Source organism: Mytilus californianus, unplaced genomic scaffold, assembly GCF_021869535.1.
Source record: "Mytilus californianus isolate M0D057914Y unplaced genomic scaffold, xbMytCali1.0.p SCAF_17, whole genome shotgun sequence".
NCBI classification, from domain to species: domain Eukaryota; kingdom Metazoa; phylum Mollusca; class Bivalvia; order Mytilida; family Mytilidae; genus Mytilus; species Mytilus californianus.
The window spans coordinates 652,529-724,617 of NW_026262659.1; the positions used below are offsets into that span (position 1 = coordinate 652,529).

Genomic DNA, 72,089 nt, shown 5'->3' on the forward strand with positions numbered 1-72,089 from the left:
TTTTTGGGGAAAATTGCACAAACAAAAAAAGATGGCACGAAAAAATTCACAAGTTTACATTAGAAAGAAGATCCCATTGAAAACAGCCAAAAAAGTAGATATTACTTTGATTTAATGTGTATTATATTCCCCTGTAATTTGGCATCTTGTAAAATGGTCATATATCAAATATTTTATATGTAGTAAGAGAACATATAAAAAAATAAGAAGATGTGGTATAATTGCCAACGAGACAACTCTCCACAAAAGACCAAATGACACAGAAATTAACAACTATAGGTCATCGTACGACCTTCAACAATGAGAAAAACCCATACCTTATAGTCGGCTATAAAAGGCCCCGAAATGACAAATGTAAAACTTACGAGAAAACTAACGGCCTGATTTATGTACAAAATAATAAACGAATAACAAATATGATACACAGCAACAAACGACAACCACTGAATTACAGACTTCTGTCCCATTGTAATTTCCGTAATAATAAAAATATAACAACACTTTCTGAATTTACTGTACTTTTGACTTTTTCTTCCTTCACTAACCAAATATCAAAGCCAGTAATTAGTTAATCATGTTATAATATTTTATTATACATTCAATAACATTAAATACAAAAGAGATTACCATTTGTAAAACAAAACATGAAAACATACATAATAAAATGCATATTAAATCAATTTTATGAAGATACAAAATAAAAGAGAAACGATTCAAAAATTATGTCTCCATATACTTTTTTATAAAGAGCACGTGTCCATGGTAGATAGTTTTCCCTTCGGTGCACTTAACATATACTCTAAATTCAGGAATTAGTTTGGCATTTATTATTGCCATTGTTGAGCAAGGCACAAAAATGTGAAATTGATTATTGTGATTTCAGATAATGGTGCATACAAATAAAGCTATAAAAATCAAATATACAAGTTTTTATTTTTGCCAAACCTATACTATCACAATTTTCAACAACAAAATAAAAACATCACAAAAATTTCAGAATTTCCAGTAGGGTTGACACACTTGAATTTTTCAGATCTGTAAAACTAACCCCTTCTTTTCATTTAGCTTAATGAATTTTTTTGATTGATACTTCATTATTCTAAATGAAATTATCTTTTTAACGTATTTAAAAAATATTAGTCTACACAAAATTCAAACAGACTGCAAATAATAAAATAATCTTTCCATAAACATATTTAATAAATATCAGTCTATAATTCAAACAGACTGAAAATAACAATACAGTACCATTGATAACCCATTAACAGTACAAATCTTTAATGATATAAATATCACATTTCTGTTTTATAACCATAAAAACAATTATTTAGCTATTCAAGAATCAACAGCTTTGACAAGGCAAAACATTTTTTTTTTCATAATAAAATTGATTCCCAGACTTTGGAGATTTGAGAAGATGAAGGATGGTATTGGAAGCTACATTTTAACCTGCCCGTAATGTACTGAGAAATTTATTGTCATTAGGAACTAAGTTAAAATTAAAGTCATCTTTCATTAGCATTGCATCTTTGTTTCTTCTTTCTCTGTCTTCTGTCTATTTTTAACTATATTTGTCAAGAAAAATTCACCTGAAATATAGAAATAAACATATTCTTCATTAAAGGGGCATTAGCTACGAGATAAAACAAAAAAATAAAATATGATTTTTATTGTTCAATCATTAATGAAAGTGAAATAGTGAAATAATAATTCGCTTTTAGGAGCCAGTTTGGTTAAATTTTGTCAAAATAAGCTAAGAAACATCGCTGATGAATTATTCACTTGCAAGTACTAGTACTATTTATAAAGTTTGATGTTAAGTGCATATGGCATGAGAAAAGGTTTGGCGATTTCTACAGTTGGGTTTTATAGTACTATATAAAGTTTGGCATTTAAACGTATCATTATTAAAGGAGGTGGCAGTTACGTCGAATAGAAGTTAGTCACATTAGTATATATACATTTGCTGCTACTTTTAATACATGTATTTATATGTTTTTGAATGGTAAAAAACTACAATTATTTTATATGTTACTGCGAGCAAATAATCCGATTTCTGTGTTGTTTATAGCCAATTGAATTTAGAGTAGGGGTGAGGGAGAATTTAACTTGCTTTATGTTGTATATTGTTCACTCAGGAGTTTCATAAACAAAGATTATACATTTAGGGACTGTTTTTGTCCTGTATATTGACCAAAAATGAAAAAAATGTATTTAATATATCATTTCTAATCACATTTTTTGTTTGCTTTGTAAAAAAAAGTTTTCAGTTGAAGCAAAGTTTAAGTGTAACATCAGTAAATTAATAAGGTTTTTAATTTTCAACTATCCAGCTATAATGTTATTTCCAGATGACTCATTTTTTGTTAAACTAAGTTGAGTAAATCAGTGTATACATACCTGCTTTATATGACGATCTAACTAGAGGTCCACTTGCTGTATATAGGAACCCCATTTTATTACCCATTTCTTCCCACCTTTTAAATCTATCTGGGTGAACATATTCCTTCACCTATAGTACAGAATAAAATTGTTTTCGTTATTGTGCTGATAGTTAAAATTAAATACAAAAATTATTGAAAAAACTTACTCACTTTTTTGGGAATCACTTGTTCACCAGAATCTAAATACATGGTTTCAGGAATATTATTTGTTCATTGGGATTTTGAATTCATTAGATGAGATATATTATGGTAGGTGTGTTACTACAAAGGAGCTGCCTATCCTATCAGTGTTGACTGGTTCTTTTTGCTCAATCTAAAATTTTCTCCTAGATGTAATGTGGACTATTGTATTTTGTCTAGTTTATTTTTACCCTGGCATTCACTGACCTTCTTTAATTTATGAATTTTAATTACTCTCTTATTGTGTTCTATTTTTTTGCTATGCTACAATGACAGTGTGGATTAAGGAGTATGTTACTACAATCCCTAATAAGGATTATGATATTCTGTCTCCTTGATTAAGAATATATTATTCCCAATTTCTCTCCACTTTCTCCCACTCCCTATAACCCTATGTACTTTTCTCCTCCCACTTCATTGTATCCATCCCACATAAATAACCTAATTCTGCTGTGAGGATACCTCCCACTTCATTGTATCCATCCCACATAAATAACCTAATACTGCTGTGAGGATACCTCCCACTTCATTGTATCCATCCCACATAAATAACCTAATTCTGCTGTGAGGATACCTCCCACTTCATTCTATCCATCCTACATTAAAAACCTAATTCTGCTGTGAGGTTACCTTAAGGTGTCTTTTTGTAGGCTGCATATACTGTCCTAAAGTTAAACAATCAACATCTATCTTTCTCAAGTCTGAAATACAAAATTTATACATTACCATAAATAGTATTTAAGTTCTTCTTTGTAAATGATTCAGATCAGCAAGTGGATCCGAGGAGCCTATGTCGCTCACTTGCATTTTTGCCCAAAATAAATTGGTTAAATGCAAAAGATTGTTTGGTGAAAATAGGACGTAGGTAGGTCTTGACATTCTATGCATTTTCACCAGTCAATTTTTCCTCTATCTAGAATGGATTTCAAGATATAAACAAATAATACATTCTAATCTATGTTTCTATGACTTCTTTTAAACTGAGTTTTATTGTGCATATTGCTGTCTGTTTGTTTATTCTACATTGGCTAGAGGTATAGGGTGGAGGGTTGAGATCTCACAAAACATGTCCAAAGTCAGGAACCTCTGGCCTTTGTTAGTCTTGTATGTTTTTTTATTTTGGTTCATTTATATGTTTCGGAGTTTAGTGTGACATCCATTTTCTCTGAACTAGTATACATTTTTTTAGGGGCCAGCTAAAGCCCACCTACGGGTGCGGGATTTTCTCGCTGTGTTAAAGACCCTTTGGTGGCCTTGAGCTGTTTTCTGCTGGTTGGGTTATTGTCTCTTTGACACATTCCCGTTTCCATTCTAATTTCGTTTTATTTATAGCCATGGGGCCATGTTTGTTGACTGGCTGAAAAAACCCACAAACTTTATACTAGGTACCCTAAGGATCATTGACCACAAAGTTTGATTGTAATTAGCTCAGTGATGGCTGTAGCTCTCATAGCCTTATTGGCCCAGGTGAGCTAAAGAAAGAGAAGAGATAAGTACTTGAAAACCTATTACAATATATTTTAGACAGATCTATAATTAATATTGGAGAATAATACAGACCCTATAACTTCAATATGATAACATAAGCAAAAAAATAAGGTCATGGTTACTTGACAAAAAAGTCTAGCCGACTATACAGTATGGGTTTTTCTCATTATTGATGGCCGCACGGTTGCCTATAATTGCTTTCATCCACTTCATTTGAACTTGGGTGGATAGTTGTCTCATTTGCATTCATACCACATCTCCTTATTTTTATATAAGTCACAAACAACTTCCAAATAAATTTTGGTTGACCTTTGTGAAAGTGATTATAATATAAAAAGGTATCTGCAAAATAGTTCCTACATATGTCATCTGTAAAGTTTGGTATTTTCTCACAATATCCTGTGAATTTTGTTACATGCAAGACAAAATGGGTTTATCTAAGACAAGATCTGATCCTAATGAGAAGCAGAATTATAAAACCAATTCCTTTGAATAACATATAAATGTCCATGTTCCGTTATTGAATCACGGAAACACAGAACGCTCATATTTCTTACCTTCCATAGTTCTATATATCTGCTCCTCAGTTTCTCCAAGACCCACCATTATAGAAGTTTTTGTCACCATGTCAGGTTTGTACTTCTTCACATGTTTTAACACACCCATTGATTGCTTGTAATTAGCCCTGGGATCTCGAACCAACCTATAAGAATGCACATAGTTATTTAGCTTAGGCCAAATTAAACAAATTCCTAGATTTTATCCCCATCATATTATCTAAATATATCGGGGCCTTGGTGGTAGAGTGGTCTAAGTCTACTGCATCACTAGCCAGTCAACACTGAGGTTGTGTGTTCGAATCCCGCACATGCAAGGTGCTCTCTACTCCAATCTTAATTGACTAGGATTGTCAATTTTCCTACGGAAGGTCAGTGGTTCTCTCCAGGCACTCCGGTTTCCTCCACCAATAAAAAACTGACCACCAAGAAATAGCACAATAGTGTTGAAAGTGGCATTAAACACCAATCAATCAATCAACCAATCTATAATTATCTGTTTATCTTTACCCATACTTTCTGTTTAGAAATATACATGATTTTTCTTAACGTTTGAATATGGATGGGAATCTCAGATTTATTTCAGATTTTTTTTTTATTTAGCCTATAATTCTGCATCTTTATATAATTATTTACATTTTGGAGATTGACTTAAACCACATTTTTTAACTTCTGTGAACTGTCAACCTTCAGGACACCCTAAGTTGTCTTGATTTTTTTATGCTTAAAGTTGCTCAATGCTTAGTTTTCTGTGAAGTGTTTTGAAGACTGTTTCTCTTTTAACAGTCAAATTTCACATTCTGGTTCTGTGACCTTGCAATTTCAATAACAAAAGTCTGAGTCGAAAATTTTACAAGATTAGGAAAGAATTTCACTTTTTTTACCGAGATATTTTTATTTGTCAATGTTTAAGCTTTGAAACAAACCGTATCTTCCAATAAAATTTAACAAGGAACATATTTCTTTACAGCGTCGAGTATTAGCAGTGCCTACATGAAAATGTCCAGTCAACAGGAATGTTGGAATCGACTGTCAGAGTTCAACGCCAATCAAGAAATGGTATCCGCTTAATTAATCAATATAATTAAAATAATAATCTGATGTAATGGAATACCAGCAACAGATAATACAATAACAATTCACATTTTATTGCTAGGCTTAACCCCACTTATAATTCAAAATATTGGAAAACAGAAAGAGATGTCTAACAGATGCGCAAAGTTCTCACAGGTTACAACTTATCACAGTTGAGCTGCTGAACAAACTTGAAGTCATTCAGTTCAGTAGAACTCTAAGAATGGGAGTATCACAATATTATATAAACCAGTATTTGAGCTGGTTCCTATACGAAACTCATTATGTACAATTCCATATAAATGTAGTCAGTCTTGGGAAATCCTTAACATGGCTTACTTTACGTCTAACAGTTTATATCTTTACCATTGCAGTTCTTCAATAGTTTCTATATTATGAGCATAAACATCTAATCCAGAATCTGTTATCGTCTCTACACATTGTAAATCTCCTCTAAAGTCTGGCGTTAAACATTCTACAAGTATGGAGGGCTGTCTGAAACATAAAACAAACAGTGTAAATATCCTGTTTAACATTCTACAAGTATGGAGGGCTGTCTGAAACATAAAACAAACAGTGTAAATCTCCTCTAAAGTCTGGTGTTAAACATTCTACAAGTATGGAGGGCTGTATGAAACATAAAACAAACAGTGTAAATCTCCTCTAAAGTCTGGTGTTAAACATTCTACAAGTATGGAGGGCTGTCTGAAACATAAAACAAACATTGTAAATCTCCTCTAAAGTCTGGTGTTAAACATTCTACAAGTATGGAGGGCTGTCTGAAACATAAAACAAACAGTGTAAATATCCTGTTAAACATTCTACCAGTATGGAGGGCTGTCTGAAACATAAAACAAACATTGTAAATCTCCTCTAAAGTCTGGTGTTAAAACATTCTACAAGTATGGAGGGCTGTCTGAAACATAAAACTAACAGTGTAAATCTCCTCTAAAGTCTTGTGTTAAACATTCTACAAGTATGGAGGGCTGTCTGAAACATAAAACTAACAGTGTAAATCTCCTCTAAAATCTGGCGTTAAACATTCTACAAGTATGGAGGGCTGTCTGAAACATAAAACAAGCATTGTAAATCTCCTCTAAAGTCTGGCGTTAAACATTCTACAAGTATGGAGGGCTGTCTGAAACATAAAACAAACTGTGTAAATCTCCTCTGAAGTCAGATGTTAAACATTCTACAAGTATGGTGGGCTGTCTGAAACATAAAACAAACATTGTAAATCTCCTCTAAAGTCTGGTGTTAAACATTCTACAAGTATAGAGGGCTGTCTGAAACATAAAACAAACATTGTAAATCTCGTCCAAAGTCTGGCGTTAAAACATTCTACAAGTATGGAGGGCTGTCTGAAACATAAATTAAACAAACAGTGTAAATCTTCTCTAAAGTCTGGTGTAAAACATTCTACAAGTATGGAGGGCTGTCTGAAACATAAATCAAACATTGCAAATCTCCTCTTAAGTCTGCTGTTAAACATTCTACAAGTATGGAAGGTTGTCTGAAACATAAAAATTGAAATTCAAGGCCTAAAATTTTCCTTTGCTTTCTCTATGAATGGATTGATGCAGAAGATTTATCTGAAGAAGCTTTGCCATTTCCTTCACTTTGTTATGCTACGTAACATGGTAGTGCTTGTGTATTAAAGATATCACTGACCTACCATTTCATAAGTCAGAAGAATTTACTTAAAAATTGTATGCAACTGTTTTACAATGCATGAATAACCAAAAAGGATTCTTATCAAAGTAATACAAATACATATGTTTCTAATTTAAATAGCTTTTAACTAAAAATACTTGGGATAGCATGGAAATGTGGCCTTCTTTTACTTTAAGGGTCCCAACTCATATAGACCTATACTAAACTATTCTTTACTCTAAACCTTACCCTAACCCTAACATTAGCCCTAACCCTTAAATCTAACCTTAACCTAGAACATCCCCAATCAAACATAACCATAAATTAACACCAACCCTAAAGTAAAAGAAGGCCAGAGACATTAGCATATGACTTTTAAAAACACAACCTTACGACATCTGCACTTATAAAAGTACACTTGAACATTAAAAAGCTTGATTATTTTATTTGTGCTCCGTTATTTAGTCAAAATAAAATACAAGAGATGAACATTAGGTAAACATTACATATTTTGACGATGTCTGACTATATATCTTATAAACAATAGGTCACCATACCTTTTCTTTAATTCTTTGACTGTTTCTGCAAAATGTGATGCACCACCATCAGGCATATCTGTAAAGGGAGACAAATCATGAACAATTAAATAATATAAATCAATCAAACTTGCTTTAATGGACTCCTGTATAACACAAATCACTGTCTAAAAACTTTCGGATCAGGTTGGAATAGGGTTGATCGTGTTAAACTACTTGATTGAGAGAAAACAAAGTTCAACTTTTATACTTCTGGTAAACGTACAGCAAAAAGTGTTCTCAAAATTTATGAATAGACAACAAAATAAGCTGTATAATGCATTCTTTGGCATATACCATTAATAATAGAATAAGATATTGTGGTAATGATGATTGGATAACTCTGCACATTTCCTGTATAAATCATCCTTAAACAACTCTTACAGGGATACAGTAACTAGTTTATGCCGTTAAGTGTATAAATCATCCTTAAACAACTCTTACAGGGATACAGTAACTGGTTTATGACGTTAAGTGTATAAATCATCCTTAAACAACTCTTACAGGGATACAGTAACTGGTTTATGCCGTTAAGTGTATAAATCATCCTTAAACAACTCTTACAGGGATACAGTAACTGGTTTATGACGTTAAATGTATAAATCATCCTTAAACAACTCTTACAGGGATACAGTAACTGGTTTATGACGTTAAATGTATAAATCATCCTTAAACAACTCTTACAGGGATACAGTAACTGGTTTATGACGTTAAATGTATAAATCATCCTTAAACAACTCTTACAGGGATACAGTAACTGGTTTATGACGTTAAATGTATAAATCATCCTTAAACAACTCTTACAGGGATACAGTAACTGGATTATGCCGTTAAATGTATAAATCATCCTTAAACAACTCTTAAAGGGATACAGTAACTGGTTTATGCCGTTAAATGTATAAATCATCCTTAAACAACTCTTAAAGGGATACAGTAACTGGTTTATGACGTTAAATGTATAAATCAACCTTAAACAACTCTTACAGGGATACAGTAACTGGTTTATGACGTTAAATGTATAAATCATCCTTAAACAACTCTTACAGGAATACAGTAACTGGTTTATGACGTTAAATGTATAAATCATCCTTAAACAACTCTTACAGGAATACAGTAACTGGTTTATGACGTTAAATGTATAAATCATCCTTAAACAACTCTTACAGGGATACAGTAACTGGTTTATGCCGTTAAAAAATCCAGCAATCAAAGATTCTTTCCAGTAACAGACAAAACCCAGAAGTTCTCTTTAAACAAATGTCTTCTTATCATTCTTTTTTAACGTTGCAATTATTTGCTGCTACATACTTACATAGGCGGATCCAGGGGGCCAGGCCCCCCCCTCTCCCCCGCCTTCGTGGAAAATTTTGGTTAATTATATAGGGAATCACTGAAGCATGACTGTAGCGGGCCCCCTCTTATGGCAGTCAGTAGGCCCCCTAATAAAAAGTTCTGGATCGGCCTCCGACTTAGAACATTTACATATGATAATATATAAATATTAATGATTTTGATCTGATACAATTATACCTGCATTCTCATGTTTTTATCTATTTATGAATTTTTGCTTTGTGTCTCTGATTTCTTTATAGACTCTGGTGACTTCTAGCCATTTTGTTTGGGACTTTTATTGATGATGATTTTTACTTATGTTGTTTTATTGCTGTCTCATTGATGTTAAATCTTTTTGTTTATATTATTCAAAATACTGCTCTTAAAAATAACTACATAGTATTGACTGTATACCAACCATCTCTATCTACAACATAATCCAGTCCCCATGACACTATAGCCTTATATATATATATACCCACCATCTCTATCTACAGATAATAAGACAACATAATCCAGTCCCCATGACACTATAGCCTTATATATATATACCCACCATCTCTATCTACAGATGTTAAGACAACATAATCCAGTCCCCATGACACTATAGCCTTATATATATATATATACCAACCATCTCTATCTACAGATGTTAAGACAACATAATCCAGTCCCCATGACACTATAGCCTTATATATATATACCCACCATCTCTATCTACAGATGTTAAGACAACATAATCCAGTCCCCATGACACTATAGCCTTATATATATATATACCCACCATCTCTATCTACAGATGTTAAGACAACATAATCCAGTCCCCATGACACTATAGCCTTATATATATATACCCACCATCTCTATCTACAGATGTTAAGACAACATAATCCAGTCCCCATGACACTATAGCCTTATATATATATACCCACCATCTCTATCTACAGATGTTAAGACAACATAATCCAGTCCCCATGACACTATAGCCTTATATATATATACCCACCATCTCTATCTACAGATGTTAAGACAACATAATCCAGTCCCCATGACACTATAGCCTTATATATATATATATACCCACCATCTCTATCTACAGATGTTAAGACAACATAATCCAGTCCCCATGACACTATAGCCTTATATATATATACCAACCATCTCTATCTACAGATGTTAAGACAACATAATCCAGTCCCCATGACACTTTAGCCTTATATATATATACCCACCATCTCTATCTACAGATGTTAAGACAACATAATCCAGTCCCCATGACACTATAGCCTTATATATATATACCAACCATCTCTATCTACAGATGTTAAGACAACATAATCCAGTCCCCATGACACTTTAGCCTTATATATATATATATATACCAACCATCTCTATCTACAGATGTTAAGACAACATAATCCAGTCCCCATGACACTATAGCCTTATATATATATATATACCAACCATCTCTATCTACAGATGTTAAGACAACATAATCCAGTCCCCATGACACTATAGCCTTTGCTGTGTTGACTGGCTCCATTGGATCAGGAGGGGGTGGACTCTTGGCTGTCTTTACAGAACAGAAACGACATCCTCTCGTACAGGTATCACCTAATACCTAACAATAAAAGTATTAGAAAATCAATATCTTACATAATGAAAACTTAAAAATAAGTGTAATAACGAAAAGAGAAATGACTAAATGACCATTTACTGTCAATCACTAATATCTCAATTGAAGAGTTTTATTTGATGAAACAAATTGCTATTTGGTAAGAATTTTGAATGAAATGCAATATGTGGACAGCAACACTTACAATCAAGTCACAGTTTTGAGTAACATAAGAACATACATTTCCTAATAAAGAAAGTTTCAAACAACAATATAAAAAATAAAAAATCTACATTATCACAAAAATTTGCTTGAGAAATAAAAACTTCACTGTTTCAAATCCCTTGGTGTTATTTGAACATACAATGGTGAACACTTGGATGTGTACTGATTGATATTTTGAGTCTTAATTACATGATTTTTTATCAGTTGTTATTGGCTTTGAGCTAGCTTTCATCAACTGCAAGTACTCTCAGATCTGAACTTTGTGGCTTTTGTGTTTATGTTAATTGATTTTGTGATTTGAATTGATCTGATGAGTTATGCCTTTTCAACTGATCTTTATAGTTTGTGCACATGTTTTGCTGTTACACCATTTCTAAGGTTAGGGGGGGGGGGGGTGTCTGTTCCAAGTCAGGAGCCTGTAATCAAAGGTTGTAGTTTGTTGCTATACATCTAATTTGTTTTTCGTTTATTGTTTTATACATAAATCAGGCTGTTAGTTTTCTTGTTTAAATTCTTTTACATTGGTCATTTTGGGGCTTTTTATAGCTTGCTATGCAGTATGAGTTTTGCTCATTGCTTAAGGCAGTATGGTAACCTACGGTATAGTTGCTAACTTCTACATTCTTGGCTTTCTATTATTGGGCTTTGAGCGTTCCTGATGATGGTAAATCCAGAAAAGCGCTTTGGACGCAGGAAATTGATAAAGTGTTGTTTTCATATTTTCTACTTCATTTGGTCTCTGGTGGATAGTTGTCTCATTGGTAACCATACCACATCTCCTGGTGGATAGTTGTCTCATTGGTAACCATACCACATCTTCTGTAACATGGAAGAGCCTTGACATAGTGAACCTAAAAACATTGTTTATTGTTATAAGGTACTTAAACAAACTACTATCAACAAATCTTGTTCATCTCAAATGATAACACTAATATAGTATACCATTATAGTAGCTGTGGCAGTGCCATTGTCACCGCCTCCCCAACATTCACCAATATTGGGACATTTTGCTTCTTCACAAACCTAAAACAAAACATTAATCCATTATTTCAGTCATTACTGGAACTTCAATACCACAACAATCAAGACAATAAAACAGTTTCAAGAGAATATCAATAAGTTCTTTCTTTCTACAAAAGAGACTGAATGTAAATTACTAATTCTAATGCAATCTTTATGTAAAAAAATTTACTGTCAAATCTTCAATTGACATGTCTTGAGTGCCATATTCAATTGCTGGAGTACACATACATTAAATAATGCAATATAATCAAAAATAAAACAACAACTACCCAAAAAACGTCTTTAATGAGATATTATCCAAATCTTAATCAAACAATTAAAGAAATAACCTTCAGTTTGAGTGTTTTCATTTGTAACATGTCATGTTTTGCTTGACGTATACGCCCAAAAAAAGTTTAGCAGAATTTTATTTTATCTTAAAATGTAAACATTTTCAAAAGCTCTAAAATACTTTTTTTTGTAAGCATTAGAATGGGAATAACAGTACTGTAGTTAAAGGTTGAAATAACCGTTTTATCTTCAACTAATAACAGTATAAGTCGAAAGAAAACTATTTTCACCTTATCACAGTTGTGTATGACAGGAGGTCAGGTTTAAACCTAGACACCCTAACATTACATTGATACTTACAGTGTGTAAGTTTAGTTGTCTCAAGTCAGATGTAAGCTTGTGGTAGTTTTTACCAATTGGGATCTTTGTTTTCAGCCATGGTGGTAACCTTAATCTGAAATTATAAGTTTTGGAATAATGTATAGCTATCTTTTATTCAGACACAAAAGTCACATTAATCTGAAACATAAAAATATTAATCTGAAACATAATAACATTAATCTGAAACATGATTTATTAATAATTTGATATTGGCTCTGAACAAGCTTTCAATAACTTTTGAGTATTCTAATCTTTGATCCATACTTTGAGCCTTTTGTCTTGAAGTTAGATGGTTTACTCATTTGAATTGTTTCAAATTTTGTCATGTTGGAGCATTTAAAAGCTGACTATACATGTAATGGTAGTAATCTATAGTTGTTTATATCCATGTCATTTCAGCTCTAGCTCTAGATTACATTTTTACTGATTAGTAACAATTACTTTTGATTCAAATCATATAAAGTAAAAAATGAAACTTACAGTTTATAAAGAGCAGATCTTTACAAAGATAACATTTTTCTTTGCAATACACAAGTTGATATATGTTATGTTAAAGCAAGTTCAAGAGTGAGTGTATGTGTGTGTGATTGTTTTCTTTTCCCCTTTTTATTATAATGTTGATATTCATATAATATATATTCACAGTAGAAAAAAAATGTAGTCAATTATTAAATTTTTTGTTTCTTATATCAAACCCCTTAACACCATAGTCAGGTGGTGTTGTACAGGGATTGTAAAAGCCTGACTACTGAAAAACAAATAAAAAAAAAAAAAAAAAAATTCAGCTCTGGTGGATATATGTTATTGTTACATTGGAAATCATACCACAGCTCCTTATTTTTATATTAAGTTAAAACTAAATCAATAATTGAACTTACATGATTTAGTAGTTTTTTTTTTACTTTTTCACTACTTCTAATTTAAGAATTTAACATCAGCTTTTTTTCAAGGGACAATTTAAATTTAAAAGCTGAAAAAAAATTACAATTCGTACAACATCTCCTTAAAAAATAAAAGCTAGCTACATGTACATAAGTATAGTTTGTTTACCGTTCTCCTTTCTTCCTTTTAATATTTTCTGGTTGTTCCAGACCATTTTGTATAAACTCTCCCAAATCTGGACCATTGGCTATCTTGTCTTTCTTTTCCTGGGTAAGAACTGAATATTCTCTACTGTCAATAAGGGAAAATTTTCGGTCATTTCTATCACTATGGTTACGGAGATCACTATTAAGAACGGAGTACTGTCTATATGTCAAGTTTTTATTGTACTCTCTTATCTGAAATAAAAGTAAACAATTACAATGTATCATGTACTTGTTTGCAGTCCCTTTTTACTTTCTCTTCACATGAAATTGCAAGACATTGTTTAGTCATTTTTATTTATTCTGTTCACAAAATATACAACACTATCATGTTAAATAAAGATTTTTTTTACTCCTGTCAATTCCTGGCAGACAGAATGAATTAAAGCATGTCCATGATTTAGTAATACATAGACATATTGTCAGTCATTGACAGTAACAAAACCAAAAATTTAAATAAAATTAAGCTGATATGAAACATCACATCAGAATTCATGATGACATCAGTTTTACAGTGTAATCTAAAAATCAATTTCGGCATCTAATTAATGTGACGTCATAGGTATACTCTAAATAATAGACATATTTATACTTTGAGTAAGCTTCTGAAAGGTTTGAATATTTTTACAAAAAGAAGATTTTGAGGCACAAAATGTGACTTTTTTGTTTATTTTTTTGAGAAATTACATACCAAAAAAATTTGCAATTCAAAATGGTGGCTTTCCTTAGTTATGGACTGGTAGAAAGTGGAATCTACCCTTCAAAATATATGTCATTGTCCAATGAAAGATAAAGTTCTAAAAGAATTGCATTAGAATGTACAGTTAACTGATAATTTCTTGAAAATGCTGTTGCCTTTGTGCAATTAACATGTTTATAATGATTGCTAATTAATTCATCCATCTTTTCGATTTTTTCTGTCCGATATTTAAAGTCTTCCCTCAATAAGAAACTTTTATTATGTCGAAACTAAAAACAAGACCAATTGCAGAAAGATTATTTTAATCTTGCAAAAGAATATTGAACAGTGTTATGCAATAAATATTCTCCACCTATTTTTGTTTCTGAATATTTCATATTATCACACATTTTTCAAAAAATTATTTTGGGGGCATATGTGGTTGGATTTTAACAAGCCATGTGTTGAAAGAGTCAGAATGGTCTGAAGTAAATTAATTCATTTGGTCATAATTTCGTCCACGGTTGTTTTTTTTAAACACTAGATGTGAACATGTATAACATCTTTTTTACAAACTAATTTAGTCGAAATATAATAGCAAATTTCAGGACAAAAATAATACTTGTGTTTATATCATCAGAAAATGAGAATGCTTAACAACAAATATAATAATCAAATAAACAAATGCATTAATTAGGTCTTTCCACTTTTCTGTGGAAAGAGCTATTGTATTTGTTCTGATTATTATTATTATTATTATTATTTTTTTCTTCCGCCTAATTTTGTTCTCACGTAAAATTTTTGTTTCGCAAGATGTCGCTTAGATATTTCTTATATAATATCATACAGTTTATACGCTTTTTATTTTCACCCATTCTAATTCAAGTGTTGCATGTATGGATAACATGCACAAATTACAAAAATACTGAAAAGCTTGCAAGTAAGTAAACAAAAAAAAACAGTTAAGGGTGTATACAAAATTAAATAAAAGAACAGAGTTCCAATGCCCCACCGCGTTGCACATATTTTATCTATCAAAGGTACAAGGAGGCCCGAGAACACAGTTATTTCATAGTGCATTTCTTTTAGACAATAAATTCAAATTAAAAAAATCGCACCTGCTCTATCTCAAAAATATTTTTACAGTGTAGTGTACTACTTTTGGGACAAATAATATCAAAATTATAGAAAAGTCTACCAGCTCCATCTCAAAATATGGACAATTCTATGTTAAGGGGGTCTATAATTCAGTTTGACAGCCTCAGACATAATAATTTTTGACCTTTTTTAACTGGACCAAATCACTACTTTACATAAAAATTCATCACACAAATTTTTTTAACCTGTAATTTCATCTCCATACTTAATATTTCATGTATAAAATATAAAGAAATAAATTTGGAAAGTGTAAGAACAAAATTTGCAAGTTATTCACTGTCCACGCTAGGGACTATATATTTGTAGACAACGAAAATCAAAGGACGATAACTGTGTCCTCGGACCAGGACAATGACTAAAAAAATCTTTTTTTTTTCTTCATTTAAAACTTTTTATAAACATGATAAATATATTTGAGAAATGGTTTTGAAGGCTTCAGAGCAAATGCAATGTGATTTCCGTTATAATTAATATTTCCAAGGGGCATAACTCTTTTCCAAAAAATTGATTGGCACTGATTTTCAAAACTCTACGTCGACAATGATGATACATGTATAAACTTTACCTATAATTATATAAATTTCATAAAAATCTGGCAAGAACTGTATACATTAGAGCACTCACAAGGCAATCTTCCATATAATAAATATTTCCAAGGGCATAACCTTTTAAAAATATTTCATCAGCACTTATTTTCGAAAGTGTCAAAGACATTGCCGATATAAACCTATGATATATTTCATAAAATTCTGGCAAGAATTGTAGACAGGAGTGCACTTGCAATGTTCCATATTATCAATATCAAAATTAGTGTGTATTTTATACATTCCTTTGGTAATTACCAGTTCTACTAAATTGAATATATAACTGTTAATTAATTTAAAAATTGATATGTGTGTTCTCTTAGGATTTTGTCCGGTGTGGACAGAAATGTCTGTTTTGTGCTAAGAGGGTAAAGGCATACAAAATAATTATTCCAACATTAGTAATGTGCAGAAATTTTTGAAACATTTTTCAACACAAAGTCTGACATATTTATTGTATGTCGGAAATGCAGTCAAAAAAGTGTTGGGCAGTAAGTCTGGCAAGTTACAATGTTAAAAGCGGTGACCCATTCTTGTTTGTCCAATCTTTGTAAAATCATCTGGTGTTATAAGCTCTTTAACTCTCTTGCTGCCTGAGGAACACATGTGTCCACACCAGCTGTACCAGAGGGACACATATGTCCATATGTTTCATTTATGCAAGCACCTGTTCATTACTGTATCTCTTTCAAATAAAACATTAAAGATTATACATGAATATACAGTGTAATGTTTTTCTTCAATGGGTCTCTAATGCAACATTATTAGGACATAACGTCATTTCATGAATAGTGTCATAGTTGGGCATGTGACTTTATAGATGTCCAAATGCTGTATTTTCAGACACATGGAATGTTGGTTAAAAGCTCTACAGAGCCTATGTTGTATTGTTATATGTATACCCAACTTTAAATAAATCTTTTATTATGCTTATACCATATTTAATTGGCAAGAGGGTTAAAAGTCAATGTTTTAATCTTCAGCACAAGTGTCTTTTTTGCGAATGAATATATCGAAACTCTGTTGTAGCTTGCTGTAGACAACATTTTCAGAGACAGAACATTAAATTTACTTTTGCCGTAATATAACATCACACTAATGTCAAGGATATTATGTCATTCATTGCCTCAATATAAACTTATAAGATGACCGATGGTTAAGATTATAGTTATAGACATGCAGCATTAATTATCTAGTGTATTAAGTTGCAATGTTATGATTTAAAAGGTTCATCAATTGCTTTTTAAGAAACGACATTAAACCCCCAAATGACAAAATTATATGGCTAAGCATTAAAACTGAAACAACATCTATGTCACCTTAGCATTAAGAGGGTAAATCATCATGTTCATTTTATAATCATTAAATTTAGAAGAAAGGGTATGAGATAATCTATTGCTAGACAGTTTACTAAAGATTTAAAAATATAACCATGATAACTCCTTCATGTTTATTGTTTTTACAAATTACATTATATAAACATGGTATTTATTCCTCATGGAAGTGATATAAATGATACATAAATGTATGAATAATCTAGATTTTTCATCTTAGTTTGCTTACAGCTATAAGTAGTGGTTTCTTTAGTTTTGATGCAATAGAAATTACACCAGACTTTGTTTTGGTAGCCATTTTAGGTCATTGAACTGTCAATGATTTGTGCGTTTGTAGCTACACTTGGAGCATCCTTAAGACGAAATCTTTATATAGAGGTTTCAGCACTCGCTGTGTATGAACTCATAAAAATTAGTGACCATAAAATATACAGAAACAGAGAACTTGTAGGTCGAAAGAAAAATTACGCAAATGTTTCACGTCCAACTTCCGGTTACAATTATAATTTCCGGAACGTTGACGGTACGAGACAACAAAGACAAGAAAGATCCAGACAGTGAGTGTTGAACTTGTTAATGTAAGTATTTATTACTATTGCTTTGATACAGCATCATTGGTACATGAGGCAGGTTTTATCTGTTAAAGGGGTTGAAGTCCATATTAGTAGCTATTTCCAAATAATATTCCCAAGGATTTTCCTATATTATATACAAGTAGCTTTATATAAAAGTAACTATTTTTAAAAATCCTTGCTTTATTATTTGTCTTTATACCCAGGTCTCAAAGAGGGGATGGTATATAGTGATGTTCATGTTTGTCCATCTGTTCATTTTCTTTTACAGTTTGCCTGTTGTCCATTCGTAACAATTTGGTTTCTGGCTGACAAAGTACCGCTTGGGCACTTATAAACAGTTAATCTTAAGAAATTTTAAAGAATGTCAAGAAACAGAAGTCAGAACTTTGCCAAAGATTTCGACAAGTATATCAACTTAAAAGCTTTCCCCCAGGTTCCTCAAAATTGTCTTAATCAAGGGTTCTGGAAATGGTCATTTTGTTTCTCATAATTGATAATAGAAAGTAGCGTGGTCGATTCCTGAAAAATTTACAGCTTTAAGTCATTAAAATCATTTCAATTTAAACTGCTACATAACATTTAACATAGTACTTACCACTGCATCACAGTCAGTTGTAGCAAAACCTATTTCAAGATTCGTGAAACCACTAGGGTTGGCTTTGGTATAGGAATAATGTCATCCCTAGACCTCTCCCAGTCTGGACAGCAAAACCCATGCTTATGAGGGGTGCGGCTTGGTCCTATTACTCTGATACACAACTCAGTATTTGTGCATCCAGCTATCAGGTTTTTGGCTTTGGCATTCCTGTTGCAGGTGAATCCAGAGGTGCCATTAGGATGCAAGAGTTTTTATGCCCCCGCATTAAGGCATTAAGGCATTAAGTTTTACCCTTGTCCGTCTGTACGTACGTAAGTCCCAAAATTGGTTTCCGTTCTCTAACTTCAGTTTGCCTCAACCAAATATTATGAAACTTATATACACAATGCTCATTACCACTAAACACAGATCAAGTTTAAATTTTGGTGGCGTCACTTTTACCATTCTAGAGTTATTTGGCTTTGGGGGTACCTATTTTCCATGGTGATGCAACACAGTGATGATTGTAAGGTGTACATGTATATGTCTGTCTTGCAGGTAATATTTCTCCTTGACCTCATAATGCTCCTTTAGGTGGTTTATTGGTCAATAATAAGTTTCTGTAGGTTGGTTCTCTTTTCAGATACTATATGTAATTGGTCAACTTTATTTGGTGTAGGGAATGATTGTAGGGTTAACATGTCTGTCTGGGAGGGATCATCTGACCTTGACCTCATTTTCATTGTTCATTGGTCAATTTTGAGTTTTCCTGGTTAAGTCTTAGATACTGTAAGCAATATGTCAACTGTAATTGGTGCATGGAATGATTGTAAGGTGTACATGTACATGTCTGTCTGTCATGAATCATCTGACCTTGAGCTCATTTTCATGGTTCATTAGTCAATGTTAAGTTTTCACAGTTTGGTTTGTTTCTTTGATACTATAAGCAAAAGGTCAACTTTATTTGGTGTATGGAATGATTTTAAGGTATACATGTATTTATTTTTCACATGTTTTTGTAGATACGTTTTTGGCTGTGAGAGATATATAAATACACAGCCATGTCCCATTGGAATGGAATGGAAATGTCAAATCCTTTGCATTGTGTATTGAGAGAGTGCCATGCTATTTGCATGTTAAATAATGCTTGCAACAACTCTTGCAGGTGGCCTGTGTGAGGCAGAATTTCTGCCCCTATCCAACATACCATTATTTAACCTTTTTGGTTTATAGCTCTTCAACGTTTTCGGTCCTTATACATCCTTGGCTTTCTAAGATTCGGCTTTGAGCGTTCCTGATGAAGGTACATCCAGAAAAGCGTTTCGGACGCATGAAATTTGTAACATGTTGTTTTCATTTTTTAACAGTCGAAGTTAAAATTCCAGCCCTTCACCATGTTCATCCTGGTTGTGTAGAACATATTCATCATTGCCTTTCAGGTTAATTGTTAATTTGTTTTTGTTCTGAATATGCATGAAATACTTGCCACTGAACTTTATGCAAACAACAAGGAATTATTTGAATCTGGAATAATTTTGAATTCTGGAAAATTGATGAGAAATATATGATGAAAACTAACCCAACTAAAAAGAGTTAGCCATGCGCACATGGCTAAGGTGGGTTAGGTATTATACGACCGCAAAAAAAATTTGTGGTCGTATATTGGTATGACGTTGGCGTCGTCTCCGGCGTCGTCGTCCGGCGTAGTCGTCCGAAGACACATTGGTTTTCGCACTCTAACTTTAGTTTAAGTGAAGGGATCTTTTTGAAATTTGACCATAAGGTTAAATACCACAAAAGGAAGGTTGGGATTGATTATGGGGGTTATGGTACCAACAGTTAAGGAATTAGGGGCCAAAAAGGGCCCAAAAATAAGCATTTTCTAGTTTCCAGACAATAACTGTGGAACGGTGTATGGATCTCTCTGAAATTATACTACAAGTTTCCATACCACAAAGGGATGGTTAGGATTTGCTTTGGGGGGCTATGGCTCAAACCGTTTAGGAATTAGGGGCAAAAAAGGGGGAAAAACATGGTTGTCCTGGTTAATGGACAAATACTTTAGTACAAAACATAATTTAAAGCAGTGTAAGGGAGATAAATCAAATACATCATTGAAATTATCTCCCTTACACTGCTTTTAAATTATGTATAAAGTAATGGTTAATGAACAATAAAGATAATTTAAAACAGTGTAAGGGAGGTAATCCAAATACAACGTTTTGGTTACTTCCCTTACACTGCTTTTAAATTATGTGTAAAGAAATGCATATTTATAAAGGAAGACCAGTAAAAATATCTGCAAATGTTGCATCTTTTTTTTTTTACAAAAAAATCCATATGAAGGTCCAAAGGGTCCAAAATTAAACTTTGTTTGATTTTACCAAAAATTGAATATATGAGGTTCTTTGATATGCTGAATCTAAACATGTATTTAGATTTTTGATTTTTGGCCCAGTTTTCAAGTTGGTCCAAATTGGGGTCCAAAATTAAACTTAGTTTGATTTCAACAAAAATTGAATATATGGGGTTCTTTGATATGCTGAATCTAACCATGTAATTAGATTTTTTATTTGTGGACCCCGTTATCAAATTGGTTCATATTGAGGTCAAAAGGGTCCAAAATTAAACTTTGTTTGATTTCATCTAAAATTGAATTATTGGGGTTCTTTGATATTCCAAATCTAACCGTGTATTTATATTTTTAATTTTGGGTCCTGTTTTTTAAATTGGTCTACATTAAGGTCCAAAGGGTCCAAAGGGTCCAAAATTAAACTTAGTTTGATTTTAACAAAAATTGAATTCTTGGGGTTCTTTGATATGCTGAATCTAAACATGTGTTTAGATTTTTGATTATGGGCCCAGTTTTCAAGTTGGTCCAAGATAGGGTCCAGTATTTTAACTTTGTTTGATTTCAACAAAAATTGAATATATGGGGTTCTTTGATATGCTGAATCTAAACATGTATTTAGATTTTTGATTTTTGGCCCAGTTTTCAAGTTGGTCCAAATTGGGGTCCAAAATTAAACTTTGTTTGATTTCAACAAAAATTGAATACATGAGGTTCATTGATATGCTGAATCTAACCATGTATTTAGATTTTTTATTTGTAGGCCCCGCTTTCAAATTGGTTCATATTGAGGTCAAAAGGGTCCAAAATTAAACTTTGTTTGATTTCATCAGAAATTGAATTATAGGGGTTCTATGATATGCCAAATCTAACCGTGTTTTAGATTTTTAATTTGGGTCCCGTTTTTTAAATTGGTCTTCATTGAGGTCCAAAGGGTCCAAAATTAAACTTAGTTTGATTTTAACAAAAATTGAATTCTTGGGGTTCTTTGATATGCTGAATCTAAACATGTGTTTAGATTTTTGATTATGGGCCCAGTTTTCAAGTTTGTCCAAGTTGGGGTCCAAAATTAAACTTTGTTTGATTGCAACAAAAATTGAATATATGGGGTTCTTTGATATGCTGAATCTAACCATGTAATTAGATTTTTTATTTGTGGACCCCGTTATCAAATTGGTTCATATTGAGGTCAAAAGGGTCCAAAATTAAACTTTGTTTGATTTCATCTAAAATTGAATTATTGGGGTTCTTTGATATTCCAAATCTAACCGTGTATTTATATTTTTAATTTTGGGTCCTGTTTTTTAAATTGGTCTACATTAAGGTCCAAAGGGTCCAAAGGGTCCAAAATTAAACTTAGTTTGATTTTAACAAAAATTGAATTCTTGGGGTTCTTTGATATGCTGAATCTAAACATGTGTTTAGATTTTTGATTATGGGCCCAGTTTTCAAGTTGGTCCAAGATAGGGTCCAGTATTTTAACTTTGTTTGATTTCAACAAAAATTGAATATATGGGGTTCTTTGATATGCTGAATCTAAACATGTATTTAGATTTTTGATTTTTGGCCCAGTTTTCAAGTTGGTCCAAATTGGGGTCCAAAATTAAACTTTGTTTGATTTCAACAAAAATTGAATACATGAGGTTCATTGATATGCTGAATCTAACCATGTATTTAGATTTTTTATTTGTAGGCCCCGCTTTCAAATTGGTTCATATTGAGGTCAAAAGGGTCCAAAATTAAACTTTGTTTGATTTCATCAGAAATTGAATTATTGGGGTTCTATGATATGCCAAATCTAACCGTGTTTTTAGATTTTTAATTTGGGTCCCGTTTTTTAAATTGGTCTTCATTGAGGTCCAAAGGGTCCAAAATTAAACTTAGTTTGATTTTAACAAAAATTGAATTCTTGGGGTTCTTTGATATGCTGAATCTAAACATGTGTTTAGATTTTTGATTATGGGTCCAGTTTTCAAGTTTGTCCAAGTTGGGGTCCAAAATTAAACTTTGTTTGATTGCAACAAAAATTGAATATATGGGGTTCTTTGATATGCTGAATCTAACCATGTAATTAGATTTTTTATTTGTGGGCCCCGCTATCAAATTGGTTCATATTGAGGTCAAAAGGGTCCAAAATTAAACTTTGTTTGATTTCATCTAAAATTGAATTATTGGGGTTCTTTGATATTCCAAATCTAACCATGTATTTATATTTTTAATTTTGGGTCCTGTTTTTTAAATTGGTCTACATTAAGGTCCAAAGGGTCCAAAGGGTCCAAAATTAAACTTAGTTTGATTTTAACAAAAATTGAATTCTTGGGGTTCTTTGATATGCTGAATCTAAACATGTGTTTAGATTTTTGATTATGGGCCCAGTTTTCAAGTTGGTCCAAGATAGGGTCCAGTATTTTAACTTTGTTTGATTTTACCAAAAATTGAATATATGAGGTTCTTTGATATGCTGAATCTAAACATGTATTTAGATTTTTGATTTTTGGCCCAGTTTTCAAGTTGGTCCAAGTTGGGGTCCAAAATTAAACTTAGTTTGATTTCAACAAAAATTGAATATATGGGGTTCTTTGATATGCTGAATCTAACCATGTAATTAGATTTTTTATTTGTGGACCCCGTTATCAAATTGGTTCATATTGAGGTCAAAAGGGTCCAAAATTAAACTTTGTTTGATTTCATCTAAAATTGAATTATTGGGGTTCTTTGATATTCCAAATCTAACCGTGTATTTATATTTTTAATTTTGGGTCCTGTTTTTTAAATTGGTCTACATTAAGGTCCAAAGGGTCCAAAGGGTCCAAAATTAAACTTAGTTTGATTTTAACAAAAATTGAATTCTTGGGGTTCTTTGATATGCTGAATCTAAACATGTGTTTAGATTTTTGATTATGGGCCCAGTTTTCAAGTTGGTCCAAGATAGGGTCCAGTATTTTAACTTTGTTTGATTTCAACAAAAATTGAATATATGGGGTTCTTTGATATGCTGAATCTAAACATGTATTTAGATTTTTGATTTTTGGCCCAGTTTTCAAGTTGGTCCAAATTGGGGTCCAAAATTAAACTTTGTTTGATTTCAACAAAAATTGAATACATGAGGTTCATTGATATGCTGAATCTAACCATGTATTTAGATTTTTTATTTGTAGGCCCCGCTTTCAAATTGGTTCATATTGAGGTCAAAAGGGTCCAAAATTAAACTTTGTTTGATTTCATCAGAAATTGAATTATAGGGGTTCTATGATATGCCAAATCTAACCGTGTTTTTAGATTTTTAATTTGGGTCCCGTTTTTTAAATTGGTCTTCATTGAGGTCCAAAGGGTCCAAAATTAAACTTAGTTTGATTTTAACAAAAATTGAATTCTTGGGGTTCTTTGATATGCTGAATCTAAACATGTGTTTAGATTTTTGATTATGGGCCCAGTTTTCAAGTTTGTCCAAGTTGGGGTCCAAAATTAAACTTTGTTTGATTGCAACAAAAATTGAATATATGGGGTTCTTTGATATGCTGAATCTAACCATGTAATTAGATTTTTTATTTGTGGACCCCGTTATCAAATTGGTTCATATTGAGGTCAAAAGGGTCCAAAATTAAACTTTGTTTGATTTCATCTAAAATTGAATTATTGGGGTTCTTTGATATTCCAAATCTAACCATGTATTTATATTTTTAATTTTGGGTCCTGTTTTATAAATTGGTCTACATTAAGGTCCAAAGGGTCCAAAGGGTCCAAAATTAAACTTAGTTTGATTTTAACAAAAATTGAATTCTTGGGGTTCTTTGATATGCTGAATCTAAACATGTGTTTAGATTTTTGATTATGGGCCCAGTTTTCAAGTTGGTCCAAGATAGGGTCCAGTATTTTAACTTTGTTTGATTTCAACAAAAATTGAATATATGGGGTTCTTTGATATGCTGAATCTAAACATGTATTTAGATTTTTGATTTTTGGCCCAGTTTTCAAGTTGGTCCAAATTGGGGTCCAAAATTAAACTTTGTTTGATTTCAACAAAAATTGAATATATGAGGTTCATTGATATGCTGAATCTAACCATGTATTTAGATTTTTTATTTGTAGGCCCCGCTTTCAAATTGGTTCATATTGAGGTCAAAAGTCCAAAATTAAACTTTGTTTGATTTCATCAGAAATTGAATTATTGGGGTTATATGATATGCCAAATCTAACCGTGTTTTTAGATTTTTAATTTGGGTCCCGTTTTTTAAATTGGTCTTCATTGAGGTCCAAAGGGTCCAAAATTAAACTTAGTTTGATTTTAACAAAAATTGAATTCTTGGGGTTCTTTGATATGCCAAATCTAAACATGTGTTTAGATTTTTGATTATGGGCCCAGTTTTCAAGTTTGTCCAAGTTGGGGTCCAAAATTAAACTTTGTTTGATTGCAACAAAAATTGAATATATGGGGTTCTTTGATATGCTGAATCTAACCATGAATTTAGATTTTTTATTTGTGGGCCCTGCTATCAAATTGGTTCATATTGAGGTCAAAAGGGTCCAAAATTAAACTTTGTTTGATTTCATCGAAAATTGAATTATTGGGGTTCTTTGATATTCCAAATCTGACCGTGTATTTAGATTTTTAATTGTAAGTCCCGTTTTTTAAATTGGTCTACATTAAGGTCCAAAGGGTCCAAAATTAAACTTAGTTTGATTTTAGCAAAAATTGAATTCTTGGGGTTCTTTGATATGCTGAATCTAAACATGTGTTTAGATTTTTGATTATGGGCCCAGTTTTCAAGTTTGTCCAAGTTGGGGTCCAAAATTAAACTTTGTTTGATTTTAACAAAAATTGAATATATGGGGTTCTTTGGTATGCTGAATCTAACCATGTATTTTGATTTTGGACATTGGACCATAATAGGTAAATTAAAAAAATTTCAAATTCTTAGACCACATTCTTTCTGTGTCAGAAACCTATGCTGTGTCAAATATTTAATAACAATCCAAATTCAGAGCTGTATCAAGCTTGAATGTTGTGTCCATACTTGCCCCAACTGTTCAGGGTTCGACCTCTGCGGTCGTATCAAGCTGCGCCCCAGCGAAGCATTTTAGTTTATACTGAAATGATAGTGAAAGTAAAATTAACCTTAGCCATGCATGCATGGCTAACCCTATTTAGATGGGTTAGTTTTCATCATACATTTCTAATCAATTTTCCAGAATTCAAAATTATTCCAGATTCAAATAATTCCTTGTTAAACAACAAAAATCAATCAGTCAAGTCTCATGTAGTCAGTATTTCAGTTCTAATACCACATATGAGAATAAAATTTGATCTAGAGTAGCATGTGCATTCAAATGAATTTCAAACATGGGTGCTGTTGCTAAAAATAGAACATGCTGCTTTTGGCTTATATCTCTAAAATTAAAGCAGTTAGAGCAAAACTGACAGGTTAAAATTGATCATGAGGTCACAGTCTATATCAGAAGAAATTTTCACAAAAAATGGACAACCCATCATTATGCCCCTGATTTCTTTTAGTACATTGGTCAATATTATGTTTTCACAGTTTATTTGATAATATAAATAGATAAGCAAAAGGTCAACTATATTTGATGTATGGAATGATTGTAAGGTGTACATGTCTGTCTGCCAGGGTTTATCTGACCTTAACCTTATTGTCATAGATCATTGGTTAAGTTAAGTTTATGTGATACAAATGTACTTGTTGAATAACCTTATTTTTAAGACTTTCAACACTAAAACAATCATGGTCAGTAGAGCAGGCGAGACATTTCAGTGTGTGCACTCTAGTTACACTCTTTGCATTTTTTGTGGAACTATATTAGATAAAGAGAATAAATACTCATCAAAATAAGATCTATAACCAGTATATTTAGATGCCAGAATTTAAAAATGTGGAATTCTAATGATTCTAATATTTCAGTATAAGTTAAAGATATTTAGCACTAGCTTAAGAAATAATTTACTTGATAAATAATTAATATAAATCTTCACAATTTTAAATAGTTGTAAAGTAAATTGTTATGTAATCACCTGAGGGTTAAAAGGATTACAGAAGTGTTATATACAAAAGGGATTTCTTACTTTTTAAGATTAGTTTAGGTTATGTCATAAACTGACAAAGACTTGATATTTGGGGAAATAGATAAATTAGAATTATTATGTGAAATAATAATAATAATAATAATTCTTTTTTTAAAGAGGGTTACACAGTTAGCTATAAAACTAATCTTCCCTGAGGCCCTCATGAAATGCATTGAAATATAACAAACAAACAAATTACAAAATAATCAAACAAACAAATTACAAAACAATCAAACACACACACACATATAATAAAAATCAAATAAGAAATTGTTATGAAATATACAACATTCAAAACAGGTAAAAATAAAATGCTTCGCTGGGCGCAGCTTGATACGACCGCAGAGGTCGAACCCTGAACAGTTGGGGCAAGTATGGACACAACATTCAAGCTTGATACAGCTCAGAATTTGGATTGTGATTAAATATTTGACACAGCATAGGTTTCTGACACAGAAAGAATGTGGTCTAAGAACTTCAATTTTTTTAATTTACCTATTATGGTCCAATGTCCAAAATCAAAATACATGGTTAGATTCAGCATATCAAAGAACCCCATATGTTCAATTTTTGTTGAAATCAAACAAAGTTTGATTTTGGACCCCAACTTGGACAAATTTGAAAACTGGTCCCATAATCAAAAATCTAAACACATGTTTAGATTCAGCATATCAAAGTACCCCAAGAATTCAATTTTTGTTAAAATCAAACTAAGTTTAATTTTGGACCCTTTGGACCTTAATGTAGACCAATTTAAAAAACAGGACCCAAAATTAAAAATCTAAAAACACGGTTAGATTTGGCATATCAAAGAACCCCAATAATTCAATTTTTGATGAAATCAAACAAAGTTTAATTTTGGACCCTTTTGACCTCAATATGAACCAATTTGATAGCAGGCCCACAAAATAAAAAATCTAAATACATGGTAAGATTCAGCATATCAAAGAACCCCATATATTCAATTTTTGTTGAAATCAAACAAAGTTTAATTTTGGACCCCAATTTGGACCAACTTGAAAACTGGACCAAAAATCTAAAATCTAAATACATGTTTAGATTCAGCATATCAAAGAACCCCATATATTCAATTTTTGTTAAAATCAAACTAAGTTTAATTTTGGACCCTTTGGACCTTAATGTAGACCAATTTAAAAAACGGGACTCAAAATTAAAAATCTAAATACACGGTTAGATTTGGCATATCAAAGAACCCAAATAATTAAATTTTTGATGAAATCAAACAAAGTTTAATTTTGGACCCTTTTGACCTCAATATGAACCAATTTGATAGCGGGCCCACAAATAAAAAATCTAAATACATGGTAAGATTCAGCATATCAAAGAACCCCATATATTCAATTTTTGTTGAAATCAAACAAAGTTTAATTTTGGACCCCAATTTGGACCAACTTGAAAACTGGGCCAAAAATCTAAAATCTAAATACATGTTTAGATTCAGCATATCAAAGAACCCCATATATTCAATTTTTGTTGAAATCAAACAAAGTTTAATTTTGGACCCCAACTTGGACCAACTTGAAAACTGGGCCCATAATCAAAAATCTAAACACATGTTTAGATTCAGCATATCAAAGAACCCCAAGAATTCAATTTTTGTTAAAATCAAACTAAGTTTAATTTTGGACCCTTTGGACCTCAATATGAACCAATTTGATAGCGGGTCCACAAATAAAAAATCTAAATACATGGTTAGATTCAGCATATCAAAGAACCCCAAGAATTCAATTTTTGATGAAATCAAACAAAGTTTAATTTTGGACCCTTTTGACCTCAATGTGGACAAAGTTGATAACGGGGCCCAAAATTAAAAATCTAAATACACGGTTAGATTTGGCATATCAAAGAACCCCAATAATTCAATTTTTGATGAAATCAAACAAAGTTTAATTTTGGACCCTTTTGACCTCAATATGAACCAATTTGATAGCGGGTCCACAAATAAAAAATCTAAATACATGGTTAGATTCAGCATATCAAAGAACCCCAAGAATTCAATTTTTGATGAAATCAAACAAAGTTTAATTTTGGACCCTTTTGACCTCAATGTGGACAAAGTTGATAACGGGGCCCAAAAATCAAAAATCTAAATACATGGTTAGATTCAGCATATCAAAGAACCCCATATATTCAATTTTTGTTGAAATCAAACAAAGTTTAATTTTGGACCCCAATTTGGACCAACTTGAAAACTGGACCAAAAATCTAAAATCTAAATACATGTTTAGATTCAGCATATCAAAGAACCCCATATATTCAATTTTTGTTGAAATCAAACAAAGTTTAATTTTGGACCCCAACTTGGACCAACTTGAAAACTGGTCCCATAATCAAAAATCTAAACACATGTTTAGATTCAGCATATCAAAGAACCCCAAAAATTCAATTTTTGTTAAAATCAAACTAAGTTTAATTTTGGACCCTTTGGACCTTAATGTAGACCAATTTAAAAAACGGGACTCAAAATTAAAAATCTAAATACACGGTTAGATTTGGCATATCAAAGAACCCAAATAATTAAATTTTTGATGAAATCAAACAAAGTTTAATTTTGGACCCTTTTGACCTCAATATGAACCAATTTGATAGCGGGCCCACAAATAAAAAATCTAAATACATGGTAAGATTCAGCATATCAAAGAACCCCATATATTCAATTCTTGTTGAAATCAAACAAAGTTTAATTTTGGACCCCAATTTGGACCAACTTGAAAACTGGGCCAAAAATCTAAAATCTAAATACATGTTTAGATTCAGCATATCAAAGAACCCCATATATTCAATTTTTGTTGAAATCAAACAAAGTTTAATTTTGGACCCCAACTTGGACCAACTTGAAAACTGGGCCCATAATCAAAAATCTAAACACATGTTTAGATTCAGCATATCAAAGAACCCCAAGAATTCAATTTTTGTTAAAATCAAACTAAGTTTAATTTTGGACCCTTTGGACCTCAATATGAACCAATTTGATAGCGGGTCCACAAATAAAAAATCTAAATACATGGTTAGATTCAGCATATCAAAGAACCCCAAGAATTCAATTTTTGATGAAATCAAACAAAGTTTAATTTTGGACCCTTTTGACCTCAATGTGGACAAAGTTGATAACGGGGCCCAAAATTAAAAATCTAAATACACGGTTAGATTTGGCATATCAAAGAACCCCAATAATTCAATTTTTGATGAAATCAAACAAAGTTTAATTTTGGACCCTTTTGACCTCAATATGAACCAATTTGATAGCGGGTCCACAAATAAAAAATCTAAATACATGGTTAGATTCAGCATATCAAAGAACCCCAAGAATTCAATTTTTGATGAAATCAAACAAAGTTTAATTTTGGACCCTTTTGACCTCAATGTGGACAAAGTTGATAACGGGGCCCAAAAATCAAAAATCTAAATACATGGTTAGATTCAGCATATCAAAGAACCCCATATATTCAATTTTTGTTGAAATCAAACAAAGTTTAATTTTGGACCCCGATTTGGACCAACTTGAAAACTGGGCCCATAATCAAAAATCGAAATACATGTTTAGATTCAGCATATCAAAGTACCCTAAAAATTCAATTTTTGTTAAAATCAAACTAAGTTTAATTTTGGACCCTTTTGACCTTAATGTAGACCAATTTGAAAACGGAACCAAAAATTAAGAATCTAAATACACGGTTAGATTCGGCATATCAAAGAACCCCATTAATTCAATTTTTGATGAAATCAAACAAAGTTAAATTTTGGACCATTTGGACCTCAATGTGGACCAATTTAAAAACGGGGCCCAAAATCCAAAAACTTAATACACGGTTAGATTCAGCATATTAAAGAACCCCAAGAATTCAAGAATAAAACCCCATTGAAATTGATCAAGAAATAAGCAATTTATACGAAGTATCTTCTTTTGCACAATACTGTGCAATTGAATATTTCTTGCTATTGTGCAATACTGTACAATTGACAATTTCTTGCTATTGCGCAATATTGTGCTATTGGATATTTCTTGCTATTGCGCAATACTGTGCAATTGAAGATTTCTTGCTATTGCGCAATACTGTGCAATTGAAGATTTCTTGCAATTGTGCAATACTGTGCAATTGAAAATTTCTTGCTATTGCACAATACTTATTATATAATAATTTACACATCCTGTTTGGTGTGTATCTCCTACCATATCATTATTATTTGCTTTTAAATATTAATCAGAAATAACCAACTTAAAATGGAAAATTTTAAAAGAAAAAAAAAAGGAAAAAAGAAAAAAAAAATCCCCCCCCCCAAATTTTTTGAACCCCCTTATGATTCATCACCCCCAAACTCAATCCCAGCCTTCCCTTTGTGGTATGGTACCTTGCAGTACAATTTCAGAGAGATCCATACACTTGAACACAAGTTATTGTCTGGAAACTAGAAACATGCTTATTTTTGGCCCCTTTTTGGCCCCCAATTCCTAAACGTTTCGGGCAATTACCCCCAAACTCAATTCCAGCTTTCCCTTTGTGATATGGAACCTTGTAGTACAATTTCAGAAATATCCAAACACTTACACACAAGTTATTGTCATGAAACTAGAAAAATGCTTGTTTTTTGCCCCTTTTTTGGCCCCTAATTCCTAAAATTTTGAGGCAATTACCCCCAAAATCAATTACAGCCTTCCCTTTGTGATATGGAACCTTGTGGTACAATGTCAGAGAGATCCATACACTTACACACAAGTTATTGTCTGGAAGTTACAAAAATGCTTATTTTTGGCCCCTTTTTGGCCCCTAATGCCTTAACTGTTGGTACCATAACCCCCAAAATCAATCCCCACCTTCCTTTCGTGGTATTGAACCTTATGGTAAAATTTCATGGAGATCCATTCACTTAAACTAAAGTTAGAGTGCGAAAACCAATGTGTCTTCGGACGACGCCGGACGACGCCAAACGACGACGACGACGACGCCAACGTCATACCAATATACGACCAAAAAATTTTCAATTTTTGCGGTCGTATAATGAGGAATTCATATAGCATGTATAGTACTGGCATCATTCAAATTATCTCAACAATATTCAAAGTTTAAGTAAGTGTGTGAAAATTATTATGCATATAAAATTACACAGCTTCTTAACATGCTTAATGTTCCAACAAGTAATTTTTTAAATCTTTTTTGAATGAGCTTGTACTTGAGGTTGATTTTTTCAGGGATATTGGTAAGTTATTCCATAATATAGATCCTGAATATATATAGAAGATTTCTTATACAGCTCTGTTTTGGCTTTTGGAACTTGCAATTTTTTGCAAGACGTATTCCTCAAACAATATTGGTTTATTTCTGGCATTTCTTTAAATTTTTCAGTTAAATATACAGGGGCTTCATTCATAAGGCATTTTTGCATCAAAACAGATTTATGATATGAGATTCTGTTCTTTACTGTCATCCACCCAAGCTGTTTAAACAGAGTTGCTGATGATGAAAGTGGATCAGCATCTAAAATTTGTCTTGCAGCCCTTTTCTGCAATTTTATTATTCTTACTAGCTCATTTTTAGCACAACCACTGCAAATAATACAACAATAATCTATCCGTGGGAGAATATAACCATTATAAAATAATTTTCTTGAATCAATATTTAGAAATTTCTTGATTTTAGAAAGTAAATGAAGTGTAGATGATATTGATGAACATAAGTAATTAACATGGCCTGTCCATGACAGATTAGAGTCAATTCTAACACCTAAAAGTTTTTCAATTGATGATTTTTGAAGAATATTATTCTCAATAGTTAGAACTGGTTCTGCTTGATTTAAACACAGCCTTAGTCTTGTACCTATAACCATACATTTTGTTTTATCTGAATTTATGAACATGTTATTTTCTTGACACCATTTTTCAACACATTGAAGATCATCTTGTACTTTTAATTGCATATCAGCAATACACTTTCCTGATGTATGCATAGTTGTATGTGTTATCAGCATACAGGTCTGTATGGCAGTTTTTGATGTGTAATGGAAGGTCATTTATATATTACATCCCATGAACTTATGTGATTGTTGTTATTTTGAATATTGAATCCTGAGATAATAAACACTTATATAAAGAACTTTGAGTCTATGTTGCAAAAGCCATGTAGGCACGTGGTTAAAGAAAGATACCAGCTAGTTCCCCCAACCTAGCAAGATGAGTAACCAGGTCAGGAATAAGCAAAGTACTGGCCTCCGTTATAGATCTACAAATAAGTCAATATGGATGAAATCGTCAATATACCCCTTATAGGAGTTAATGCCCTTGAAAGAAGGTTTTTATCCTTTTTTTGTGTTTTGTGCAGAAGCTTTAATAGAAAGAGAGAAATTGTCAGAGCAAAATTGTTCAGAAAAATAAGATCTTCAAATAAGTCAACATGGGCAAAATTGTCAATTGAACCCTTACATGAGTTATTGCCCTTGAAATATGGTTTTCTCCCATGTTTGCAGAAACCATAATAGATGAAAACTGTAAAAATATTAAACACACAGAGATCTACTTATAAGTCAATTAACTTGGCCAAAATTGTCAACATATATATGAGATATTTCCCCATGAGCAAGGATTTGTATAGCACTATACAAATCATTGCCCTGAGTGATGATTTTTGCTATTTTTTTGTTTGTATTATCTGATTATTGTCAAAAACTATAGTCATGATAGTGGATAAATTTAAAGAGAAAATTTGTATAGCAAAAGATGTCAGCAAAATGAGATCTACAGTTTTTTAGAAAACATATAATTTTGCCAATTATTTAATTGGTGAGTGTACATGTTTTAGGCTCTTGGTAGCCTCTTTTATTTATTAGAAGCATAAACCGCTTATATGTATCATCCTATTTTATTTAATTCTAGATTACTCCTTTATCATGATTTATATCAAATCAATAACTGTACTAGTACACATATGAAGTCGATCAACTTTATTATCAAATAGATCAATTTGTATTTCATAAATTGATATATTTACTTGATATGGCCACTACACATGTATTCATAAGTTTCTTGTATTGTTTTGAAAAATGTCTTAAGAACTTGAAAAAACTTATTGAATAATTGCATGATTCTGTTTTTGATGATAATGAGAGATAGTCACTTTGAAGTTAAATATGGGGATATTGAATGGTCATTTGAGTCCGCCCCCACCCCCATCATACAAAATTAAAATTCATTATTACATAAAACACCTGGCCATTTTAGTGCTGTCAAGAATTTTTTTTTTCTGTAGCAAATATTTATGTTCAACATAATGAGAGAGCAATATGAAATTTGTGGTACCATCTGCTCTGTAAAAAGTTATATCAAATAATGGCCATGAAACTTGATGTTCTTCTTCATATTAAGAATTGATCGTTTTGTTTGTCAAAAGTTAAATATAAAAGATGCTATATGAAAAGATGTTGACACAATTTTTGAAACAAGATACCGTAAGGACGATTGTAGCCAAGGTTAGTTCAGATTGTCATGTAGGTTTAAGAGTAAAATGTTTGTTTTTAAATTTGTAAAAAGATATTTATATGCCTTAGTTGATGGCAATAGCTATTTATTGCATTTCATTTGTTCACCTCACCTTATTAAGCCCATTTGAGTTTTTCCCATTACTTGCTGTCTGTCATTGTCTGTCCCTCTTTCATTGTCTGTCCCTCTGTCATTGTCTGTCCCTCTGTCATTGTCTTTCCCTCTATCATTGTCTGTCCCTCTGTCATTGTCTGTCCCTCTGTCATTGTGTGTCATGTCTGTCATTGTCTGTCATGTCTATCATTTTCTGTCCCTCTGTCATTGTCTGTTCCTCTATCATTGTCTGTCCCTCTGTCATTGTCTGTCATTGTCTGTCCCTCTGTCATTGTCTATCATGTCGGTCATTGTCTGTCCCTCTGTCATTGTCTGTCATGTCTGTCATTGTCTGTCCCTCTGTCATTGTCTGTCATGTCTGTCATTGTCTGTCCCTCTGTCATTGTCTGTCATGTCTATCATTTTCTGTCCCTCTGTCATTGTCTGTTCCTCTATCATTGTCTGTCCCTCTGTCATTGTCTGTCATTGTCTGTCCCTCTGTCATTGTCTATCATGTCGGTCATTGTCTGTCCCTCTGTCATTGTCTGTCATGTCTGTCATTGTCTGTCATGTCTGTCATTGTCTGTCCCTCTGTCATTGTCTATCATGTCTGTCATTGTCTGTCCCTCTGTCATTGTCTGTCCCTCTGTCATTGTCTGTCATTGTCTGTCCCTCTGTCATTGTCTGTCATGTCTGTCATTGTCTGTCATGTCTGTCATTGTCTGTCCCTCTGTCATTGTCTGTCCCTCTGTCATTGTCTGTCCTTCTGTCATTGTAAACTTTTAAGAAAATCTCCTCTGAAACTACTTGGCAAAATGTTACCAAATTTTACCTGAATGTTACTTAAGGAATGTACAATGTAGTTTAAAATTTGTATTTAGGAAATTGATCCATGATGCATGTCAACTTTTCAAAATCTCCATGGGGTATTTTATGGACAAGAGGACCTAATGCCACTCTTATATTGTCATAATTGTTTTTAATTTACTACTATATTGTTTCAATGAGTATGTATGTGCTTAAATACCCTTTTACTCATTTGAATGCCTGTTTTGATGTGTTCAGTAATAAAGAATTTCAAAATTAAGATCAACACCTCTCATCAAAGAAATTCCCCATAAATCATAAAATTTGGTAGGTCTGATCCATTATTAAGCATGGCAGCTGTTGCGAAAAATAAAACCTATGTGTAACATCCAGTTTTTGGCTTATATCTCAAGCACTTAATAAGCAGTGGGAGTAGAAAAGATCTACAGGTCATGGTCTATCTCCTGTGGAATTTTCAGAAAAATTGGACACTCTGTTTTGGAGATATTACCAATGAAATATCACAGTTTGTGGGAAAAATTATCATGGTTTATCTCTCATGGAATTTTCAAAAAAGTCAGACAACCAAGTTTGAAGTTATTGTCCCCGAAATGTCATCTTTTGAAAATTTCAAAGAGTTTGGTTATTATCTTGAGAACAATAACAGATAGAGAGAAATTTTAAACAGTAAAACTGACCAGAACTATAAGATCTACAATAAGTCAACATGGCAAAAATCATTTATTGACCCTTATAGAAATTATTGCGTTTGAGTGATGATTTTTTTTTACCCGTTTTTGCATTTTTTGTGGAAACTATAATATATAAAAGAGAATCTTTCAATAGTATATATAAACATTCAGCAAAATATTAAAGATGTTCAAATCAGTCAACATTCAGGAAATTTTATATTGACCCTCTATTTGAGTTATGTCATCATTATAGGAGGTTAAAAAAGAGGTAAACCCATGTTCCAGATTTTAGTAAGATTTTTCATACAACTTTAAAGTAATACTAGTCTGAGTTTGAAACTGAAAAAGTATATTTATATTAATGTTTTATCATGTTTGTTAACAAAATTATATAAAATTTCTTCAAAATAAACATCATAAAATACATGTAAAATCTTTAAATCCTCAATCATCCAAAACCATATGAATCTTTAAAAATGATATATCATTTACAGATCATAAATTTTCATTTCAATAACTTTATAAAATAATCATAACATGATGGAACTTTATTGTGCAGGATGTATTAATCATAAAAAATGAAATGGGTGTAAAAATACACAAAATAAATGACGAAATTAGTCTGAGACGTATCTAACTTTCCACTGAGTACACAATTATAGTTATAGAATGAAAAATACATTATATAAAAAAACAAAGTTGATTACCCTGTTCAGGAGCAGAACCAGTAAGGGGGGTGTTTCGGGGAGTTGGAACCCCCCTTTTTATTTGACAACTAATGCTTTTGTATGGGGACATATGGTTGGAACCCCTTAATTTTTATATGACTTGCATGCGTTTGAACCCCCACCTCATTCCGTTTAAGAATGGCTGGATCTGTGCCTGCTGTGATTATTTATTCTTGTCAATAAAAATAGAATTTTTCCAACAACTTAAGGAACATTTTGCACTTATTTTATGTGCATTCTATACATATATACATCCGTCTTAACAATATTAATCCAACAATGTTCTGCAAAAGAAAGATAGATAAATGCAGTTTTTTTCAACAATTTTTAGTTCAGATAAAACATTCTAAACTTTGTAGAAATGTGACAACCCCCATTTCCTTGATATTAATGTTTTGTCTTGGTTCTAAGGAAGAATAGAAACTTTGAGGATCATCATAGCATTTTCAATCAGTTACTATATAGTACATAATGTATCCTTCATAGCACAGATGAGGATCCAGGCATTGTGAAAAGGGTGGTGTTACAACCCCCAGAATACCCCTCACATAATTAAAAGACAAAAGAAAGAAAGAAAGAAAAGGGGCGGGATTTCCAACCCCTGGATCTGCTAATATAGCACAAGACTCCATTTATTCACATCTTTTACACCCCCTTGATTTCCATATTCAACCATCGGATAACACAAAAAAACCAACAATAATTTAAAGAGATTTGAAATTGACAATACATTTCCATCTTATAAAAGTTTTAGAAAGTTCTCTGTTATTAAAGTCACTTTTTTTATTCTATTCTCCAAATGATTTCTCTTTGTTAGAATTCTTAACATCTAGAAATTACACCTACTTATCTTTTAAACAAAAGTTCAATATCACTCATCTAAAACCCAATGGAACTGTAGGTTGTTAATTTGTTATAACTTCCCCACACACCTTAATTAGCAGTGGTAGCTCTGTCCACATTGATTAACTCTTATTGTTGTTTAATCCATGACGATTTCTGACTTCATTGTTTCTATGGCAACCCTATTTTATATCTATTTAAGGTAAGAGATGAGACTTAAAGACGTAACATTGATTTAATGTGAGACCATCATGACAGATTTAACAAGGTATATTGTATATTTATCTCATTAATTCGTGTTCAAACTATCAAGTCAATATAAACAAGACTTGACTTTCTTTTCAAATTTGTCATTCAATTTTGGGGGGGGGGGATTTGAAATTAAATATCAGAATTCTTTTATGATGAAAAAAAAATTGATGGTAGATGAAACATGTCATGCATGTAGGAGTAAAACATTTATTTTTGATTTTTCATACATTAAGTTTGAATAAAATGAGACGTGGGATATATATCAATGTGACAAATAAAAACAATTCTTATGTAAAGTATTCATTTTATTATCTTCTTTCTCATCATTCATCGTGTAATTGATTCTGTTTTTTACTTGTATACTTAGATATTGATTTAGTTCGATTATCTTCATCATTAAACAATTGTTCAACACAAATCAAAATAAATTTGTTACTATAACCTTTCCTTTATATAATAATTATTGAGTTATAGTACAAATCGTTAATTGTCCTTGGAATTATGTTTAGACATATTGATTGTAACCCATTAATCTGTTGAACAACACACCTATTACAGCTCTTATTAATTGTCAAATTACACGAAAGAAAATCTGAATAAAAAAACACATTGGGAATAAATTATTATGGAAGCAGTCTAAAAGGTAAACGAAATTAAGATTTGAATTTTTTTGTTGTTGTTTAAGTTCTAAAATTTAAAATAGTAAGATCAGTTGACTGAATGCTTTAATTTCATCTTCAATTAAAACATTAATTAACATAAATGATGATATGTTTCTATGTAATGGTATAGGGAATATGATAAATTGGATTATTTTTTTACAGGAGTTTTTAAGTTGATTGTGATCTCCAATGGATGACATTACCGTGGTTACCAGAAGTGATGAAAGGTGGACGATATTTGGAGGAAAAACATGTCAGAAAAGTTTATGATACGATTGCACCAAGTTTTAATGAAATACCACAGAAAGTCTGGCCAAACGTCAAAAAGTTTATCAAAAACTTATATCCAGGGTCACTGGTTGCTGATATAGGTAAATAATGTGAGGATAGAAGTCTTATGGAAAACTCTGTTTTTTTGGGGGATTAGGTAATTTATATGTGCCTATGGTTTTTTTTTGGTAACTGGGTGAAAACTTAGGGTTAGAGAGTTGAATTTAAAAATATATTTTAAGTATAAACAAAAGTATGTAATAAGTAATGAGCCAAATGCAAATGATGATACAAGAAGAAATTTGTTCACTGATAATGACCCCTGTGCATTTGAAAGGGGGTGACAAATTTATTTTGTTCATCTACCAGTCAAAAGTAAAAAGAGGGAGGATTTGTATTTAAAACGTGTGTGTATGGTCCAAATACTCCAATGGTCCAGAACATTTACATGATTTAAGATAACTAGTCTATCAGTTATCAATTAATCTATAGAGTTGTTATACTAAAATTGATGAATATTTGACAATATCTGGCATTCATTATTATTTTTGTGATAACCTTAAATTGTGTGACAAAATATGTAAACTAACAAAAATTTACCACATCTGATCTTTACAGGTTGTGGCAATGGACAATATCTTCACATCCATTAATCTGTCTGCAAGTTTGGCATGGACATTTGTTATCCTTTAGTTTATCTATTTACATGTTGCGGTAATGGTTGATATCTTCACATCAATAAATCAGTTTACAAGTTTGGCGTTGATGCTTGTTATCCTTTAGTTTATCTGTTTACAGGTTGTGGCAATGGCCGATGTCTTTGCATAAACAAATCAGTTTACAAGTTTGGCGTGGAAGCTGGTTATCCTTTAGTTTATCTATTTACAGGTTGTGGCAATGGCCGATGTCTTTGCATAAACAAATCAGTTTACAAGTTTGGCGTGGAAGCTAGTTATCTTTTAGTTTATCTATTTACAGGTTGTGGCAATGGTGATGTCTTCACATGAATAAATCAGTTTGCAAGTTTGGCATGATGCTTGTTATCCTTTAGTTTATCTATTTTCAGGTTGTGGTAATGGCCGATATCTTCACATCAATAAATCAGTTTACAAGTTTGGCATTGACGCTTGTTATCCTTTAGTTGAGTTGTCAGGAGAGAAGGGATATGAAGTGTTAGTTGCTGACAATCAGTCTCTACCTTTTAGAGATGGAGCTTTTGATGCTGTTATCTCTGTTGGGGTGCTGCATCATTTCTCTACAGAGCCACGTAGGGTACAAGCATTGAAAGAACTGTGTAGAATATTAAGACCCGGTGGAAAACTCCTGGTATATGTCTGGGCCTATGAACAGAAACATAGAAGGGTATGGTATCCTGGTTTCCTATACTTTATCTTCAGATAGAAAATGAACAGATACATGTAAACTTACTTTTAGAATGATTTTATATAATTTCCTAGCGAGATACACCAACACAAATGTCCATTTTTTTCTCCTGCATTGTTCAAAATACAACTGACGTTGCAATTTCAATTGTGACATCAATCACGGCCAGCCAATGTTCTATTGCAATTTGAACATTGCTTTGTTTCCAAAGCAAAAGAAAAACTTCATATTAGAATAAAAGATTAAGTTTCAAGTGTATTGTGAATAGTGCTAGACTTAAAAAAAGACTTCTAGAGACCAACAAACGATCTTCAAGGATGGAATAGGCTCTATATATATCATATTCTAAGATATAATCATCCTGATAGTTATCAATAAATTCCACAGAGATAACCAAAGATGTAATCATCCTGATAGTTATCAATAAATTCCACCGAGATAACCAAAGATGTAATCATCCTGATAGTTATCAATAAATTCCACCGAGATAACCAAAGATGTAATCATCCTGATAGTTATCAATAAATTCCACCGAGATAACCAAAGATGTAATCATCCTGATAGTTAACAATAAATTCCACCGAGATAACCAAAGATGTAATCATTCTGATAGTTATCAATAAATTCCACCGAGATAACCAAAGATGTAATCATCCTGATAGTTATCAATAAATTCCACCGAGATAACCAAAGATGTAATCATCCTGATAGTTATCAATAAATTCCACAGAGATAACCTAAGATGTAATCATTCTGATAGTTATCAATAAATTCCACAGAGATAACCTAAGATGTAATCATCCTGATAGTTATCAATAAATTGCTCTGAGATAACCTAAGATGTAATCATCCTGATAGTTATCAATAAATTCTACAGAGATAACCTAAGATGTAATCATCCTGATAGTTATCAATAAATTCTACAGAGATAACCAAAGATGTAATCATCCTGATAGTTATCAATAAATTCCACCGAGATAACCAAAGATGTAATCATCCTGATAGTTATCAATAAATTCCACAGAGATAACCAAAGATGTAATCATCCTGATAATTATCAATAAATTCCACAATAAAAACAAAGGTCTGACATCAACACAAATTCATAAATAGATAAAAATATAAGAAATAATGACTGTTAATATAAGAATAAGGAGATGTGGTATGATTGACAATGAGACAACTATCCACCAAAGTTCAAGTAAAGTGGATGTAAGCAATTATAAGCAACCATATGGCCTTCAACAATGAGAAAAATCCATACAGTATAGTTGGCTATAAAAGGCCCAGACATGTAAAATATGAAACAATTCAACTGAGTAGCAAATTTTATGCATGGAATAATTTTTAGGTCTAGATCATGCTTCTTGAACATGTTAAAAGATGTTAAAAGCCAAAATTAATTACCAGTTGAAAAATGTTAGATTTTTTATATAAAGTGTTTTTTTTTAATTTTTTAAATTTTTTTTGCTTTTAAAAAGTATATTTATTAACTAATTTTAAAGGGGCATTAGCTGTCAAATGGTTATACCTTGTGTCTTCTTTGTTTCGCTTTTCAACGTTGACATTCTTTTTAATGAATGGGCATGCCATCTGACCACATGCTGAACACATGTGCAACCCATCTCACAAAAGGTCAAAGTAAAGGTTGCATGAATACTGATTCAAATGAGATGGATTATTGACTTGCAAGCCAATAATACATCAGCGATGGTTTTCAGCTTATTTTGACGAATTTGAACCACTGACTGCTTATAGCAAAATATTATTTTTATATTCATCTTTATCATTACAGTTTGATGGACAAGATGTGTTGATACCATGGCATGCTGGGAAGAAAATCACACAAAAAGGTATAAAGTAATTTAAGGGCATTGACAGTCTTGTATCTTACTGGTTTGTTGATCACTTGGATCTAAAGTGCTAATTGTCATAACATTAAAAGAAGCTAAAAGAAATCAGCATATATCGCATTGACTCACAGTCATTAATATTTTTTAAGCAAATGAGTGTTTCAAAATGCAATTTCTATGTGGCACTGAATCAATGAACACAAATTATATAAGGCTATCAAAATTTAAAATGTGTTTTTAATTAGTTTTTAGCTCACCTGGCCCAAAAGGGCCACATGCGCTTTTCTCATCACTTGGCATCTGTCGTCATCGTCAGTTAATTTTACAAAAATCTTCTCCTCTGAAACTACTGGGTCAAATAAAACGAAACTTAGCCTAAATCATCCTTAGGGTATCTAGTTTGAAAATATATCTGATGACCCCGCCTATCAACCAAGATGGCTGCCATGACTAAAAATAGAACATGGGGGTAAAATGCAGTTTTTATACGACCGCAAGAAAATATATCTGATGACCCCGCCTATCAACCAAGATGGCTGCCATGACTAAAAATAGAACATGGGGGTAAAATGCAGTTTTTATACGACCGCAAAAAAATTTTGTGGTCGTATATTGGTATGACGTTGGTGTCGTCGTCATCGTCGTCTGAAGACACATTGGTTTTAGCACTCTAACTTTAGTTTAAGTGAATGGATCTCTTTGAAATTTTACCATAAGGTTCAATACCACAAAAGGAAGGTGGGGATTGATTTTGGGGATTATGGTACCAACAATTAAGGAATTAGGGACCAAAAAGGGGCCAAAAATAAGCATTTTTGTAACTTCCAGACATAACTTGTGTGTTAGTGTATGGATCTCTCTGACATTGTACCACAAGCTTCCATATCACAAAGGGAATGCTGGGATTCAATTGGGGGTAATTGCCTCCAAATTTTAGGAATTAGGGGCCAAAAAGGGGAAAAAAACCAGCATTTTTCTAGTTTCATGACAATATCTTGTGTGTAATTGTATAGATCTCTCTGACATTGTACCACAAGGTTCAATATCACAAAGAGAATGCTGGGATTGATTTTAGGGGTAAGTGCCTCCAAATTTTAGGAATTAGGGGCCAAAAAGGGGCAAAAAACAAGCATTTTTCTAGTTTCATGACAATAACTTGTGTGTAAGTGTATGGATCTTTATGAAATTGTACTACAAGGTTCCATATCACAAAGGGTAAGCTGGAATTGAGTTTGGGGGTAATTGCCCAAAATGTTAAGGAATAAGGGGCCAAAAAGGGGCCAAAAATAAGCATTTTTCTAGTTTCCAGACAATAACTTGTGCTCAAGTGTATGGATCTCTCTGAAATTGTACTGCAAGGTACCATAGCACAAAGGGAATGCTGGGATTGATTTTAGGGGTAAGTGCCTCCAAATTTTAGGAATTAGGGGCCAAAAAGGGGCAAAAAACAAGCATTTTTCTAGTTTCCAGACAATAACTTGTGTTCAAGTGTATGGATCTCTATGAAATTGTACTGCAAGGTACCATAGCACAAAGGGAAGGCTGGGATTGATTTTGGGGGTAATTCCCTTAATATTTTAGGAATTAGGGGCCATAAAGGGGCAAAAAAACAAGCATTTTTCTAGTTTCAGGACAATAACTTCTGTGTAAGTGTATGGATCTTTATGAAATTGTACTGCAAGGTTCCATATCACAAAGGGAAAGCTGGGTTTGAGTTTGGGGGTAATTGCCCTTAATGTTTAGGAATTTGGGGCCAAAAAGGGGCCAAAAAACAAGCATTTTTCTAGTTTCCAGACAATTACTTGTGTTCAAGTGTATGGATCTCTCTGAAATTGTACTGCAAGGTACCATACCCATAAAGGGAAGGCTGGGATTGAGTTTGGGGTGATGAATCATAAGGGGGTTCACAAAATTTGGGGGGAGGATTTTTTTTCCCTTTTTTTTCTTTAAAATTTTCCATTTTAAATTGGTTATTTCTGATTTATATATAAAAGCAAATAATAATAATATGGTTTGAATTGGTAAATTAAATATTTTTAAGTTCTTAGACCACATTCATTCTGTGTCAGAAACCTATGCTGTGTCAAATATTTAATTACAATCCAAATTCAGTGCTGTATCAAGCTTGAATGTTGTGTCCATACTTGCCCCAACTGTTCAGGGTTCGACCTCTGCGGTCGTATCAAGCTGTGCCCCAGTTGAGCATTTTATTGGCTTATATTTCTGAAACTAAAGCATTTAGAGCAAATCTGACATGGGGGTATAAATGTTCATCATGTCAAGATCTATCTGTCTATATAATTTTCAGATGCATCAGACAACCCGTTGTTGGGTTGCTGCCCCTGAATTGGTAATTTTAAGGAAATTTTGCAGTCTTTGGTTATTATCTTGAATATTATAATAGATAAAGATAAACTGTATAAACAACAAAATTGTTCAGCAAAGTGAGATCTACAATATAAGTCAACATGACCAAAATAGTCAATTGACCCCTTCAGGAGTTATTGCCCTTTAAAGTCAATTTTTCACAATTTTTCGTAAATTTTTGTCATCTTTTACAAAAATCTTCTCCACTTAATCTACTGGGCCAAATAGAATTAAACTAAGCCACAATTTTCAATAAGGTATCTTGATTGAGAAATGTATCAGATGACCCTGTCATCCAACCAACATGGCCACCATTGTTAAAAATAGAACATAGGGGTTTACTAAAGAAGTATATGGGAAAATTGAAAAAAACAATTTCAAATTGTCACAACTTGAACACGAATTTAAATAATGATAAGGGCTCTTCAGTAACTGTTGTAAGACTACAATGGGATGACCTGCTTAAAATTTAACTACTGGGCCGAATTGATATCTAATACTATTTATTATGATTTTAACCTTATTTTACATGATTTCCAATACCACAGTACCGGGTAGATACAAGTGAGCAACACAGGCTCTTGAGAGCTTCTAGTTATTTTAAAAAAAAAACTATCTTGCAACAATTTTTTGCATAAATAAATACATTACAAAAATTTGTGAATTTACAGTAATGCATCTAATTAAAATCAGGCTAAAGCCAAATCAATGGCAAGTGGGCAGATTGTACATGGAGTAAGAGGGATATTTATTAACCCGAGGCTCACTTTGATCTGTATTTTTCATGAATTTTAGGGTTGTTCAACTCAGACCAGGACATATCAAGCACAAGCTCTATCAGTGAAGATGAATCCCTTGATTCAACCAGACATGTCATCCAAAGAACTGTTTCTGATCCTTCCTGTCCGTGCTGTCAACCATCTCAACCTACCCTCATCAACAAACTTCTGTCATCTAAACCTCTGTCTTCACGGCAACGATCCAATACTCTCCCATCAGCACTTGAGGCTTTGACGGGGAATCATGATGATGAAAGTGAGATACAGGAAGAATGTAGAAAACTTCAGATATCCCTCAGGGAAATGTCTGCTAGTCATAATCACTTGAGTGCTTCAAATGATTCAGTATTCTGTAATGGTGCAACGATTGAGAATGATGAAGATGGGATTATATTTGAATCTAAACATTTTGCAAACAATTATGATTTGTCTAGAGAAAATGAAAATTCTGCCTGTGAAAAAGCTGATGTTTCCAATCTAATGTCAAATGAACCGTGTCAGATACCATGTCAAAATTTACCATCTACCCACAATTTATGTGATGTGAATTCTAATGTAGATTCTCCTGATGGTCAACCAGAACAGACAGGAGTAGTGAATGATAATAATGAAGAGAACCTAACGAAAAAAATGTCTTTCTTTGAAACAATGAAAAAACGTTTCCTTAAATTTATTGACTCAAAATTTGAAAATAAAAGTCCTACAAATCATGAGCTGTCTGCAGGTAAGAGAAAAACATCATCAGAAAACAAATCAGGGAACAACAGAAATATACAAGATGTGAATTCCCCGAGTTCATTTGCTTGTTTTGCTGTTAGAGAATTTCCCATGAGCAGCTGTCATAACTACAGAGATTCAGTAAGTTCATCTCAGGATCAAAATAGCATTCAAAGTTTCCATGATCCTAGCCATCATACAACACAACCTGCAGAACATCTCTATGACAACGGTCACATCCAAAATAATTCAACAGGTTTACAAGTAGAACAGTTATCACCATGGTTACATGAAAATATTGATAATGCTGACAGTAAATCTGACATGTTGTCAACAGGACCTCTTGATAATGATTTACGACAATCTGTCAATACAAGTGTATATGATCAATCTATTAAAGACCCTCAAAATAGTTTAGGTCTTTCTGCTACATCAATCTCAAACTCTCAACAAAATAGTCACTATGATTTGGTTAAATCTCATAGAAATGTTGATAAAAATGGAAGAAAGAAGTGTAATAAAACTTTTATAAATGGTCATCAGGAAACAAAAAGTCAGGATGTTATCAAGGTGATGAATGGTGCAAGTAAAAAACAGTGCAATAAGGTTTTGAATTGTCACAAACAACAAGGAGGAATGTGCAATATTACTCATTTAGACTCTGATCAAAATTGTCAGTCAGATATTCTCAAGGCCAATAATTCAGGAAAATTGTCACATGACCAAGATATCCCATGTGACCATAATCTGTCTCACCGACAAAATGGAAATACATTCTCAGGGAATCATAATGGATTTAATAACAATTCAATGAATGGCTGTGATAAATCCAGACACAAAAAGTATTATGAAACAACAGAAACCAACAGTATATCAGGGGAGACAACTAATCAACATAATATTTCAAGGGAGACAACCAACTGTCAGAAAACTATATCACATTTCTGTTATAGTAAGGAAAGTTGTACAAATGAATATGCAAGTAAATCTGAGTGTAATAATGGGATGAGCAGTGGCAAAAACAATTCTCCTTTAAAAAGTAAAAGTGATGAAATATTTCTAAAGAATGGAACAACCCACAACGATAAGAGAAATCAAAATCATATCAGTAGCTCAGAAAACATATCTTCTAGTCGTCTTTCTAATCAACAGTCCTTCAAATCATGTGACACCTTACACAATGGTGCTAATTATGTGCCTTCTTCATCCTCTACAATGACAGAAGAGGAGTTCAGAATGTCAACCGCTAGACTCTGTAGGTTTTATCATGTTTTCAAACAAGGAGAGTTATCTAACTTGATTTTTAAATATGTAGATAATTTGTGTATAGTTAGTTGCACATATGATCATGGTAATTGGTGCTTAATTGCTGAAAAAAAGATAAGTGGTGTATATAATGTTTAATAGCATGACAAGGTTATAATAGATAAATATTATGTTTCCTTGGTAACTGGTGCTTGGTAGGATTGACATGTAAAATGAAGATAAACAGAATTTCATTTTTAAACATTTGTTGACTTTTTTTAAAATATTCTACAGGTTGAGTTGATAAAACATTTTTTTATGAAAAGACAGATGCATGTGTACTTGAAATTTCCTTAACTTGCTTTTAAGTTATGAAATGACAAAACACAAAGTAAATACTTTGTTCATGATATTTACTTTTCTATTTAAAACAAGGTTTGTGCTAGTAAGTTACATTAAACTCAGGATATTCAAATGAGTGAACATAAAATTTTTAACTAGATTCTATGTACAAAATGGTTGAATTTTTTTGTTAATTGTGTACTTTTATTTTTTTAACAAGGCCTTTGTTAGTCTGGTATGTTTTTTAATTTTAGTTCATTTATATGTTTTGGAGTTTAGTGTGACATCCATGTTCATCGAAATATTAGTACACATGTTTGTTTAGGGGCCAGCTGAAGCCTGCTTCTGGGTGTGGGATTTTCTCGCTTTGTTGTAGACCCATTGGTGGTCTTCGGCTGTTTTCTGCTCTTTGGTCGGGTTGTTGTATCTTTGACACATTCCCGGTTTCAATTCTCAGTTTTTTCTTGATTCATATTCTTAATTTTTTCATTGTGAGAGTGAGACTGATGAATGATACATTTTATTTTACAAATAGACTACACCACATCTTTGTGAACAGAACAACAATAAATTGTTTTTTAGGTTAAAGGTCAACATTGTGTACTTATATTGTACAACTAATCAAAATAAAGTGCACTTGTACTTATTTCACTATTTATATACATTCATTGTTTTTTGTAAGCTTTTATTATTTAAGGTGGTACCTAACACTACAGGGAGATAACTCTGTAAAAACCAGCTAAACGTTTTAATTACGTTGTATTGTTAAGGAAATATTAAGCTTCTCAATGATCAAAATTAGTGTTTGTCAAACTGCTATATAACCAATGAAATTTTTCTGATAAAGTGGTTGGTTCAAATTTTTTGAAATTTTTATATTTTTGTCAAAGGGTCAAAGTAAACATTTTGTCAAAATTTTATGAAAATTAAACGAGCCAAATTAATATTAGTCAAGGTGTTGGGTACCACCTTAAAAAATTTTCCAGCAACATTCCTTCATTGTGCCTATATGATATTTACAAAATGATTTATATTACTTATGCTCACAACTTGTTTAATTGTATGATACAGCCCTTTCTACTTATACACAGTCCTACACTTTCTTTAACTGCTATCATACTTATTCCAACATGTCCAATGAGTTTTATCTTTGTTAATCATGAATATAAATTTAACTTCATATTCATTGCTGACAAGTTTTGGAAAGCTCAGGAAGTGATAGATGTTACCTTTATAGGGACATGAAAGTTTACTTTAGTTACACCATGTGATTGTTGTGTGCCAATCAAAACAATAGAATTTTATGAAACATTTAATGTAATGTTATTATTTATTTTCAAATCATTAAAAAACTCATGATCCCGACTAGTCTATTTTCAAGTATACTAATTATTCACAGATAGGTGTAAAAACCATGCCCCCACCCAAACAATGTGTCTCCTCAAAGTAAATTTGTATGTTTTCTGTTATATTATTCTTACATTTTCTTTTTTTGTTTTTTTTACAGTTGAACGGGATAGTACATGTCTTTCTAGTAGTCCACTTCTGTTTATAATCAGCTTGTCTTACTTAGACCTATTTATTTTAACAGTATGAATTAGACCTATTTATTTAATAGTCTAACTAAGACCTATTTATTTAATGGTCTAACTTAGACTTATTTATTTAATAGTCTAACTTAGACCTATTTATTCAATGGTCTAACTTAGACCTATTTATTTAATGGTCTAACTTAGACCTATTTATTCAATGGTCTAACTTAGACCTATTTATTTAATGGTCTAACGTAGACCTATTTATCTCTTGGGCATTTTATTTACAGTTGTAGTAATTAGGCCATGATATATATTGCATTACAATGTATTTATGTTTTTTGTCTGTATTATACACATTGTCATGATTGCCATTTTCTTTCCTTCTTATTTTTAGAAGAGATCGGCTTTGCATCAGACGTACTATAATTTATTTTTAGAAGTCTGAAGAGATCGGCTTTGCATCAGACGTACTATAATTTATTTTTAGAAGTGGTAGGCTTTGTATCAGATGTGATATTATTTATTTAAATCCAATATGAAATTTATTTATTTTCTATTAAATTATTAATTTATTTAGCTATATTTATATTGATTTACACCTCTTCCATTATATTATTGCCTTAGAAATTAATCAAACACATTCTTGCCTTCAATAATTTGACCGCTGGACGTTAACCAGCCATCCATCATCATCAATAATTTGACAAATAGTTAAGCCTTTAGTATATTTTTGATTTTCATTGCCTGTTTTGCTGAATTTTTGTGTGAAAATATTTTGATATTAGATTTATATTTAGCTCAATTGAACAAAGGTAAACTAAATATGAATAAAAGGATATGTATATTGTATGTTATTGACAGCAACCTTGCACTCAAAAAAATATCTTTTCAATGTTTTTTTCTTCACAGACAAAAAAAAAGGTATTAACTATTTTGGAGATCAAGATCAAAATTTATTTATACTTTCCCTGACTGATTGAATTTTTATACGACTGCAAAAAATTTTTGCGGTCGTATATTGGTATGACGTTGGCGGCGTCGTCGTCGTCGTCCGAAGACACATTGGTTTTCGCACAATAACTTTAGTTTAAGTGAATGGATCTCTATGAAATTTTACCATATGGTTCAATACCACAAAAAGGAAGGTTGGGATTGATTTTGGGGGTTATGGTACCAACAGTTAAGGAATGAGGGGCCAAAAATAAGCATTTGTGTAACTTCCAGACAATAACTTGTGTGTTAGTGTATGGATCTCTCTGACATTGTACCACAAGGTTCCATATCACAAAGGGAATGCTGGGATTGATTTTGGGGGTAATTGCCTCAAAATTTTAGGAATTAGGGGCAAAAAAAGGGGCAAAAAACAAGCATTTTTCTAGTTTCATGACAATAACTTGTGTGTAAGTGTATGGATCTTTCTGAAATTGTACTACAAGGTTCCATATCACAAAGGGAAAGCTGGAATTGAGTTTGGGGGTAATAGCCCAAAACGTTTAGGAATAAGGGGCCAAAAATAAGCATTTTTCTAGTTTCCAGACAATAACTTGTGTTCAAGTGTATGGATGTCTCTGATATTGTACTGCCAGGTACCATACCACAAAGGGAAGGCTGGGATTGATTTTAGGGGTAAGTGCCTCAAAATTTTAGGAATTAGGGGTCAAAAAGGGTAAAAAAACAAGCATTTTTCTAGTTTCAGGACAATTACTTTTGTGTAAGTGTATGGATCTTTATGAAATTATACTACAAGGTTCCATATCACAAAGGGAAAGGTGGGTTTGAGTTTAGGGGTAATTGCCCTAAACGTTTAGGAATTTGGGGCCAAAAAGGGGCCAAAAAACAAGCATTTTTCTAGTTTCCAGACAATAACTTGTGTTCAAGTGTATGGATCTCTCTGAAATTGTACTGCAAGGTACCATACCTCAAAGGGAAGGCTTGGATTGATTTTGGGGATGATGATACTTAAGGGGGTTAAAAAAATTTTGGGGGGGGGATTTTTTCAAATTTTCCATTTTAAGTTGGTTATTTCTGATTTATATATAAATGCAAATAATAATGATATGGTTTGAATAGGTAAATTAAAAAATTTTAAGTTCTTAGACCACATTCATTCTGTGTCAGAAACCTATGCTGTGTCAAATATTTAATCACAATCCAAATTCAGAGCTGTATCAAGCTTGAATGTTTTGTCCATACTTGCCCCAACTGTTCAGGGTTCAACCTCTGCAGTCGTATCAAGCTGCGCCCAGCGGAGCATTTTATTTTTTATATAATCAACATGTGGTTTGTTTGCTTTTATACGCCCGTTTACGGGACGTATTATGGTATACCGTTGACTGTCTGTCCGTCTGTTAGTCCGTCGTCAACATGTCGGACATTAATTTAAAAATGCTTTAACCAATATGCATGAAACTTTGGTGAATTGTTTATATCTATTGACATGAGCTCCCTTTCGTTTTTTATAAATTTCAGATTTACCATTTTCGAGTTTTGGGGTTTTATTCATTAAAAAAGGGGGTATTTTCCAGTTTTTGGACAATAACTCAAAAAATATTTCACCAATTTGCATGAAACTTTTGTGAATTGTTCATATCTATTTATGTGAGCTCCCTTTCGTTTTTTTTAAGTTTTGGAAGTACCATTTTCGATTAATGGGGTTTTATTCATTACGAAAAGGGGGATTTTCCAGTTTTCAGACAATAATTCAAAATGCTTTCAGCATTTTTTATGAAACTTTGGTAAATTGTTTATATCTATTTTTGTAAGCTCCCTTTTGATTTTTATAAATTTTCGATTTTACATTTCCAAGTTATAAGATTTTATTTGTTTATAGTCTGACAACAGATTTACTAAGTATTGGGCAACATCACAGTGTATTGCACAACAGCAAGAAATCTTTCATACATCTAATTTCAAGTTCTTTGACTTCATTTATTCAGAAACCTATAATATATCAAATATTTAATTACAATCCAAATTCAGACCTGTATCAAGCGCGAATATTGTGTCCATTTTTGCCCCAACTGTTCAGGGTTGGACCTCTGCGGGCGTATCCAGCTGCGCTCAGCGAAGCAGTTTATTTAAATTATTTTTCTGAACGCTTTTCTAATTTAACATTTAAAATTTTTTCATTATTTGATATAAAGTTTTTCATATTTCTTTATGATGTCTACAGATTTTAGAAAGTAACAGCATTTTTTGTTCTTTGAATTGATGTTTCCCTTATTCAACCCCATAATCAGGATACAAAAAATCTTATGACAAAAATCGACTGACTATAAGTTATACTATTCATGACTTGCGACTATTTATCACTAGTAAAATGTTAAGTGCCTCTCACATTCAAAAATTTATATTTGACTGTAAAAATTGCTCAATTTCTGATCTTTTTTTTCTTTTGTGAAAGGAAGATCTGTACAGGAGATACTTTATACACAGGAAGTTGTAAAAAGGAGATGATTAAACCAAGGAATTGAAAACTTTTGTGGTAGCTAACAATTACAACAACAATACTTTATTTTAGAGGGTTACACAGTTAGCTATATAACTAATCTTCCCTGAGGCCCTCATCATAGAAAAGCATATAAAAAAAATCATTGAAAAGCACAGTGCAAACAGTGATATACATGACATACAATAGTATAAAAGTCAAGTATAATGATCTATGTTCAATACAACTGCATAAATTATGAAAAAATAATTACCATAAAAAATGATTGATATTTTATATTTTTTCAATTGGTTGATAATGATCTGTTAATTTGTATTTGAATTTTATTTTGATTTATGTCAACTCAATATCTTTTTTGAAGAATTATTTTAGAAACATTAGTACAAATATACAATTCTGCTATTTATATTACTAGTGATGATTTTTTTTTTCATTCAAATAACAATGTTTTTTCAGGACTCACACACATTCTCAATGAGGACTCACACACAATCTCAATGAGGGTCTGTGTCATGTACAGTCATCTCGCTAGGTCATCTCACTAGGTCATCTTGCTAGGTCATATATATTTTTTTGCTAGTCATAAATTTCATATACATTTACATAGTAAATCATTAAAAGATATTGTACATTGTTAATTCTGTATATAATTCAGACAGTAATCTTATTTGATTTTATTCTTATTGGTGCATTGATCTCTTATGAAATTACCTAGATAATGAAGCATTTATATTTCACAAACAACAACTACACAGAATGGTGATTTACTGTTATAACATCTATACTTTTACAAACTTACTCAATTATTGAATACATAGGTTTTATTTGATGATTGTTAATATTTTTATACACTACTGCATTGTACTAAGCCATAGACAGTCATGACAGAGGTTGAATTGAATTAGAGAAATAAATAATTGTTTGTAAATGTGTCAGATTATATACAATTGTAACTTAAACAATTCCCTCTTTTCATCAAGTTATCTCCCCTTTGTGTAAGAGTTGTAGTTCTTGAATCTACCAAAGGGGCTTGGGGCATTAGATCCCCTTTCACCATGTTACAGATTCAATGAATTTCTTTTTTTTTCTCCTTTTTTAGCTCACCTGGCCCAAAGGGGCATTAGATCCCCTTTCACCATGTTACAGATTCAATGAATTTCTTTTTTTTTCTCCTTTTTTAGCTCACCTGCTGTGACTAACACAATCCTACATTTAATGTTATCCTGCTGTGACTAAAACAATCTTACATTTAATGTTATCCTGCTGTGACAAAAAAATAACAGTTGTAAAGGGAAGTAACTCATATGATAATCACAGATGAAAAGAGGAAATGTTTAACTAAAGTGTTATAATGTTAATGAATCTCTTGATTATCTTTTGTGTAATTTTGATGATACTTTTTTTTTGTGCAATCCTGATGAAAATTGTTTGTAGTGCCATCCTAATGATATTCATCTGTCGTGCAATCTTGATAAAACTTATCTGTCATGCAATCTTTATGAAATTCGATTTTAAACATATCATTCCCCTACTTTTACTTTTGTTTATGTTGTTATTTAAAACAATAAAATTAACTTTGTTTAGTTGGTGTGTTTTAAACTTATGAATACAAGGAGATATGGGGTATACTTCTGCAGTCAATCTGTCCATTTAAAACATATCAACAAGTATTTCCCCTGACACTTGTTGATATGTCTGTGTCAGTATGTCTCTAAGTATTTCCCCTGACACTTGTTGATATGTCTGTGTCAGTCTGTCTCTAAGTATTTCCCCTGACACTTGTTGATATGTCTGTGTCAGTCTGTCTCTAAGTATTTCCCCTTACACTTGTTGATATGTCTGTGTCAGTATGTCTCAGAGTATTTCCCCCTTACACTAGTTGATATGTCTGTGTCAGTCTGTCTCAAAGTATTTCTCCTGACCAGTGACACTCATGGATGAATCTGTGTCAGTCTGTCTCTAAGTATTTCCCCTGACACTTGTGGATATGTCTGTGTCAGTCTGTCTCTAAGTATTTCCCCTTACACTTGTTGATATGTCTGTGTCAGTATGTCTCAGAGTATTTCCCCCTTACACTAGTTGATATGTCTGTGTCAGTCTGTCTCTAAGTATTTCCCCTTACACTTGTTGATATGTCTGTGTCAGTATGTCTCAGAGTATTTCCCCCTTACACTAGTTGATATGTCTGTGTCAGTCTGTCTCTAAGTATTTCTCCTTACACTTGTTGATATGTCTGTGTCAGTATGTCTCAGAGTATTTCCCCCTTACACTAGTTGATATGTCTGTGTCATTATGTCTCAGAGTATTTCCCCCTTACACTAGTTGATATGTTTGTGTCAGTCTGTCTCTAAGTATTTCCCCTTACACTTGTTGATATGTCTGTGTCAGTTTGTCTCTAAGTATTTCCCCTTACTCTTGTTGACATGTCTGTGTCAGTATGTCTCAGAGTATTTCCCCCTTACACTAGTTGATATGTCTGTGTCAGTCTGTCTCTAAGTATTTCCCCTTACACTTGTTGATATGTCTATGTTAGTCTGTCTCTAAGTATATCCCCTGGTAAAAGTGGATACGCTGTCAGTATGTCAGTAAGTATATTCCTTAACGCTAGTGGATATGTCTGTGTCAGTATGTCTCTAAGTATTTCACCTGGCATTAGTGGATATGTCTGTGTCAGTCTGTCTCTAAGTATTTCCCCTTAAACTTGTGGATATGTATGTGTCAGTCAGTCTCTAAGTGCATCCCCTGGTAAAAGTGGATACGCTGTTAGTATGTCTGTAAGTATATTCCTAGACGCTAGTGGATCTGTCTGTGTCAGTCTGTCTCTTAGTATATCCCCTTAAACTTGTGGATATGTATGTGTCAGTCAGTCTCTTAAATACATCCCCTGGTAAAAGTGGATACGCTGTCAGTATGTCTATAAGTATATTCCTTGACGCTAGTGGATATGACTGTGTCAGTATGTCTCCTGACACTATAGTATGTCTGAATCATTATATCCCCTGACACTTAGTGGATATATCTGTCAGTGTGTCAGTTGGTATATCGCCTGACACTTGTTGATATGTCTCAGTCAATCGGTCTCTAAGTACACCCCCTGACACTAGTGGATATGTCGGTGTCGGTATGTCTGTAAGTATATCCCCTGTCATTAGTGCATATGTATGCGTCAGTCTGTCTCTAAGTACACCCCCGACACTAGTGGATATGTATGCGCCAAACTGTCTCTAAGTACACCCCTTACACTAGTGGATATGTATGCATCAGTCTGTCTCTAAGTACACCCCGACATTAGTTAATATGTTTATATCAGTCTATCTCTCAGTATTTGTCCTGACAAAAATTGATATGTCTGTGTCAGTCTAGCTCGTTAGAATATTCCCTGACACTTTTGGATATGTCAGAGTAAATCTGACTGTTGAAATATTCCCTGACACTTTTGGATATGTTTAAGTCAGTCTCGCTGTTGAAATAATCCCTGACACTATTTGATTTGTCGGAGTCAGTCTGGCTGTTGAAATATTCCCTGACACTTTTGTATACCGGTATGTTGAAGTCAGTCTGGCTGTTAAAATATTCCCTGACACTATTTGATATATCGGAGTCAGTCTGGCTGTTGAAATATTCCCTGACACTTTGTATATGTTGAAGTCAGTCTGGCTGTTACAATATTCCCTGACACTATTTGATATGTCGGAGTCAGTCTGGCTGTTGAAATTTTCCCTGACACTTCTGTATATGTTGAAGTCAGTCTGGTTGTTGAAATATTCCCTGCCACTTTTGGATATGTCGGAGTCAGTCTGGTTGTTGAAATATTCCCTGACACTTTTGGATATGTCGAAGTCAGTCTGGCTGTTGAAATATTCACTGACACTTTTGGATATGTCTAAGTCAGTCTGACTGTTGAAATATTCCCTGACACTTTTGGATATGTCGAAGTCAGTCTGGCTTGAAATATTCCCTGACACTTTTGGATATGTCGAAGTCAGTCTGGCTGTTGAAATATTCACTGACACTGTTGGATATGTCGGAGTCAGTCTGGTTGTTGAAATATTCCCTGACACTTTTGGATATGTCGAAGTCAGTCTGGCTGTTGAAATATTCACTGACACTGTTGGATATGTCGGAGTCAGTCTGGCTGTTTAAATTTTCCCTGCCACTTTTGGATATGTCGGAGTCAGTCTGGTTGTTGAAATATTCCCTGACACTTTTGGATATGTTGAAGTCAGTCTGGCTGTTAAAATATTCCCCGACACTATTGGATTTGTCGGAGTCAGTCTGGCTGATGAAATAATCCCTGACACTTTTGGATATGTCAGAGTCAGTCTCGTTGTTGACATATTCCCTGACACTGTTGGATATGTCGGAGTCAGTCTGACAGTTAAAATATTCCCCGACACCTTTGAATATGTCGGAGTCTTTCTGACTGTTAAAATATTCACTGTCATTATTGGATATGTCGGAGTCACTCTGACTGTTGAAATATTCCCTGACACTTTTGGATATATCGAAGTCTGTCTGGCTGTTGAAATATTCCCTGACACTTTTGGATATGTCGGAGTCAGTCTGGTTGTTGAAATATTCCCTGACACTATTTGATATGTCGGAGTCAGTCTGGTTGATGTAATGATGAAAGATTCCCTGACACTTTTGGATATGTCGGAGTCAGTCTGGTTGTTGAAATATTCCCTGACATTGTTGGATATGTCGGAGTCAGTGTGACAGTTAAAATATTCCCTGACACCTTTGAATATGTCGGAGTCTGTCTGGCTGTTAAAATGTTCCCTGTCACTTTTGGATATGTCGGAGTAAGTCAGGCTGTTGAAATATTCCCTGACACCTTTGAATATGTCGGAGTCTGTCTGGCTGTTAAACTATCCCCTGCTACTTTTGGATATGTCGGAGTCTGTCTGTCTGGCTGTTAAAATATTCCCTGACACTATTTGATATGTCGAAGTCAGTCTGGCTGTTGAAATATTCCCTGACACTTTTTGATATGTCGGGAGTAAGTCTGACTGTTGAAATATTCCCTGACACTTTTTTTGGATATGTCGGAGTCAGTCTGACAGTTAAAATGTTCCCTGACACCCTTGAATATGTCGAAATCAGTCTAGCTGTTGAAATATTCCCTGATACTTTATGATATGTCGGAGTCACTCTGAATGTTGCACTATCCCCTGACACTTTTGGATATGTCGGAGTAAGTCTGCATGACTGTTGAAATATTCCCTGACACTTTTGGATATGTCGGAGTAAGTCTGACTGTTGAAATATTCCCGGACACTTTTGGATATGTCGGAGTCAGTCTGGCTGTTGAAATATTCCCTCACACTTTTGGATATGTCTAAGTCAGTCTCGCTGTTAAAATATTCCCTGACACTTTTGGATATGTCGGAGTCACTCTGACTGTTGAAATATTCCCCGACACTTTTGGATATGTCGGAGTCACTCTGACTGTTGAAATATTCCCTCACACCTTTGAATATGTCGGAGTCAGTCTGGCTGTTAAAATATTCCCAGACACTTTTGGATATGTCGGAGTCACTCTGACTGTTGAAATATTCCCCGACACTTTTGGATATGTCGGAGTCACTCTGACTGTTGAAATATTCCCCGACACTTTTGGATATGTCGGAGTCAGTCTGGCTGTTGAAATATTCCCTGACACCTTTGGATATGTCGAAGTCAGTCTGGCTGTTGAAATATTCACTGACACTGTTGGATATGTCGGAGTCAGTCTGGCTGTTTAAATATTCCCTGCCACTTTTGGATATGTCGGAGTCAGTCTGGTTGTTGAAATATTCCCTGACACTTTTGGATATGTCGAAGTCAGTCTGGCTGTTAAAATATTCCCCGACACTATTGGATTTGTCGGAGTCAGTCTGGCTGATGAAATAATCCCTGACACTTTTGGATATGTCAGAGTCAGTCTCGTTGTTGACATATTCCCTGACACTGTTGGATATGTCGGAGTCAGTCTGACAGTTAAAATATTCCCCGACACCTTTGAATATGTCGGAGTCTGTCTGACTGTTAAAATATTCACTGTCATTATTGGATATGTCGGAGTCACTCTGACTGTTGAAATATTCCCTGACACTTTTGGATATATCGAAGTCTGTCTGGCTGTTGAAATATTCCCTGACACTTTTGGATATGTCGGAGTCAGTCTGGTTGTTGAAATATTCCCTGACACTATTTGATATGTCGGAGTCAGTCTGGTTGATGTAATGATGAAAGATTCCCTGACACTTTTGGATATGTCGGAGTCAGTCTGGTTGTTGAAATATTCCCTGACATTGTTGGATATGTCGGAGTCAGTGTGACAGTTAAAATATTCCCTGACACCTTTGAATATGTCGGAGTCTGTCTGGCTGTTGAACTATCCCCTGCTACTTTTGGATATGTCGGAGTCTGTCTGTCTGGCTGTTAAAATATAACAAATAAGAATATCACTGTTTATTAGTACATCCCCGTACATTATTGTATTTATCTGTCAGTATGTTTCCAAATATATACCCTGACACTATTGGAAATGCCTATGTCAGTTCGTTTCGAAGTATATCCTTTAACACTTAAATCTATTTTGATATATGACACAAAATGATACGACTTTTTGATGCTTGTGTCAAATGTCAGAATGTTGGGATATAGACGTGGTAATCTTGTGGTAGTAGTTTCGATGTAGTCGATGTAAACTAGTTTTATAAAGAGGCAGCAAGACTCATTACTCAAATCTTTTATTTAGTGTTTCCGTCTGACAAATGTCCATTGTCCTTGAGATGTGTAGTATATGACAATGACGCAGCAACCCATCGACACAAACAAAAAATGATATCATTTTCATGATACAATTACCGCATTAAATATTTGGTACGCTAGGTCTTTTATTCTTTATAGTTTTAACTATGAGTAATAGGTCAACAATATTAGCTTCGAAATATATAATTCACATGACCTTGATATCTATTTTACGGTTCATTGATCCAGACAATTATATACTGTATATATATATATGTCTCTGAATGATCAAAGTTGAGCTTTCAAGATTAGGAAAATTTCTCAGCTACTGTAAAAATCGGGGCAATCAACTGTTGGATACGGAATGATTTCCATGTGAGTATGTTTGTTTGGCAGTGCTCAACTAACTTTTACTCTAATTCATTTTCGTCATTCATTGGTGAATGTTAATTCTTCTTAATTAGACCAGTTTCTCTGTTATAAGTAATAAGTCACGTATATTTGTATGAAGTATACAATTTTGTTCTTATACTTTATGAGGGCTCCAAGAAAGATGAGTGAAAACTAATTGGGTTACCCTGTTTGAATATAGATTATTAGTTCCTACCGTTTTTCCGTCCATCTGTCCATCCGTCTGTCCTTGTGTCTGTCCGTCTGTCAGTCCGGTAAATCAGTTTTCCACACTTTTTCTTCTTGTTTGATGGTATTGACGATGTTTGGTATATAGTTTTACCATGACAAGTCCCAAATCAAGTTCATATTTTGTTCGGTTCGGATTATATTTGGCAGAGTTATTGTCCTCGGACATATAAATTTCACGCAAATGATCAGTTTTCTGCACTTTTTTGTTATGCTTGAAGGCAAAATTAAGTTCAAGACTGATTAATTTAGCATTTTGTTCCAATACAGCGAATTTTTAATCGGTAGGGAACTATGTACTGTCATGCAATACTCTCAGAATGCTTGTTATAATTTTTATATTTGGTTACAGGTATCATCTGTCAAGAATAGTCTGACGTTCTATCAATGTTAAACTTAATTCGCGGCTACTATAAGTAAAAGGTTGATCTTAAAAATTATATTAAGACGCACTTGTTTGTTTTCCAAGGTTCATCCAAATTTTTAAATTGTTTGCACTGTTCAATAGGCAACGTTAAGTTTTCGTACATATATATCAGTTTAAGTAAATTTGGTGTGTCAATCATTATAAAGTAATCATGTCCATCTGACCTCGAGTTCATTTTCGTGTTCATTTGTGACATAAAATTAACTTTATATGGAATATAAAATGAATATAAGTTGTTAAAGTCTACCTGGCAGGGTTCATTTAACTTGACATACTTTTCATCGGTCATTTGCGAACATTTGATTTTCGTGATTAGGTCGAATTCTCTGCGAATCAGTATATGTAATGAATAAATTTATTATACTTCACGTTAAAATGCCATATTTGATTGGCTAATACGAGGGTGTTAATTTCATAGGCGGATCCAGGGGGGCCCTGAGGGGGCCGGGCCCCCCTTTTGTGGGAAAAATTTGGTTGATTATATAGGGAATCACTGAAGCATGACTGGAGCGCCCCCCCCCCCCTTTTAGGTCAGTCAGCCCCCCCCCCTTATGAAAAGTTCTGGATCCGCCACTGAATGTACTCTATTACCCTTCATGTGTGCGCTTGATCATGTGTGCGCTTTATTAAATACGAATGGTTGGTATGTACAAGACGTCATAGTTTATTACTTTGAATTTGAAATTTAATCGACAGTAATAACATAACATTCAGTATAATAAATTAAAACATATATGAGAGGGTGATAGAGCAGATTGTTACCCCTCGAAAAGACATTGTCAACCTTGGCTTCGCCTCAGTTGACAATGTTTTCTCGGGGTAACAATCTGCTCTATCACCCTAGATCAGCTATGTGTTATTTATATAATATATTTGGAGCATAGATCAAATCATTGTTAGTTGCACATGTCTGTTTATCAGAATTCATCCGACAATTGATCTCATGTTTATGGTTCAAAGTTAAATTTTCATAATAAGATCATTTCCACAGTTACTATTAATTAGATTAAAGGTCACTTCATTTGGCCTATAGAATGATTGTAATGTGAATGTGTTTTTCTGGCATTGTTCCTCTGACATTGTTTTTTTCTTCACTTTTTTATTTGAGCGTCAATGATGAGCCTTTTGTAGACGAAACGAGCGTCTGGCATACACAGTTGTAATCCTGGTATTATGATGAGTTTATTGACCTAATTTTCGTAGTACATTATATAAACAACACGATTTCGTAATAAGTACGTCAGTTTTGCAGTCACTCAAAGTTCATGTTGTAGTGAATCTGTTCATTGTAAAATATGTACATGTCCATTTGTCAGGGTTCATTTGGCATTGCCTTCATTTTCATAGATGATTGATCAATTGTTCAATGGTTAAACATAAAGTAAGGCCTTAATCTAAAAGACTTTCAGTTATAAGCAATCAAACATACGAGACTTTGCAGCGTATCCACACTTGTTATGATGTTCATTTAACTTATTGAATACTTGCGGTATTGTATACAACAATAACGAGATGTGACACGATTGTCACGGAGACAATTGTCCAACAGAGAATCCAGTGCATGCTTGTTTATCTCAAGCTTTGAAAAACAAATCACAAGTGGCACAAAACAAAACAGTCCGTTTTAATGAAAGCATCATGTCATGGGCCCAAGAACTAGAGTAAAACAAACTCGCGGTTATCTAGTTAAGAATTTTCAAATGTTGATACAAGAGTAAAACAACTTTGCCAGAATCATGCATAATACATATCCATCTTATTTGAATAATAAATTTCAGAAAACAATGAACACTATAACTGCAATGCACGATCAAGTCATTATGATATGTTAATTAGAGGCGTTGAATGAACAACATTTTTATTATTATGCAGATAAGGATTGAAGTTCTTTACCTGATTCGATAAAGTCAATCAAATGTTTAAAAAGGAGGTCAAATGTCACTTGAGATGTATAAGTGAAGAATGTGAGAGAAAAGTTATCTCTTTAGTTAATAATTGTTGTTTTGGGTATTGGAGTTTCATACAAAATGTACTCCGGTCAACGATTTTACACCCCAATAAATTTACAAAAAGAAGCATTCAATTCTTAATTGAGTAATTCATTTTTAATCACCTGTGCATAGTTGATATTTTTTAATCACCTGTGCATAGTTGATATTTTTTAATCACCTGTGCATAGTTGATATTTTTGAACTTAAAACCCTGATTTTTTTAAGGATATGAAGGTATACGGCCTTCAACAATGAATAAAACCCGTATCGTATTGTAAGCTATAAAAGGTGAAACAATTTAAACGAGAATTAAAACCAACAGCCCAATTTATGTACAAAACAATAAACGAAACAACACATATGACAAACAGCAACCAACGACTTCCACTGTTTTACAGGCACATACAATATGTGAAGAGGTTAAACATGTTTGCGGGCGCCTCACCCTAATCTTATGTCAGTTTAAAGATCAGTAGAACTAATTATGTCTATTTGTTTTTGTAACCATGCAGACTCTTACTAAAACTTAAATCAAAATAGAGACTCGTCTGTTGTTGACTCTCTCTACATGGTTTTGTCTACCGAAATTTTTATGTATGTGCCAGATTGTTCAGTCTGCTTAGAATTAATTCACCATTTGTTCTCCACTCGCAGTGATTTATAACTTGCAAAAGTCTTCCATTACGTTGCAAATTAAAATAAATTATGTGTGTTGATATCTGTCCTTGGTGGTTTGCCGTTTGACTGACGCCGGCACCATCTGCTGCTTTTCTCACCATTTATAATAAAATATTCAAATAATAACTGGTCAACATTTTGTAATTTTGTTTTTATAAAATATAATGTACATCCCCTTGGTAAAGTTTAATGGAACAAAGTTACAACCTTACTGAAACGGATGACATTTTTAATGAGAAAAACATACAAATTACGAAAGAATGGACGCCTGAAAAGCATGACAACTAAATGGATGGTTGACAATACACAACACATCAAAGAATCGACACTTTACAAGTCAACAACAATTACAAAGAGTGTAGAAATAGTTTGTATTAGATCCTTCATTCACAATGACAAAAGTGATTAGAAGTTTTGATGTAATACATATCGATTACTTTCACATAATGGAGAGTATTGCTCATGTTTCTCTATCAAGGATTTGTATAGTCTTGCTATACAAATCCTTTGTTCTATATATACATATATAAAACGTTAAGCATTCTAAGTTTGACGACAAATTTACAAAATCACATACGTATATATTCCCTATAATCACAAAAAGTTAAATCATTATCTAGTTGTCATGGCGTCACTTTTTTATCCAATAATAGGTTTTGTCGCGACCTTGCCCTCAGCATCAGTAAAAATACGAACTCGATCAACTCGGTAGTCCATAGTAACCATAGAATTCTCAGGTAAACATTGAATCTGAAATATAAAATATCCCCATTACGTCTTTCACTTGTGGAATATTGACTATTCTAATTTATTTGCATAGAGAGACGTAATGGACTGGTCAACAGAGCCGGATTTTAGGGGGATGGGGCCCTTGTTGTGCTACATATATGGTAGATGCACAAGACCTACTCCTAACGTTGCCTTGTTTCGTAATTTTATTTTTTAATTTAGGGAGACGGATGTTTATAAGAGCACTGCTCTTGTTTCCTAATCCCAATTATTGAATTACTTATATATTTCGAATTATGTATTTACTCTTGTAGCTATACATAATGAATTCTTTAATAAAATATGTTTACACTAACGTTGACTTGGTGGCATCCTTTTTCAAAGTCCTGGACCAGCATTATTTGTTAGAACAGTAGACGTTTTCGTCCTTAACACTGATATCACTTTGTCAATATCTCCCGGATTACATGTTATGAAAGTCTCATTGATGTTCATCCCATATTACGTGGATCTTTTCATAACATAGTTCAAATGTACATGGAGCAGGGGCGGATCAAGGATTTTTGGAAGGGGGCGTAATTCCAGAAAACGCACTATATAACGCCGAGCGGAGCGAAACAAAAATTTTGTTGGACTATTTATTCTTAAAAATAATATATTGTCCAATCAAAGGGGGCCTACGCCTTCTACACCCCCTGAATCAACCATTGTGGGATATATATTAATGAAGACACACAAATAAAAATTCCGGGAGTTGGAACCCCCCCTTTTTTTTACGATCAATGCTTTTGAATGGGTATACATATGGTTGGAACCCCCCTTTTATCCTGGGTTGGGGACCCGCCCTTTTAAAATGATTGGATCCGCCCCGGACTGGATCAATTCATTAACGACAGATTCACCACAAGATGTGTATTGTGAATGGGTGCTCGATTTGTAGTGTTTCTATAGATAACAACTGAGTAGGGATTTTATGTTTTTGGACTAATGATTAAATTAAAGCTTATCATTTCGTCGAATCATGGTAGCATGCTTGTATTTATCCGAGTGCAGAAGGTCGATGATTCCATCCAAAGTCATGTTTACAACCAAAATATTAAACCTACTTATGCGCAAAGCTCGTGGCGTTTAGAGGTATGAGCAAAGGTTAATCGGGACAAAACCGGTACAATGTACCAGAGTAAGCCGTGATGTGTTGTCATGTGGTCTGTTATCTTGTGAGCTAACATGATAAAATATCCTGTTCAGTCAGCGGTGTCTGTCTAGTATATTATTTGCAGTTGGATGATTAAACAGTCATCAATCGCTCATTTATTCAGTAAAAACAAGGGTCAGATCAGACAATAGTTTTTTTAATCTAGTGTATACATATATATTTACATAACATAGATTTTAGGTCAAATGTTTTAAATAACCAGAAACTCTTAAATTCCAATTCCTGCAATCATTATTCCTCCTTTACTTGACCAGTAGTAAGACTGTGGTATCTACCAAAAATGAATAACTACTTACTGTCATATTTGGATATTCATTCCTAATTTTTTCTTCAGCTTCTTGCCAAGTCTAAAAAAAACCAATTGTGTTCAAATTAGATTTATATTATGATAATAATAACCGTTAGAAAAAAAAAGCTTACCGACCGATGTCTTATTTTCTATTTCGTTTTTGTTCCTGTCTCATTGAATAGAATTGAGAATGGAAACGGGAAATGTGTCAAAGAGACAACAATCCGACCAAAGAGCAGAAAACAGCTCAAGGCTACCAATTGATCTTCAACGCAGCGAGAAAATCCCGCACTAGAGGTGTGCTTCAGCTGGCCCCTCAACAATTATGTATACTAGTTCAGCGAAATGGACGCCACACTAAACTCCGAAACATATAAATGAACCAAAATTAGAAAACAAACACAAAGCTAACAAAGGCTGGTTTTCCTGACTTGGGACAGACGTATAAATGCGGCGGGGGTTAAACATGTTTTGTGAGATCTCAACCATCGCTGTTACCTCTATCCAATATGGAATAAACAAACACACATCAATACGAACAGTAAAACTCAGTGTAAAAGAAGTCGAGTCCGATGTTAGAATAGGTAACAGAAGAAACTAAGCAAAATGACAATGATCAACATATTACTGACATGCAAGCTCCAGACCTCAACTAAACTGATCGAAAGATTATGTTTTCATCATATGAAAATCAAGCACAATCCCTCCCGTTAGGGGTTTAATATCATGCCATCATAAATTTTACGAGAAGAACATAACCCGTATCATGCCAACAACTGGAGTTAGTATGGCGTTCATTATCACTGAACTAGTATATATATTTGTTTAGGGGCCAGCTGAAGGACGCCTCCGGGTGCGGGAATTTCTCGCTGCATTGAAGACCTGTTGGTGACCTTCTGCTGTTGTCTGTTTTATGGTCGGGTTGTTGTCTCTTTGACACATTCCCCATTTCCATTCTGAATTTTATTAGAATAAATGTGTTTATTTTCGATACAAAGACCCCACATGTCTGTTATTCATAACAAAAAGAACCCATTACGACGAAATTTATAAATCTTTTAATTTTATATTAACAGTGTTATATCTCCCAGTTGATAAGATATTCCAGAGTTTGGAGTTTTCTACCATCAGTTCCTTGATATAGGGTTGCTGCTTACAAGGAAGCTATTGAACCAAAAGTTCCAAGTGGTGAAGTTGGAAATTTTACCGACGCACATCGTTATGGAATATATCTTTCACAGATGACGACGGATATGTTCCAATTGTTGTAACCACAATCCCGTCCTCTTTTCCTCGAATTTACCGTTTTAGACTTATCAACAGGATTGTACTTACATAAGCAATACGATGGGTACCACATGAGGATCAGGATTTGCTTACCCTTCCGGAGCACCTGAGGTCACCGCTGGTTTTTGATGGGGTTCTTGTTGCTCAGTCTTTAGTTACTTTATTGTTTTTTGTGAACTGTTAATTGTCATTTCGTCCTTTTTCGTTGTTTGCCATGGCATTGTCATTGTGTTTTCGACTTATGAGTTTGGATATCCCTTTGGTATCTTTCGCCTCTCTTTAACTGTTTTACAGTACAGGATTTTCCTTTTTAAAATCGTCACTTTACTGCTTGTGCAGTAAGTCACTGCCTTACCAACTGAGACAAAAGAGAAATCCACTATCGACAGAAGCATTCGTTTGGCTCAGTAGGCAGAGCAGTGGCTTTTTAAAGAATGTATAACCGGGAAAAAGTGACATCGAGGAACTTTTAATAAGAATTAAAAAAGTGCTTTAATATTCCTATTACTATGGTTTTAAATTGTATATTTATTTATTTGAAATGTGTCTTAATATTTCAAATGCCGAATTCGATTATTGATTTCAACTACTTTTTATTGCGAAATCGCGAGTGACCGGCCAATCTCTGTGTTATAGTAGTCTCAGATCGAATTTTCGGAGTTATAAATGCATTATAAAATTGATATTTCAATTCATAAATAATTATGTGGTTGAAAATGAAAGTATAAGCCTAGCCAGTCTTTCTTTGATTAAGCATAGACCGAGGACCAGAGAGCTAACACAACAATAAAATTCTTTTTACTTTATTTGCCAATCACGGCGCTCAAAATGAGAAGAATGATTACAATATAATTTTTCAAACATAATATATAAGTAAAATAAAAATTAGTTTAAACAAATTATAACATGATTAGTTTTGCTCACATATATATATATACTGGGAGGATAACTACATGCAACAAAACAAGCGGTAGTTAGATCTGTATTGATGCAATGCTTTCTGTTGGTGTGTAATTATATGGAAAGCCTCAGCTGTCATATATTAGAGATTTACAAAACGTTATGATGAAGCTTAAAATGTAAAGTTAAGACAGCGTGATGTTGAATTGAGTCATCAAAATGCTAACTCTAAATTACAATAAGCTAAGTTGAATTTGCGCAATGTTGACTTGCAATGACAAGTGCTTTAGTTGTGATAGTATAATGATAAGTCACGATGTTGTGATGATATGCCAAACACACGTAACGTTGGGTTTGAAGTACATGATATGAAGTTGACGTTGCATGATGTTAGCTTGCAGATGGATACTGCTCAGTCATCCACTTCGATAGCTATGATAACATATAAAATGAATAGCTAAAATGTATGGTGCTGACTTGTTATTAATAAATGTTGAGCTGAGATAGTACGATGTTATATCATTGTGATATTACGATAGGTCTATCATGCAATCTGTTGATTTAAAACACCATGATGCACAGTTGAAAGTATATGATGTTAAGTTAAGATAACACGATGCTACACCACTATGTTGAAACGAAAGGCTTACCATACAATTTGTTGACTTAAAACAACACGATGCAACGTGTTAAGCTAAGATGCTCACTTGAAACTACACGACGTACAGTTGAAATTTTGTAATGTTAAGCTACGATAGCACGATGTTATGTCATTATAATGTCACAATAGGCTTATCATACAATTTGCTCATTTAAAACTACACAACGTACAGTTGAAAGTACGTGATGTTAAGCTATGATAGCAATATCTTATATCATAATAATATCACGATAAGCTTGCCATACAATATGCTCATTTAAAACTACACGACGTACAGTTGAAAGTACGTGTTGTTCAGCTAAGACAGCTCGATGTTATATCATTATAATGTCACAATAGGCTTATTATACAATTTGCTCATTTAAAATTACACCACGTACAGCTGAAAGTACGTGTTGTTAAGCTAAGATGGCACGTTGTTATATCATTAGAATGTCACGATAGGCTTACCACACGATTTGCTCATTTAAAACTACATGATTTTCAGTTGAAACTAGGTGATGTTAAGCTACGATCATAGCATGTTGTTATATCATTTGAATGTCACGATAGGCTTACCATACAATATGCTCATTTAAAACTAAACAACGTACAGTTGAAAGTATGTGTTGTTGAGCTATGATAGCACGATGTTATATCATAATAATATCACGATAGGCTTGCCATACAATATGCTCATTCAAAACTACACGACGTACAGTTAAAAGTACGTTTTGTTGAGCTAAGATAGCACGATGTTATATCATTATGAAGTCACGAGACGCTTATCTTACAATGTGTTGACTTGAAACTACACGATGTAAATTTGAAGTAACTTGGTCTTGACTTAAACCAGTAAAATGTTAAGTTATAAAAACAGAACGTAAAGTCAAAATAAAACAATGATAGGATGACATATACTTGTGCAGAATTGAAGATTTTTGGTGTTGACTTCGAATATAGTGCAAATATTAGATCGTTTTATGTTAAATTGAAAGACAATAACGATGCGTAAAACATTACAGAATTATGTGAATTGAAACTGCAATTCTATGGAAAAGAATGAGGGACAAATCTCCAGGATTTTTTCTTCTTCATTTGCAAGTTGATGAAACGTTAATGAAATTTAACTCCGGAGGCAAAGTGATATACAAAGAAAGTTTTTCATAAATTCATAAAGCAAAACAAGTACCCATCGCTATATATTACACTTGGATACAGTTTTGCCGTATATTTTACATGTTTTGTTTGGATTTTTTTTATGATTAAAAACCAGACTTTTTTTTTATGAACAATATTTAAGAAAATACTTATCTATGATGTGTGTTAATATATACAACATAATATTGTGCTTATAAGACTTATGACTGTGAGGGTCAAATTTTACTCATATAAAATCACATCTATGTGAGAGTTATCGGAGAATTTGTATTTACCACTCCCGTTTTCCCCGAAATAAAACATAAGAATCTGTAGTCTAAATCTTAAAAAAAAAAGATCAACTGATATGACAAATAATACGCTAAAGCGAAGGACTGAGAGGGTCAGAGCTATATGAGAATGTGACCCCCACCCCCGGCCTAAGAGGTATCTGAAAATTTGAATTTTCTTTTCCACGAAATAAAACAAAAAGAATTGATAGGTGAAAGAATCCTACGACATGGGGCCAACCCAAACATAAAGTATGGTAGATTCTGTTGTATACTTTTCGCTCATTCATGAAGTCTATGAAGCCTAATGAAATTTGACCTAGAGCCTCCAGTCTAAATCGTCAACTTTCAAAAAAAAAAATACATCATTTACAGCAGTGCCAACCATTTTTCCAGCACCAAGTAATATAGTGCCCAGGTTTATGTATATATCTACTCGGAGAATATTTTATTTTTTTAAATTGGTAAAGTCATTAATGGACAATGACCCCTATAACTTATAATAACAAGCCAATTAATGATTTCCGTCACTTATTTTCTTGTCCATAGTGGTTTTTTGGTTCTTTGCAGCTTCTCTCTATCTATATGTGTTTTCAAAGAAAAAGGAAAAAAGGAAAAAATCTGTAAAAATTGTTTAGGTCCATGAATTATTTTGGTATTGCTTTGATTAATTTGTAGATATGTTTTTTTGATGTCAACAGTCTCTCTCTCTCTCTCTCTCTCTCTCTCTCTCTCTCTCTTATAGTTTTCATGAGTGTAGTCTAAATTAAAATCGGTAGATTTTTTTTAATGATTTGCCAAAATGTAGTTGATTCTTTTTTAAAAAAACATAATAAAAAGTTTGGGTCACAGAGCATTTTGCAAGCTACAGGTTATGCAGTATTGTCAGATATTGTATAAACTATACATGAAAAACTCAATGTTAGAAAATAAAAATAAAAATTGGGATCACGAGACTCGTTTTCTGTCTACAAAACAAAATAGATAAAGTCCCTACACATTCCATCATTAGAGACGAAATATGCCAAAGGGATTTCAAACTCATAAGTCGAAAACAAACTGACAATGACATGGCAAAAAATAAAAAAAATAAAAAAATTTAAAAAAAATAATGTTATCCGAGTTATCTCCCCTATATGGAAAAGTTGAAAAACATATGCAAAAAACGTTCTGTATAAAAAAAAAAATATTCGTTTTAATCAGATAAATCTCATAATTTTCTTCATCAAGATGAAAAGTACTACATATGAATAACATTCCTCTCTCAAAATGTGTATATTTTTTTAGATCTAGACCGATTGTGTTGAGCTATATGAGAATCTAAGGGAGATACCATGTGATTTTTATGGGGGGGGGGGGGGGGGGGGCTAGGATGAAAAATTTTGTCATGCCTTTTTTTTAGTTGTAATCTCTGTCCTGCCTTTTTATTTTTCACTCTATTGGGTCCTGCATATTTTTTTATTAGTTTATTCTGACTTTTTTTTACATAAATTGTCATCCTGTCTTTTTTTTTGCCAAGTTGCTCATCCTGCCTTTTTTTTTTTACTCAAAACTCCTGTCCTGCCTTTTTTTCAAATTTCATCCTAGCCCCCCAATAATAATCAAAAGGTAGCTCCCTAAGATGGCTGAAGACACCCGAAATACCCTTAGGGCAATATATCTAATGAAGAAGAAATTTACAATTTCGGTCACGTCGAGTTACTTGTAGATCTCCTTTTGTTGAAAAGGGTTTCTGTTTTCATTTATCTATCTATTATACTGTTCAGGGGGAGGGGAGAATCGAAAAAAAAATACACAAAAATGGATAAAAGAAGGCGAAAGATACAAAAGGGATAGTAAAACTCTTAACCAAACTGACAATGTCATGACAAAAACTCATCAGCTGAAAAAAACGAGAGAAAAAAGATCAAAAGCCAAAGAACAGTATATTAAGCGCAACATATAGAAAACCAAATACTGAGCAACACGACACCCTCAAAAAAGGGGTGATCTCAGGTGCTCCAGAAGGGTAAGCATATCCTGTTTCATATGTGGCACCCGTCACTTGGCGATTTTGCAAATAAAGAAGGAATGTGTTATAATTTTCGAGGAACTCCCAAAAGACATGAATTACAGGGTGTCAAATCGATGAACGTGTTTCAAATAGGCTCCTTTTCATAAAAAAGAATTGATGAAAATGTATTTGTAATTAGTGTACAGTGGCAAATATTGCATGCATATAAGGAAGAGAATTTGTAAGTGTGGTATGAATATGAATAAATCTTGGTTCTGTTCAAGATATATTTTGCTTGCTTAGTCAAATTTTTAACAAACTAGTTGACAAACCGTCTCTGACAATCTATGGAAATCCAAATAGCATCGGTTTTGATTAAGTCCAGATTT

The 72,089-nt window shown here is 33.0% G+C and overlaps 2 protein-coding genes and 1 long non-coding RNA gene across 3 annotated transcripts; 1 reads left to right on the forward strand and 2 right to left on the reverse strand.

Moving 5' to 3' along the window:
• Positions 1–572: 572 nt before the first annotated feature.
• Positions 573–18,134, reverse strand: LOC127726202 (lipoyl synthase, mitochondrial-like). The gene is made up of 11 exons (XM_052233498.1): positions 17,887–18,134; positions 13,868–14,097; positions 12,797–12,890; positions 12,086–12,166; positions 10,768–10,924; positions 7,954–8,011; positions 6,110–6,238; positions 4,670–4,815; positions 3,255–3,325; positions 2,401–2,512; positions 573–1,589 (listed from the first exon to the last, which is right to left on the reverse strand). The coding sequence occupies exons 1-11, from the start codon at positions 17,953–17,955 to the stop codon at positions 1,516–1,518; spliced, it is 1,221 nt and encodes a 406-aa protein (XP_052089458.1). The 5' UTR covers positions 17,956–18,134; the 3' UTR covers positions 573–1,515.
• Positions 18,135–18,178: 44 nt separating this feature from the next.
• LOC127726201 (GATA zinc finger domain-containing protein 14-like) lies at positions 18,179–49,868 on the forward strand. The gene is made up of 6 exons (XM_052233497.1): positions 18,179–18,235; positions 38,093–38,158; positions 38,967–39,175; positions 40,141–40,436; positions 42,253–42,310; positions 45,473–49,868. Exons 3-6 carry the CDS (start codon positions 38,998–39,000, stop codon positions 47,575–47,577), a joined length of 2,637 nt encoding a protein of 878 aa, XP_052089457.1. The 5' UTR covers positions 18,179–18,235; positions 38,093–38,158; positions 38,967–38,997; the 3' UTR covers positions 47,578–49,868.
• A 3,352-nt stretch (positions 49,869–53,220) lies between these two features.
• LOC127726205 (uncharacterized) lies at positions 53,221–55,430 on the reverse strand. The gene is made up of 2 exons (XR_007993404.1): positions 54,014–55,430; positions 53,221–53,975 (listed from the first exon to the last, which is right to left on the reverse strand). It is a non-coding gene; the product is annotated as an uncharacterized LOC127726205 (long non-coding RNA).
• Positions 55,431–72,089: the final 16,659 nt, after the last annotated feature.

Excerpts from the sequence above, each read along its gene's own strand:
- LOC127726202 (XM_052233498.1), bottom strand. The coding sequence starts at position 17,955 with ATGGCTACCAAAACAAAGTCTGGTGTAATTTCTATTGCATCAAAACTA. Across the intron at positions 14,098-17,886 it reads AGAAACCACTACTTATAGCT|ATAAGAGAGTACAATAAAAA; the intron begins GTAAGCAAACTA and ends CTTTTATTTCAG. Across the intron at positions 12,891-13,867 it reads AAAAGGAAGAAAGGAGAACG|ATTAAGGTTACCACCATGGC; the intron begins GTAAACAAACTA and ends TTATAATTTCAG.
- LOC127726201 (XM_052233497.1), top strand. The coding sequence starts at position 38,998 with ATGACATTACCGTGGTTACCAGAAGTGATGAAAGGTGGACGATATTTG. Across the intron at positions 39,176-40,140 it reads GTCACTGGTTGCTGATATAG|GTTGTGGTAATGGCCGATAT; the intron begins GTAAATAATGTG and ends ATCTATTTTCAG. Across the intron at positions 42,311-45,472 it reads GAAGAAAATCACACAAAAAG|GGTTGTTCAACTCAGACCAG; the intron begins GTATAAAGTAAT and ends CATGAATTTTAG.